This window comes from Lissotriton vulgaris, chromosome 2_1 (assembly GCF_964263255.1).
Source record: "Lissotriton vulgaris chromosome 2_1, aLisVul1.2, whole genome shotgun sequence".
Lineage (NCBI taxonomy): Eukaryota > Metazoa > Chordata > Amphibia > Caudata > Salamandridae > Lissotriton > Lissotriton vulgaris.
In genome coordinates this window covers 191,445,608-191,517,696 of record NC_141687.1, presented here as the reverse complement: position 1 = coordinate 191,517,696, position 72,089 = coordinate 191,445,608, and the positions used below count along the sequence as shown (strand labels likewise).

At 48.3% G+C, this 72,089-nt stretch overlaps 1 pseudogene; it reads right to left on the bottom strand.

The window, feature by feature from the left end:
- Positions 1-47,548: 47,548 nt before the first annotated feature.
- Positions 47,549-58,530, bottom strand: LOC147729823 (leukemia-associated protein 7-like; annotated as a pseudogene).
- Between the last annotated feature and the right edge of the window lie 13,559 nt (positions 58,531-72,089).

Sequence of the window (72,089 nt, the reverse complement as noted above, 5' to 3'; positions counted from 1 at the left end):
GGGACAGAAACAGGTGCAGAGGAAGACAGAAACAGTGGGGAGATCGGAAAGGGTGTAAAAGGGGTGGTATCGGGAAACACGAGCTGCAGGCATCAAAGGGGACGTGCTTAATAGATGCACAACTAAGACAATAGAGCGGCACAGCAAGATGAGCCTCGAGCGGGGCCATCTGCCTTACAGTGCCATCCCCCTCATCATAAAGACATTTTCAAAGGAAACGTGTCTTCCGCAAGAATTTGGGAATCCCAGGGTCGCGAAGCGGACAGCGTCCGTTCGCTGGCTACTTGAGGGCAAGAGACAAAATGGATGCCGCATCTAAGATGGAACCCGTGGGCTCGGATGTAGAAACCCACGAAACAAACGAACGGTTTAGGCTAGCACAGCGAAAACGCGTACACCCACTAAACTCATCATTTACGGTTCATAGATACCAGACTCGACCATATTCGTGCGAGTCGAAAACACCACTTACGATCGTCACGGAACCTCAGACGCTCCTTTTGCCCTCATGTAGGCAAGCACTAGTCGGAATCATACTCGATATTCATCAGACCATCCAGATGCTGCTGTAACATAATTCTATCCATCAGAGTTCCTTTGGTAACAGGCGGCTGCCTTATACACGTCGTAGCACAGAGGCCACATAAGGCAGGGGCACACTGCACACAAAGACAACACGTGAACAGGAATGCCACAACAGCCCCGATGATCATCAGAATTTTCCAACCCCAAGTCGACATTAGGCCCCAAAACCACCCAAGTAGCGTCCAATCCCCTACGTCCACGTGTATGGACTCGGAGATCTTATGCAACTTCGAAATGGCTTGATAGACAGTCGGAGCGTTATCTGGAATGAAAATACAGCAGCTCGAATGGATCACCTTACATACTCCACCTCGATCTGCTAGGACAACGTCTAAAACCATACGGTTTTGTAACGTCATAAGCCTATCCGCCTGTAGCTCTGCTGTGATATTACCAAGGGCACTGGCAGTGATATTAGCTGTCGATTCCACCACTCGGGTCAACTGTCTCAGGTTCCTACTATTGACCATAGGTCCCCAAAACGGAAAGAAACCCTTGAAAAAGTCTCCTGCCTCTTGACCGGCAGTGTCCTCTTCGCTAATCACGCCCCTCACAATTCGAGTCTTGTGGTAATCGGAGGCGACTGTAAAAGTCGGTGGCAACAAGTTTGCAATATAACATGTGCCCGCAAAGTCAAGGGGCAACCATGTATATGCACGATCATAACAGACAAAGTACGTACCCTTGGCAGTCAGAAACACAGGGGAAGAGAGCATCGGTAAGACGTACGTCTCAGGGCAAGCACTCTCTCCAAGATGTGCTCTCGGGCTTCGGCCACAACCTTTTAGACAGAAATTACCAAGGTGGGGTACGATCCATATTGGAGACGAGCTTTTAAGCTGTCTTTCACCCACGAGCGCACTATACTCAGCCTCACTCAGATCCTTGTAGGCTCGCACCTCTTCCTCTGGGATGAGCGACGGCTCATAGATATCCCTATCTAAATCAGCAATCGCTATGGCCAAAGGCTTGTGGTACGGACCTGGAACAAATTGCGGAGGACGTGGCTCTCTATTGGGGTAGGAATCTAGTGCACTTCGAAACATTGTTTGGAATGCTCGAGCTGAACTCTGGGAACTATAAGGAAGAACCAAGTATGGAATTCCCTTATCGGTGGTATGTGGCATTAACCCACACACCCAACAATTGGTAGTGTTAACCACCAACTGATGCTGATGAAGGAGCTGAACAAAGGAATTATTCATAAATTCCGCACGTCTGACCTGCTCGTGTTGAGGTAGGATGTGGAAGGAATGAGGAGAAACAGTGGACGGAGGTTTAGGTTCAGAAGAAGGGGTAGGTGAGGCAGAAGGCGAGAACGACTGTATCACCTAGTACACCCCACCCACCAATAGCGAAGAAACAGTTAAAAACAGAAGGAACACTTGAAACATGAAGCATTTTGTACGAGTAATTTGCTGCAACTTAAATCTTTGAGCCTGAGCTTTTTCCAAATCCACCAGCTTAGAGAACACCATCCTCTAAAAACGTCCGCAACGTTTTTGACGCACTTCGTTCTGGGTAGCAGTAGTCAATCCCCAGGAGTTCCCAGGAACCAACGGCCTTCAACCTAGTGTCAAGACCTACTAACCAGAAGGAAGTACCCGTGCGGCCTTACGGTCCACCCGGATGTAAGGTATTTTTATTTACAAATATATATACAAAATCTCCTAGCTGTAGAAACAAAACACATATATGGAAACAAGCTCACAATATTACAAAAACCACAATTATACGAGTGTGTTCAGACTGAATGGTGTCAATGGGGTAACGTAGATGTCAAAGGGGAAAGCAAAAGCTTTTATTAGTCTCTGGTATTGGATCGCAGAAAGTAGCGGCTTTTCCCAGGACGTGTCTGTTCGTCAAAAAACTGATCCGATGGTGGGACAGAGTTCTGCTGATCAGTCAATTGTTCAGATCTTGAGCTTTTTGATGGAAAGTGTTCAAAAATGTCGTTCTGCTGCACTGAGGGCTCTCCAACAGGCTGAGCGTCGCTGAAAGGGACGAAAGTCTGCACAGTTTCCGTTTCGGACGAAGCAATGCCCTTCCTCACCCACGAGTCTGCTGATAAAGGTATAGGTACCTTTTTAGTATGGGTGGCGTGCACCCAATTTTTCCGACCTTCCAAACGAACAGCAGTCCTCGTGGCAAGGAGCACTTGATAGGGTCCAGTAAAGCGGGGTTCAAGATTACGCTTTCGTCCGAAGTTCCGCGTTACCACCCAGTCCTCGGGCTGGAGCTGGTGGCCTGGACCCTCCGTCTGCGTCGGCAGTGCTTCAAAGACCTGTTGGTGAATTAACCTCAGTTTAGCAGTCAGATCATGCAGATAATCGATCAACATTGGGTACTCAAGATCAGAAAACACACCAGGCCTAGGGACCCCCCAAACATTTGCAGGACGGCCGAACACTATTTCGTAGGGACTAAGCCCTACTCGGGAGTGTACAGTCGCCCTAGTTGACAGAAGAGCTAGAGGCAAAGCGTCAGGCCACGAAAGACCAGTCGTAGCCTGAATCTTCGCCAACTTCAATTTGAGCGTGCCATTGTACCCTTCAACCAAACCCGCTGACTGAGGATGATTGGCGCTATGGAATTTTTGAGTAATTCCAAGGCCCTTACACACACTCTTCATCACACTCCCCACAAACTCACTTGCGTTATCAGACCATACAATCCGTGGCATTCCATACCGAGGAAAGTATTCCTTCAGTAGGATTTTCGCAGTGGACAAAGCAGTGTTATCTTTGAGAGGGTAAGCTTCAATCCATCGGGAGAACGCGCAAACCACAACTAAAACGTACTTCAGGTTATTGCATCGCTCCATATGGATGAAGTCTAGCTGAATCACTTCAAAGGGACATGAAGGGGGAGCAAAATGGCCAGGAGGTGTAGGGGTTCCCTTTCTAGGGTTGTACATCATACATATCATATAATTCTTAACCAATCTCTCAGCACACCTTGTAATACCATCATTCTTCCATACCGGGGATAACAACTTACAGATACCTTTCGCACTAATATGTGCTAAACCGTGTGCCATCGTCACAACAGCCAGTACATATGCATCTGGCAACATCCATCTCTTATGCTCCGACAAATCAATCCAACAACCATTCGCATCCAACTTTCCCGTACTCTCTTTCCACTTCGTCTTTTCAGTCTCTGTGGCCTCGTTCTGAATCGCTTTCACACTCTCAATAGTGTCCTCACACATACCAGCTTCTACAGGCCACCTTACCGAACTCGTCACATACATTCTCGTGCTAAGGTTCCGGGCAGTCTCCTTAGCAGTCTCATCCGCAAACGCATTGCCACGACCAACATCATCCGTCACCTTACGGTGCGCACTACATTTAACAATCGCCACCTGCTCAGGCAATGTAAGCGCATCCAAAAGATCATTCACAAGCTGTCCATGCTGAATCTTAGTGCCATGCGACGTCATAAAACCTCTCTCTAACCACAATCGTCCGAAACTATGTGCGACGCCAAAAGCATATTGGCTGTCGGTAAACACATTCACCCGTTTCCCTTTCGACAACACACACGCTCTAGTCAAAGCAATCAGCTCTGCTGCCTGAGCAGAATTCTGATTCAATCTTGCAGCTTCCACAACCGTACTCAATGTTACCACAGCATATGCAGTCGTCACATCACCATTCGGCAACTTAAAACACGACCCATCCACATACAAAGTCCCGTCGGGATCTTTCAAAGGAGTATTTTTCAGGTCCACACGACCCTTTGTTTCCTCCTCCGTTCGTAAGTAGCAGTCGTGAGGTGCTACTTCATCTGATTCCATACTGATTGGCAACAAAGTAGCCGGGTTCAGGACATTACAGCGTTTTATTTGAATGTGACTTGCCAAAAGCGTCAACTCATAACCAGACAACCTTGCACTCGTCAAGTGCTGAGTTTTCGTACGATTCAAGAGAGTGTCAACTGCACGCGGAACCATCACCGTAAGCATATTATCCATGACCAATCCTGCAGATTGTCGGAAGGACACCGCGGCTGCCGCTGTTGCCCTCAGACAACTCGGCAATGCTCTTGCTACTGGGTCCAAGGTCGAGGAAAAATATGCACATGGACGCTGCTTACCGCCGAATTGTTGCGTCAAAACACTCAACGCACAACCTTCCCTCTCGTGAACGTATAGTGTAAACTGCTTACTGTAGTCAGGAGTACCTAACACAGGAGCCGAACACAACGCGTCACGCAGTTCAGAAAAACTTTTCTGACATTCTTCCGTCCATGGCAAAGGAGTTGGAACATCCTTGCACGTAAGAGCCACCAATGGTTTCGCTAGCAATGAAAAATTTGGAATCCATTGCCTGCAGTATGACGTGATACCTAAAAAGGCACGCACATCTCTCTGAGTTGTTGGCACAGTCATTCGAGCAATCGCTGCAATTCTTTCTGGGGTCAACCTTCTTCCCTCCTTTGACAATAAGTGACCTAGATAGGTTACTTCTTGGCAACAATATTGTAATTTAGAAGGTGACACCTTGTGATGTAAGTCACAGAGATGTTGCAACAACAACACCGTAGCAATTCTGCAAATGTCCTGAGTATCTGCAGCCACCAATAAGTCATCGACATATTGGATTAAGGCCGCACCGGCCGGCAACGCAAACGCATCAAGTTGACTCTTCAAGGCTTGACTGTATATCGAGGGACTCTCACAGTAGCCCTGAGGAGCACGTTTAAACCTGAAGCTGCGGCCACCAAGAGAGAAACCGAAAAGGTCTCTACTCTCCTCAGCAATCGGAATGCTGAAAAACGCATTTTTCAGATTGATCACTGAGAACCAAGATGCAAAGGCTGGAATCAGAGTTAGTAGAGCCGTAATGTCAGGCACCACAGGGAACTGAGGAATCACAATTTTATTCACCTCCCGTAAATCAATAACAAAACGATAAACAGGGGGTTTTGATGGATCAGTGCGCTTTAGAATGGGAAGTACAGGGCTGTTGCACATGTTTCTCCAAGTCTCCTCGATAACATCTTTCTCAATCAAATCATAGATGATCGCTAACAGTGCCCGTTCACCATCAAGGGAGATACGATACTGGGGAATACGTGGCAGGCGCACATTAGATTTCAAGTGGACAACATAAGGGGAGATGTCAAGCAGGCCCACGTCATTGGGACCTGTCGCCCACAAAGATGCAGGAAGAGAACTCAATTCCGGTGGAAGCTTATCGATGGATAAGTACATAGGAGAGACAACTCTCTCACCCAACGTAAGCTTTACTCCCGCAGGAGAACAATACAAAGTCGCATACAGACGTTTTAGCAAATCCAAGCCCAAAAGATTTTCACCACAACCAGTGGTCAAAATCAGCGGAGCTTTCAGCTCACGAGGCCCAATTGTAAGGGGCAAAGGGCACGAAACCGGATTGCTAACAGGGGCGCCAGAGAATCCAACGGAAACATTTGTTAAGCCAGACAAAGGTGCGCCAGGGAGTTTCGAATTCATGATGGAACTTTTCGCTGCACCAGTGTCCAACAGAAAAGGCTCAACGACGCCCGAGGTGGCAACTGCGACGTAAGGCCCTCTCTGATCGACCGGAACTGATACTACTCCCTCTCTTTGTCTATGGCTGTCCTAGTAATTACCATCGTCGATGTTGTGATCGACGTAATAATCGTCTACATTATACTGAGCAGATCTGCTTTGTGATGATCCACGCTGATCAAAACAGTTGTTAGAATCGGAAGAGTTATTGGAGCGATCAGTTTGAACACCACGACCTCTACCACGTGATGCTTGTTGGGGGCCGCTACGACCTCCTCTAGATGAATTACCACTGTTTCGATCTCGTAAGACTGGACAATCGAATTTCAGATGACCCTCGTTCCTACAATAGGCACACTGATTGTACCCCAATGAAGATCTGTCAAAAGAGGAGTCATTTCGGGATTGTGACCTATTCGACTGAGACTGCGATCTATTCCGCTGTTGCGAATCGTTCTGATTCGAACGTGGAGGATACGCTTGCTGCAACAGCACTTTCGTTTTGAGCTCTTTCGTCTTCTTATCGGCACGATCATTTTCTTCTTTCTCTCTATTCTCATAATATTGGGCCGTAGCCAATATTTGAGCAGAAGTAGAAACAGCCCACGCACTCTCAGAATTTCTCAATTTGTTGCTCAAGTCCGGTAACAAATTCGACACAAATTTGTCCACGAACAACCTCTGACCTCCCTCAGTACCCATATCCTGACCACTATGATCGATGAATGCCTCCTCAAATCTCGTAAATAAATCAGAGACACTCTCATCCTTCTTTTGTTTGCAAGCGGACAACTTGTCCCAATTCACCTTCATAGCTGGCATCAGCGTCTTCATAAGAGTGATAATTCTCTGAAGAAGATCCGTAATTAACTGTTCAGGCTTAGCCCCACCAATTTGACGGGTGTCTGCTGCCACAAGAGCAGGCCAGTCACCACCTAGCTCGTTTGCATGATTTTCCTGACGAATCTTCGCCCATACCGGTTGCTGTACGACGTTACCAAACAACATATCAATGTCGGCAAGATTCATTATCGTAGCATCCACTAATTGAGACAACTCCTTATAATACCCTGCAGGATTTTTGCGAGGGTCAGGCAAAGATTGCTTTACCTGCAAAACTTCCGATCGTTTCCACGGAAGATGTATCCATACTCTCTGAAAGTGCGGCAGGACGATAGGAACGGCATTAGCGTCACCTGGCATCCACACTGGTGGAACTTCACGCATGGGGTACTCACCAGGCGCTTCCAGCGGTCCCTCAATATCTTCTACAAACAATGCTCGAGGCATTATAGAAGGACGAAAAGACAGCAACTGCTCGACAGCACGTCGAACATTGCTACCCACTACCATTCCGCTCGAAAACTGAAGCTGGAGGTTAGTTAGAGCAGAGATCGTTTCTTCAGATGCATCAACTGATATTTGGTCTCGCAAAACCTTGCACATTTCCTCAAACACGAACCTCTGAGTCGGTATATTGAACTGAGAGAACGTTTCAATCACCGCACGTGGTGGATTCCTAAGGGGATATTTCATCCAAGCCATCGCCATATTATATAAACAGTCACGTTCCCTACTACCGGGAAGCTGACTTCGTCTCTGGGGACCATTGGAACCAGCGGACTCAAGAATCGGTCCAAGAGAATTGAAGAAGTTAGCAGCAACAGAAGGGACACGTCGTCCAGTAGACGGGGTAGTAGAATAACCCAATGGGGTAACAAGAGAAGCGTCAGAAACAGAGGGAACAGCAGGAGAAACCAGAACAGTAGAGGCAGCGGGAGCAGGAGTATGAGGAAGTACAAGCGGAGGAGCAGTAGGGACGGAAGCAGGTAGAGGAGCAGGAACGGGTTGAGGGACAGGAGCAGGAGGAACAGGGGCAGGAGGAACCACAGGAGTTACAGTCCCCTGTACGTACGGAGGTGGTGATTTCATGAGATAAGACATTAAGGGGTCCTCTGTACCTTCCTCCCTTTTATCCGTATCCGCCGGTAAAGCGGGATAGCACTTATCTACAGACATACGCTGCAATCTATCGAAAACTTCCATTTCCTTTTCCTCCTTATCTCGCTGGAACTGCTCTGCGTCTCTTACCGTAGCAACAATTCCTTCTCTCTTATTACGTTTAATCTCCTTGATTTCTTTCTGTTTGGCTTCTTTACGCCACAACCGAAAGGAATCAAACATGGCAGGCCTTGATTTCTTCTGAAACAATTTGGCTTCAAGATTGTCCAGAATCGGGGTCTCAAAACTACCATGAGGTGGCCAACTAAGGGCCCATCCTTTTTAGTATAGCGAACCCAACACTCATTGAATGTAATTGGACCTAACCCGTGTTTACTGTACAGTTCATAATTTGGAGTTCCAATCGGAGGTATCGGACACGAGTCCTCCAATCGGGAATCCACACCACAATTTCTAAAACAACTGAACAAAGTACTACGGCTAGGCATCGTGCACACTAACCGAGTTTCACAAACGTCAAGGGTTATAGGATCACAATATCCCTACAAAGAGCAAAACCCTCGGTTTTTGGCGACTGCAGGCGTCAAATATCACAACAAAGAACAAAGTACCAAGAACCACAAATGCAATGGAACCATGCAACAACTAAGCACCCACACAAAGGACTCTGGGAGCGACCCACAAAAACTTAACTCAAAGATCCATGGCGTCACCAGGAAGGCCCGTCTATCGTCTCGCTGTACCAAGGTCTACGCCAAGTGCCAAAACAGGTCTACAGTCAGGGCAGCAGTCCGTCGCAGCCGTCAGGAGGCGGGGATCTTCGCGGGAAAAGTCGTTGGGCCACTTGTTTCGACAACAGGATCGATGAAGCGGGGTGCACCTTCCCTCGGAGATTTGTTATGTTATGTTATGTTAAAAAGGGACTTTTATAGCGCAACGGCTACTCCAAAGGAGTGTCCCGGCGCTTTGAGCTCCAGACCTTGAAAAAGAGCAAGAAACATAACAGTAACAGAAAGGGGCCCAAAGGAGGGGAAAAATTATCCAGCAAACAACCAGGTTTTCAAGTCTTTCCTGAAACCAAGCAGATTTGAGGTGTTTCGCAGGGACAACGGTAACGAGTTCCATAGCTGAGGAGCGAGGAAGCTAAAAGACCGGCCGCCTAGCCGAGCCTTTTTAATGCGTGGTACCCGAGCCAAAGCCAAGGCTTCTGACCTGAGGGATCGTGCAGGTCGATACGAAGATTTCACACGAAGTTCCTCACGATCGTCGGGCTTTGGACCGGTACCACTGATGCAGCCCTACGTTGGGCGCCAACTGAAGGACTGGGTTCTGCTAAGACCCAGCGGTGCCAGGGATAACACCTAAAACCTTCGTGGGTAACCTGTTCCGGCATACAAATGACAGAGACACGGGACACTTCCTTCAGCGTCAAAGATTCGAGGTTTATTACTGCAGGGAACACAGAAGTCACAAGAAGTACAGCATGTGTAAGTTCGAGGAGTCTGATTCAACTTGTCTGTGTGGGTCGCTCCTTTTTATACAGTTTTCACGCATAAGATAACACGGTACACAAAGGTTTATAGCTCGGTTCCCATCGTAAAAACCATAAGGGGCTACTTTCATGTATTCAAGGCCCGGAACATAAGTACAGAAACGTTTGGAAGTTCCCAACTGTAAAAGCCCATCTTCCCACCATTAGTACATTCCAATCAGCAGTAAACAAATCGAGGAAGGGACAGAAACAGGTGCAGAGGAAGACAGAAACAGTGGGGAGATCGGAAAGGGTGTAAAAGGGGTGGTATCGGGAAACACGAAGGGGACGTGCTTAATAGATGCACAACTAAGACAATAGAGCGGCACGGCAAGATGAGCCTCGAGCGGGGCCATCTGCCTTACAGTGCCATCCCCCTCATCATAAAGACATTTTCAAAGGAAACGTGTCTTCCGCAAGAGTTTGGGAATCCCAGGGTCGCGAAGCGGACAGCGTCCGTTTGCTGGCTACTTGAGGGCAAGAGACAAAATGGATGCCGCATCTAAGATGGAACTCGTGGGCTCGGATGTAGAAACCCACGAAACAAACGAACGGTTTAGGCTAGCACAGCGAAAACGCGTACACCCACTAAACTCATCATTTGCGGTTCATAGATACCAGACTCGACCATATTCGTGCGAGTCGAAAACACCACTTACGATCGTCACGGAACCTCACCTCACACACCAACAGGCCCCTTGGTGTCATGCTTCATCATTGGGGTCTTCGCACCCCCCTACGGGATGCAGCGTGGTACGACTCACGACTACGTGGGAGCACTTGAAGTGTACTATGTATTGGTGTGTGTGAGGGAATTAAGTGTGAGTGGTGAGGTGGTGAAAAGTGATAGTTAAAAAATACCTGGCTCGTAGGTTAAAAATAAACTTTATTAAGCCCTGTACGTCGGAGCCGCGTTGAGGGGAAGATAGCCCATCGAGGCTTGCTGTAACCGTAGCCGCATTGAGCCGGAAGACACCCCCAATACCACGCAGGGCTCATGAGGCCATCCTGCCTTAATATATAAGTCTTGTTCTAATATCGCCAACTGGGCGCAACAGACAATTGTATTATAAACACAATTAGGAACATTACACCTAATTCTTTTGTAGATAGAATTTTTAAAAAAGACACTTTGACATCTACACTACATGCGAGTAAGGTGAGGAGGTTTTTGCACTCCCTCGTCCTGAAGAAGGAGTTTTTACACTCCGAAACATGTCGACGCACTTTCTGAGGTTGATGTACCTTAAAACACAGAAACAACTTCTTCTTGCACCCTTTTAACGATACCAGCCGAGGGCTTAATAAAGTTTATTTTTACCCTACGAGCCAGGTATTTTTTAACTATCACTTTTCACCACCTCACCTCTCACACTTAATTCCCTCACACACACCAATACATAGCACACTTCAAGTGCTCTCACGTAGTCGTGAGTCGTAGCACGCCGCATCCCATAGAGGGGTGCGAAGACCCCAATGATGAATCATGACACCAAATGTAAATGTAAATGTACATGTATTTATATAGCGCAAATCGCCCACATCGCAGGCATCTATGCGCTTGCTTAGGGAACCCGTCCTGGTATTCCCCTGTGAGACACCCCGGCAGGGTATCCACAAGGTGAAAGCCAAGCATCCTGCCGCGAGGGGCCGTTGTGGAGATTAAGCAAGCTATTGCCCAGAGTCGCAGAGTGTGAACCCGTGAGTCGAGTAGGCACCGGAGCGAGAATTATCGAGTCCGTGGAATTATTGAGCCCAACCCCCGTCGAGGCGGGGAATTGAACCTTGGTCCAGGGCCGATCTCAGCTTCCGGGTCTGCCGCCTCTAACCCCTGAGCCACAGGGGTATTTTACACAACACTGTGTGCTCCCCACCACTGTAGGGACCACTACCACCACTAGAGTGAATTCTATTTTTTATGAAGTCTGGAAGAAGCCATTTCCTGGAGGCAGAAGTGGTAGAGGCTGCAGAGTATGGCAGCTCAGCTGGCAAAACCTGGCTAGAATAGGCACAGATCAATCATATTGCCCCAGCGAGGAACACAGAGATGATAGGACAGAGAGAACCACGAGACAGCAGCAAGGAAGAATAATAGCATCACAATGAGTGCAGTTTACACTTTTCAGTACAGTAACTCATTGCAAGTCACACTTCGTGGAGTACAGCGTTACCCATTGGGTGCGACTCTCACATCTTGCTGCCCATTCTTTCATTAAGTGCAAGTTCACACCTTGGAGCGCAGCCTCATTCACTGTGTGTGCGTGTTTCAGTTCTTGGAGCATAAGGTCACTTGTATGTCAGTCTTAGGTCTCGTGTATGGGTCTCACTTCTTGGGGCATTGAATGCCACAGTGTATTCAAAGACTACTGTTACTGACAGGACTGACAGCAGCAATCGTTCCGTTGTGACTTGAGCCAGGTTCCTTCATCGTCTCTGCTCCCTATATCAGTGGGTGCCTAAGTCGCTCGTCACCAGTGAAACGCCAGTAAAACGAAGTTGCCTAAACAGGTAGTTAAACACGTAAGAGCTTTATATGAGTAGCATTAGACTAGGAGGGAGTCTTCCTGCAAATGCTTCTGTAGCTTCTCTTCAATTCTAGAAGGGAATCCCCAACCTTCTGCATACACAGGGCCTTATTTATGAAAATTATCGCTGCCGTAAACAATGCAACACTTTGTAGTGCATCCTCCTTGCAAAACTATGGATGTGCCATATTTACTGCACGGCGCTCCATGTCAGAAGGGGTGACAGATACATCAGGGATCCTGACGTATCTGTCAGCTCATAAACCCATGCTTTGCTGGAGTTGCGTTGTAAGCATGGCTCAACTCAAGCAATGCCTGGGGGATTCCTATACCTATTGCATTGTGTCACCCTTACACTTGCTGTGAGACAGGCATAAGGTTTTGACGCAGTGGCCTCCTAGAAGTGGTGCAGTGACATCTGATAGAATTCACTGCGCCACTTCTACGAGACTTTCTTCCGGGGGAAAGCCCACCTTACATACATTATACCTGACGCAGGTATAATGTAGCCCAGGGGTTTACAAAATGGCACATCTGCATATGATTCATCACTTTGCAAATATTGCGTAAGGTGGAGCATTATTTAGGCCACCAATGTGTCAACAAAATGACGAACCAGTGGCGTAAAATGCCGCAAGGGACTCATAAATAAACCCCACAGGATGTAATACTGCCCATAGGCTAGGGTGGGCGTAAGTAAAAGGTTGAATGACACTTGAACAGAGCAATGGATAAAGAGAACTGCCTGAAAGTCTTTCTATGTGTACATATACTTATGTATTTTTATTATTAATTTTTGGAACATCTGAGGCTTGCTAGACAGCTAAAACTGTCTCTAGGCCATATCGATAAAGTAGGCATTCCGTGAAGTCAAATGCAAGGATTAGAGGGCAGTTGGCCATTGACGGTTAAATCTCAGCATTTACAGCTTGATCGGCTCGATAGAGAAGCAGAAACCTTCCTAAATAAAACTAATGGGGAAGAATTCTATTAATACTGTTGAATGGTCCTTTTACTGTGTAAAGGATTTCCACATCGGTGGGAGTGAAAAATGAAGGTTGCATCACTGATTTATCAAAAATGGGGGCATATTATCAACATATAGCGGTATTTATCGCTAACTAGGGTTAGCAGCAATTTTTTTATCGCCGCGCCTCACCGGATTTTATCGCTGAGATAACGTGCTATTAGCAACAATTATCTCAAAAGCAAATACATTTCCGTCTATAGGAGCGAAATCGTGAATATCGCTGAGAATACAGAGATATTCACGAATTATCGCTAACAGGGACTTAGCCATTATATCCTCCTCCCATTGGATATAATGGCTAAGAACTGGTTTGAGCAGGCGTTCTTTTTTGGAGATATTCGCGCTTAGCGTGAATATTTCCATCTCTACGCCTGTGTTGGTAGTAGGCGATAGCTATGTTAGCGACTGCTCTCAGTCGCTAACAGGTTGGGTACGCCCACTTTGCATGTCATTAGCGATAAATATCTCTGACATGCAAATCGCTCGCTATTGCCTGCAAGCTGTCGCTAACTGCTGTTAGCAACAGCTTCCTAATAGGACGATATAATTTCGCCGCTTAGCTTCCGAAAACGGCTGCTAAAGTGGCGATAATTTCCTATCGCCCCCCCCTTGATAATATGCCCCATGGTTCCTTCAGTCAGTGCTTACAAGAGGACTGTGCATTGCTCAGGTCAGGCAATGACTTCAGTCGTTGCCACTAGGAGGGTGCCATGTCATTTAGTGCAGATATTTACTGCATTCGTTGTAAACCAATGAATCCATTTTTTTTCCCATCGACGCACTGTGTGATCTCAGACAAAACACTTCAGCTGCCAATCCGGAATAGTATTTTTGGTGTGACCTGAATCTAACATTATGAGGTAAGAGGGCTACGTATTGATGATCATTTCCGCTTCCATGTAGTCGTGCACGTGCCTTGGAAGTGACTGGCAGGAAGGGGTACATGACAACAAAATACAGTGCAAGCTGAAGCCTGGCATGTCTCCAGCATATGCTAAAGGTCGGCCTTATGTATTGAATGTGGGTCTTCTGCTGTGCTAGCACCTTCTGGCTCAGAGGCAGAGGGTGCAGTGCCACTGCACGAGTTCATCTAAGGTATGGATCTTGCAAAGCTGGGGTCAGAGGAAAGATCAGGCTGTGGCGGTTTCCAGTTCCTCCTCATCTCCCTGAGTGACTTTGTGATTGACTCCGGTGGAAGCCGGCCGTGAGGTGCTGCCGCCCGGGCACTGAGCCCTTTCCAGGATCATTTAGCCTCAGAAGTCCGCCTGTATCTCTGGGAGCCTTGGACAAGGCTGACAGCAAATCAATGGGCGCAGCGCAATGGCCTGAAATGCTCTTCGATTCCTCGCTGATTGCTAATGCCAGGGGCGTTCCCAGCAGGTGCTGAAGCGGCTCCGGGGTAAGGAGCCGCTTTTCAAGGCACCCTAGTCAGATGTACCGGCCCAGTCTGAACTTCACTGCTGCAAGCAGCCAAACCCCCCTGGTGAAATCTGTGAAGAATGAGGAATGACTGGTGGAATCCCGTGCAGCCTTCTAGATTCCCCAGGAAAGTGTTATTCCTCAGAGGAAGCTCAGAACATCTGGTAACTCTGCAGCCTGGAATTAGCAGTGGCTCTGGTACCAATAACTCCAGAGGGGTAAGGCTATTAAGAATAATTAGAATGAGGCTCCGAAGTGCCCAAGATATCTTTTTTTATGTTCAAGAAAGTTTATTAGTTTTTTTATGATAAGATACAGAGCAAATGAGGAGGGGGAAGAAGAAGGTTCAACATCCGACATCGGAAAGTGCCTAGTTATCTTTAAGTGCTGCTAAACCCGATAACCTCCCTCACTGCCACCTCCTTCCGTAGCTACTCACATCGAGTACCACTGAGGCCCTGAAGTTCACTGTGTTTCTGAGAGTGATATATTCCCGAGAACAGGCCAGTAAAAATGGGGTTAGTAATATGTGTATGTATGCATGTCACATATGTATAGTGAAACACAGCCAAAAAGCAGCGGAGGATTGTACTGGGTCAAAGGCAAGCACACAGGCATCACTCGATTCGCCTGCTGTTATCAGTTTGAGGTCTGGAATAAGGAATAGCATGTGGTCCCATTAATTCCAGGTCATTTATTGCATGTCTTTTCTGAAATTTGGGCCCCTTATCATGAAGCTATTCCACCTGCCCTTAGAAGATGATGTATATGACAGGAAAAGTAGGTGGCTGTACTAGCTGTGATGTTACCTGCTGCAGTATTACTGCCTAGTATTACCCTACAGGTGCAACTTCTCATCATGCAGAGAGGTGTACGCTGCGCTACTTGATTGAGACCTTATATGTCTTCCCAGGATCAGCATTTTCGCATCAACTGTAAAGCACCTCAGGGTGGATGAGGAAGAGTCTCATCTGTTCATGACTCGTGAAACAGAAGATGGCCAGACTGGTTTGGAGGCCCCAGCAACACCAGAGCGTCATGAAGAGGAGAAGGAAGAGTTTTACGTACTTGAGGAGGTCGAAGAGGGAGCAGTGTTCGACGAAGAACTGTGGCCCAATCTCAATGTCAAATCCCCAGAGGAGGGGTGGATAACTACCCTTCGAGGCCATCTAAAACAGGCTCATCAAAAGGACTGCAGAGACATATGGAGTACAGCTAGAGGAAGACAAGGGAGACTCTTGTTCCCTCCCTGAAACACCAATGCCCTCTCACTAAGGGATCCTTTAACTGCCCATGCACCCGAGCATATTAGATAAAGGGAAGGAGGCCTTCTGATAACTAGCCACTTCAAGACCCTAAATACATCAAGGGAAACACTTCTGCGGACTCAATAACTGTAATAACCGCCAGGAAGAGTAACAACGACCTAAAATCCACAGGCCAAACGCCCCCAAATCCACAGGCCCACCACCAGAAAAGGAAAGTAAAAACCCTGACTTAGTGGGAAGGAGAATGGAAAGAGAACCACCAACCAAATGGAGGACTGCTAACTTCAACGCTCTTCTAACAGATACAGCCACCAACAAGGGGACAATAGGAGTCTCTCGGACAGCACCTCCAAGAGGAGTACAGGCAAAGGGCAAGGCAGTGATGCAAGAGGGGGAGAACATTGCTAACACCTGCTCAGATCTGAGGTGCAAGCCTCAATCATCAACATGCCGTTCACTGGTCACTCACTGTTCGGACAGGTAGTGGATGAATCCCTTCAACACCTAAACACCTACAGAAGGGTAACAAAATGGGGCACTAAAATTCAGGTGTTCCTTCAGGAGAGGAAGAACTGCATCCAGAAAGCCTGCACGCAGAGCGCTCTTCACACTAGCGCCAGGAAACTTCCGGTGTCAGCGCGCTTTATAAATGCAGCTTAACATTAACATTAACATTAACATTAACATTAACACACTGACACTCTTGAATATCAAGGGTTTGAACCTCAAAAGCTTCTACCTAGGACACTGGGAATCCTAAGGGAAGCAAGAACACCAAGCACAAGTAAATGCTTCACTGCAAAATAGAAAAGATACATTCACTGGTGCACAGATAACAGGAGAAATGAAGGAAGACCAGAACAAGAAACAGTGCTAACATACCTCACAAATCTGCTAGACAACGGACTAACCTACGCATCACTAAAGGTGCACCTAGCAGTGATAGTAGCCTACACCAGGGATATTTCAGGTAACAGTTTCTTCACATGCCCAGTGGTAAAGAGATTTTTGGAAGGTTCTAAAAGAGTGGAACTACCGAGATCATGTCCAGCACCCTTGTGAAATTTAAATACCTTACTGTCTCAGTTAATGACAGAGCCTTTTGAGCCCATGCACAGATTGGATCTAAAATCACTCACCTTAATGACAGCGTTCCTAAATGCAATCACATCGTTACACAGAGTCAGTGCACTTCAAGCATGAACAATACAGGAACCATACCTAGAAATCCACAGAGACAAGGTGCTCCCCGGAACTTTCCCACACTTTCTACCCAAGTTGGTAACCCAGTTTTAAGTCAAACAAAGCATACAACTACCAACTATCTTCAAAGCACCAAAGATGCACACCAAAAGAATCCTGCACACATTGGATGTGAGTAGGGCTGTAATGTACTATCTACATGAGACAAATAAGTTTTGTAAAGAAAACCAAGTGTTTGTCTTCTTTGCCAAATCAAGCAAAGGCTCACCGGTAACTAAAGGGACTATTGGAAGAGGGATCATGGGGGCAATACAAACCTGCTACTCCAGGGTGAGGAAACCCCTACCTGTGCACCCCAGAGTGCACTCAACAAGGAAAAAAGGCTTAACCCAGGCGTTCTTAGCAAACGTTCCTATTGACAAAATTTGTGCTGCAGCTACATGGGCACCACCACACACTTTTACAAAACATTATTGTGTGGATTCAAATGAACAAGGAAGGACAGGTGGGAAAAAGAGTACTACAACACCTGTTTGCTAAAACGTCCTCATTTCAGCGCAAGCCAACCCAAGGAAGGAGATAATGCTATATTATATATTGCACAGCATGCAAATCCAGAAAAGGAAACATGCTGCAAAATGAAATGGTTACTTACCAGCAGGAGTAGTTTTGAAGCTTGAAAAGTTTTCTGGTGAGTGAATTCCCATTGCTGTTTCATGAATTAGGAAGACTCAAAAAGATGAAAGTGGATCTTCATATTAACGAGGACATTCACACTGTTGCCCAAAGGCACTGCAGTTGCTTTTCACTTTCAAGATGCCGTTGAGAAAGAACAAGAAACAGTGTTGAAGCATGACATAATTGAAAACTTCACTTGCACCCGAATTAGCATCAGTAGATCCTAGTTCCACATCAATCAACAGCCCATTCATTAGCGAGAGTGAATCAGAAGAAGGGGAGGGGACATCATGAGACATCTCAACAGAAAACACTTTTTTTAAGGGAAGTGCAGAGAATCAAGAGCGACCCCTGACCCTCCTGGTAGGTCGCTCCTCCTCCACGTAGTTCCACCTGTGTGCCCCTGTCCCTGCTGCCGCTGCTAAAGACTCGCTGTGCCCATCGGTTTTCTTTTCTTTCTGTGTCACTCGTTTTTCCCCTCCTTTGTGCCCCTTTTTTCTTTCTGTGCCACTCGTTTTTCCCCCTCCTTGTGCCCTGATTTTTTTGCTCTGTGCCACTGTTTCCTCTCTTTTCTGCCCCGTTTTTCTTTCTGTGTCACTCGTTTTTCCCCCTCCTTTGTGCCCCTTTTTTCTTTCTGTGCCACTCGTTTTCCCCCCTCCTTGTGCCCTAATTTTTTTTGCTCTGTGCCACTGTTTCCCCTCTTTACTGCCCCGTTTTTCTTTCTGTGTCACTCGTTTTTCCCCCTCCTTTGTGCCCCGTTTTCTCTGCTCTGTGCCACTGTTTCCCCCTCTTTCTGTCACGTTTTTCTTTCTGTGTCACTCGTTTTTCCCCTCCTTTGTGCCCTGTTTTTCTTTCTTTGTCAATCGTTTTTCCCCTCCTTTGTGCCCCGTTTTTTTTATTTCTGTGCCACTCGTTTTTCCCCCTTCTTTGTGCCCCGTTTTTTCTGCTCTGTGCCACTGTTTCCCCCTCTTTTCTGCCTAGTTTTTCTTTCTGCATCACTCATTTTCCCTCCTTTGTGCCCCGTTTTCTCTGCTCTGTGCCACTGTTCCCCCTCTTTTCTGCCCCGTTTTTCTTTCTGTGCCACTCGTTCTCCCTGCCGCTGTGCTCTCTGCGGCCCCACCCCCCTGCCCACTCGCTGCTCCTGCCTCCCAGCTGCTCCTCCCTCCCACCTCCCCATATATGCTGAATGCTGCACGGCCGCGCCGCGCCGAAGGCGCCCCTAAGTCAAGCTCGTCTGAGCCCATCCGCGTCTGGACTGCGCCCAGCGCCCGAACCCCTGGCCCCCACGAACGCCACAACGGCAGACAACGATACGACGCCAGCACCCTCCACGCACTCAATGCTGGCCGATACCACAGCTGCTTCCTGGCCACCCCAAAACGCACCCATGGACCTTTCTCCTGCCGCACCTGCAGCTTCATCTGCGACAGAGCCACCAAACCACCAAGAACCGGACCCAACCACCTCCGCTGCAGAATACTCCTAAAGACCCGCTCTGCACGCAAACACGCCATCGAGCTCTGGGACCTGCTCGACACCTCCACCCCAGACGTTGCCTTCCTGACCTAGACCTGGTGGAACGACTCCTCGGCACCCGACATCGCCATAGCCATCCCGGACAGCTACAAAATCACCCGCAGGGATCGCTCCAACGGAATCCGAGGAGGAAAAGCCATTGTCCACAAGTCCACGCTCAAGGTCGCCACCCACGCAGACGACACCCTCAACACCACCGAACACCTGCACTTTTCCGGATCCATACCGACCCAAACACCACCCTCAGAGGAACACTCATCTACAGCTGCCTCAGCGCTGCTGGAGCAAAGTCACTGAAGTCCAGCTGATCACCACCCTCGCCCAGATCCCACCCACCGACCCCACCAACAAAGACTCCGCAGCCTGCAACCTCAGACAGTGGATCGACGACTGTGCCATCACCCTCGCTCTGCTCAAGAGACCCTCCAACAGCCAGAGCAGCAAGAGATCCACCTGGTTCACAGACAAACTCCAGACCTCCAAACGCGCATGCCGGAAACTAGAGAAGATATGGCTCCACAAACGCAGACATCACCATCTGATTAGCCAAGAGATTCTCCTTCAAAGACCGCCTGGATAACAAATCACAAGACAGCAAAGAGCTCTTCAGCATCGTACAGGAACTCTCCAACCCCAGCGCCAACACCAACGACATCCCGCCCTCACAAGAACTGTGCGATTCACTAGCCATATCCTTCCACCGCAAGATCGCTGACATCCACAACAGCTTCAACACCACGACTGCCCCGACTACGCCAGACTCCACCTCCCCTGTGAAAATCACCAGCGCCAACCGCCTGACCTCCTAGTCAAACGTCGACGACGATGAGACAAGCAAGGTAATGAACTTCATCCACTCAGGATCTCTGTCAGACCCATTTCCACACCACATATTCAAAAAAGCAGACGCAGCCATCGCACCCCAACTACGGAAGGTCATCAACATCTCCTTCGAAACAGCAACATTCCCGGAAAGCTGGAAGCAAGCTGAAATCAACACCTTCCTCAAGAAGCCAAAGGCAGACCCCAAGGACCTCAAGAACTTCTGGCCCATCTCCCTGCTCTCGTTCCCGGCGAAAGTCATTGAGAAAATCGTCAATATGCAATTGGCCCGCCACCTTGAAGACAACAACATCTTGGACCCGTCCCAGTCCGGATTCAGATGAAACCACAGCACCGAGACAGCCCTCATCACCGCCACAGACGACATCAGGGTCCAACTAGACAACAGCAAAACATCAGCCCTCATCCTCCATGACCTGTCAGCCGCCTTCGACACGGTCTGCCATCACACTCTAAACACACGCCTCCTAGAAGCTGGAATCCAAGAGAAGGCCCTTGACTGGACCTCATCCTTCCTCTCCGGCAGAACCCAGAGCGTCCGCCTCCCACCCTTCCGATCCGAAGCCACCGACATCATCTGTGTCGTCCCCCAGGGCTCATCCTTCAGACCAACGCTGTTCAACATCTACATGGCCCCCCTGGCACAAGTGGCCCGCCATCACAACCTCAACATCATCTCCTTCACAGACGACTCCCAGCTCAACCTCTCCCTCACCAAGGACCCACACACTGCCAAAACCAACCTCCACGAGGAAAAGAAGGCTGTCGCCGACTGGATGAGGAGCAGCCGTCTGAAGCTGAACTCTGACAGGACGGAGGTCCTCATCCTGGGACCCTCCCCCTCAGCCTGGGACGACTCTTGGTGGCCGACCACACTGGGAACAGTCCCGACACCCACCGACCATGCACACAACCTAGGATTCATCCTCGACTCCTCCCTCTCCATGTCTAAGCAGGTCACGCCATCTCCTCCTGCTGCTACAACACCCTCCGCATGCTCCGCAGGATCTACAAGTGGATCCCTACCAAAACAAGAAGAACTGTGACACAGGCCCTTGTCAGCAGCAGACTGGACTATGACAACGCACTCTATGCAGGAATCCCAGCCAAACACCTATGACGACTACAACGCATCCAAAATGCCTCCGCCCGACTGATCGTTAACGTCCCCCGCCGCAGCCACTTCACCCCCCACCTGAGAGACCTACACTGGCTCCATGTCGACAAGAGGATGGCCTTCAAGCTCCTCACCCATGCACACAAAGGACTCCACAACGCCGGACCAGCTTACCTGAACAGCAGACTCAGCTTCTACACCCCCACCCACCAGCTCTGCTCCGCCAGCCTCACCCTCGCCGCTGTCCCCCGCAGCCATTAAACGACCTCTGGCGGCAGATCCTTCTCCTACCTCCCCGCCAAGACCTGGAACACCCTCTTTACCCACCTACGGCAGACCCAAGACCTACTCGCCTTCAGAAGACTCCTCAAGTCCTGGCTCTTCGAGCAGTAGCGGCACCACTCCTCCCCTCAGTGCCTTGAGACCCTCACGGGTAAGTAGCGCGCTTTACAAGTACTCTGATTGATTGATTGAATCAGGAGCAGACGAGACGCCTAGACATTATAAGAAAGCCCAGAGGGGAAAAAGAGGGAGTTGCCCTGGAGGAAAGAATAGGCATGAAAACGCAATCCTGGAACAAAAAGAATTGGAGAATATCACAGTTTTCAATCTGGCAGATAAGTCCCTGAGCCCAGACATGATTTCGTTTTTAAGAAAGGGATTGGGTTTCTGCCTTATCAGTGTGGAGATATATGCAAAATGAAGATTGGTGTATTCAAATTTATCAGTTGCTTGAAGATTAAAAATACTTTAAACTTAATCCTCAAGGAAATAAAACTTCAAATGAATTGCAAACAAATTTTGTACTTTATCCATTCAGGATATATACGAATCAAAAACACTACTATTGATCTATGATTATGAAGGGGAACCTACCATGACTGGTAGGAACCTTGAGGACTTTAACATACAGATGGATCTTCGTATTAATAGTGGGCTTAAAGAAAAATCTAGGTGGACACCTAATTTACCTACAGATAATAACATAGAAATATTTCACAAACTAATTCTGGTTGACTTAGACAAACACAGTGATAAACAGGGATCACGCCAACTGAGGGGAGACAATCACACCAAAGGAGAATGTGGTGCTCTGAGAATATGGATGACAGATGAGGACATTACTATCTGGGAGGCAAATAAAGGGGGTAATACAGTGATAATGAACAGCAGTGACTATGAATGCAATATTCTATCACAACTTAATGATCCCTTGTGTATGAAAGTATAACCAAGAATCCAATTTGGAGCTTGATTAACAAAATCAATCATGTTTTAAAACAGTGGCACCATGAAACACTTATCTGAAAGTGGATCGCCCAAGACTTCCTTGCAGATATGCCCTCCCAAAAATACATAAGAATCTTCCCTTTCTACTAGGAAGGCAGAAGACATCGAATATCTGTGGTCTGACAGAAAGATTGTCAGAAAATGTAGACACCTTTCTACAACTGTTTGTGTCCAACTTACCCTCCCAAAAAAGAGACACCAAGCACATCCTGAACTTACTAACGGACATCACCTGGGAACCAAATATGATCCTAGAAATATTAAATGTTACAGCCCTATACAGGAGTATCAAACATGACCTGGGGATCCTGCCATTAAAACATATACCGGGTTCAAGATCAGCAAGCGTACGGGAAAACATAACAAGGGTTGTGGGCATGATGAAACAAATTTTGTAGACTAATGTATTTTTATTTAAGTACAATTGGTACTGACAGATACAGGGCGTGGCCATGGGCTCCAGATTACCTATTATCTATTACAACATGTTTATGGGTGGGCGGGAGGAGAGGTGGACATGGGGTTCAGAGGGCACGCCATTGAATGATTAAATTCTTTATTGGGGTTGATACATCGACAATTGCATTATGATTTTGCCTGGCACAACAGAGAAATTACATCAGTTTTGTAATAATCTTAACTGTAATGAGAGTAACATCGAATTAACCTACCAACATGGTAAGGAGAAAGTGTTATTTTTAGATGTGGAACTGTAGATACAAAATGATAAAATTCACAACAGACTTTACCGCAAAACCACAGTCTGCAATGCGATTTTACATGCTACAAGTGTTCATTCCAGCCACCAAATAAGGGCCATTCCTTAGGGGAATTAATGTGCGCTAAGAGAAATTGCAGCCATGACTTGGAGTTCCAGGAGTTTATGCCAGACAAGAACACTAGATTTATTATTAGAGGGTATGATACAGCTACGCTATCAAAAGAAAGAATGAGGATAATACATTAGATTTTTACAAATGTGGCCACCGTTGAGTGTTCGAGTGGGTCCATGACAAGAAGAAAGAGTTTGAAGTTTTTTCAAATGGTGTGACCAGAAACATTTAACGCCATTTGGGTAGAACACGCCTTCCGACTAAGGTTTTTCTTTTATGGTGCTGATGGTCCATGCCACCTACAAAGTATTGGGAGTACTCTCCTTTCATGTTACTCGAGATTTTAATACTTCGGGACGTTAACGATTCTGGAATCAGGTTATATTATATGTGCTTTTACTGGATTCTTTACATAGACTCGTTTTTTTGACTCAATTGAATTGAGAATTTCATATAGTAAAGCCCTGATGAAGTCATGGTATACTCTACCTTATGACGAAACACGTGCTGGCTGATGTTTTTGACTGATCCTTTTGTTAATGAATCCATAACATCAGTGATGTTGGAAACTCTCATGGAATGTATCTAAGGCTGAAATATATATAAAAATAATATATATATATATATATATATATATATATATATACATATATATATATAAACACTTGTCACGCTGGAAACATTTTGTATCAGTGATCAATCCGGATGTGAAGAGTTCTTGTGATTATATACTTTTGGACGCTATTTGGATTAAACGTGGACTAACAACTATCTACTTTGTTTGGACATTGTTGAAAATTTACTGATCGAGTGTTGATTGAGTGCTCGGACATTCTCTTGCTGGTTTATCAAATAGGACATTTGAAATACAATCTAACATAAATTAAAACCTTAAATACGTGATTTATGTCATAGAATGCAAATGCAAACGCAGATACTTTCCCGGCGCTGCTCCCGGCTCCACTGGCCCCCTCTCTGGCTCCCGCCCTGCGCTGCGGCCGGCTCCTTCTACTCCGGAGCCGGATGAGGACTGGGACGGCTCTGAGGACCCCATTGCGCGGCAGTGTGACTCCGAGCCAGATTGGCTGGATGACCTTCAAGATTCGGGTGACCTTGATGTGTCTTCCGACCTGGGGTTTGCCTCCCCTCCGCCTACTATGAAGGAGGGTGCTTCCTACACTCTGTTGCTGGGTCGAGCTACGGAGGCTCTCCATCTCCACCTCCCTTCCATGACCCTTAAGACCAACCTCCTTAGGTGCTCCAGACGGCGTCTACGTTGTTGGAACCGCTGCTCCCTTTCAATGAGGCCCTGACCGAAGACTTCTTGGGGACTTGGTTGCGGCCGGCCTCGGGGGCACCGGTCAATAAGAACGTCGCTAGACGTCTTACCCCGGTGCCTGGGGACCCTGCCTTCTTGACCACTCCCACGTCTGAGAGCCTGGTCATTCATGCCTCGTCGTCGCAAAGTGCCTTTCCCATGGCTCTGTAGGATAAGGACTCGAAGAAGCTGGACCAATATGGCAAGAGGTTGTCTCGACCAGCTTGGTGTTGAGGTCGGTTAATACTGCCTGCTTATTGGGCCGTTACTCCTACGCCGTGTGAGATTCAGTGGCGGAGGTCCTGCCTCAGTATTCTGAAGAGGTCAAGGCGTCCTCTCCCAAGCGATTGCAGAGGGCAAGGCTGAGGCGAAGTTTGCCATCCGGTGTGGTCTGGACACAGCTGATTCTTTGGGCAAGGCGATTTTCATGACTGTGGCGTTGCGGCGCCATGCCTGGTTGCGGTCTACCAGGTTCTTGCTTGATGTCCAGAGCTCATTCATGGACATGCCCTTTGATGGCTCTCGCCTCTTTGGTGACAAGGCTGACAATGCCCTGGAGCACTCACAGGCCAGGGCCAAGTATTTGGGTCTTTCCACGAAGAGCCCTGCCATGCCCGGGTTTCGTTCTTTTTTTGTCCAGGTAGAGGCGCCCAGACGCGCTCCTCCGCAAAGCCTGCGCAGAACCTGCCCCAGGTAGCCACGGACGCGGCTTCTGCAGGGGCGGGTCTGGTAACCAGCGGGTGGGTAAGTCCACCTCCACACCCGCTGCTTCCACCTCCAAGCCTTCCTAATCCGGGCTTCAGGAGCACCCCACACCGGTAGGAGGCAGGGTTCGTCTTCCCCTCCACCACTGACACAAAATCTCATTGGACTTGTGGGTGCTGCAGATAATCTGCCAAGGTTACTCGCTCCCCTTTGCGTCCTCCCCACCAGCCATGCCACCTCAGTACCACCGCATGTGGGGGGATCATTTGGCTCTTCTCTGTCAGGAAGTCATGGCCCTCCTGGCCAAGGGGGCCATCAAGTACGTTCCCGCTCAGGAAGTAGGGAGTGGTTGTTATTCCCACTACTTTCTGGTCCCCTAGAAGGACAAGGGGGTCCTGCACCCCATCTTGGACCTCCGGGACATCAATCGCTTCCTCTGGGATGAGAAGTTTAAGATGCTGACTCTGGCTCAGGTCCTGACTGCCCTGGACTCTGGAGACTGGATGGTAGCATTGGACTTGCAGGACGCCCATTTTCATATCCCCGTCCTGCCGGTCCACCGGCATTACTTGCGGTTCATGGTAGGCCAGGAGCATTTTCAGTTTGCCATGCCCACCTTCGGAATTACCAGCGCCCCTCGGGTGTTCATGAAAGTGATGGCGGTGGTCGCATCTCCTCTGCGCAGGTCAGGGGTGTCAGTCTTCCACTACCTCGACGACTGGCTGTTGAATACAGGCTCACCCCAGGCAGTCGTCTCCCACCTTCAGACAATGGCCGTCGTCCTGCATTTGCTGGGGTTCTCCATCAATGTGCCGAAGTCACACCTGAGTCCCTCTCAGAAGCTCCCTTTTATTGGAGCGTTTCTGGATTCTACGCTGTTTCAGGCTTATCCACCCGAGCAACGAGTCCAGGATATTCAGGCTATGATTCCACTCTTTCAGCCTCTATCCAGGGTTTCAGTCAGGATGACCCTCCGGCTTCTGGGCCTGATGGCCTCCTGCATCCTGCTGGTGATGCATGCCAGATTGCATATGCGGGCTCTGCAGTGGGACCTGAAGTTCCAGTGGGCACAGCCCTAGGGAAACCTGTCCAATCTCGTCCAGATCTCGCAGGGCGCTGCACGACAGTAGCAGTGGTGGCTCACAAATCGCAACTGGGTCAGTGGCAGATCCCTCTCCCTTCCCCAACCAGAGCACACAGTGGTGACGGATGCATCCCTCCTGGGATGGGGAGGCCACATGGGAGAGGCGGAGATCAGAGGCCTCTGGTCTCCGGCGGAGTCCCGGCTCCATATCAACCTTCTGGAGCTGCGGGCGATCCAGCTTGCACTGAAGGCATTCCTTCCCTCTGTCCGGGGAAGTGTAGTGCAGGTGTTCATGGACAACACCACCACCATGTGTTATTGCAACAAACAGGGCATGGTGGGGTCATAGACTCTATATCAGGAGGCTCTGCGCCTCTGGACATTGCTGGAGCATCAAGGTATTACCTGGCTGGTTCACTGAATGCCAGGGCAGACGAACTCAGCCGCCGTTGCATGGTGGATCACGAGTGGTGTCTGAACTCAAATGTGGTGCAAGGTTTCTTTCAGTGGGGCGAGCCTTGGTTAGATCTATTCGCCACCAAAGAGAACGTGCAATGTCATCAGTTCTGCGCGTTGGAATTTCCAAGGCCGCACTCGCTCGGAGACGCTTTTCGTCTCAAGTGGAGCTGCTGTCTGTTGTACGCCTTTCCGCTTATACCACTTCTGCCCAGAGTGCTGAAGAAGATCAGGCGCGACCAGGCCCAAGTTATTCTTGTGGCTCCGGACTGGGCTCGAAGAGTATGGTATCCCAAGCTACTCAGTGTGAGCATCGAACCCCCGATCCGTCTGCCTCTTCGGGAGGATCTTCTTTCGCAGCAGCAGGGAACGATCCTCCACCCCAACCTGTCCAGCCTCCAACTCCATGAGTGGAGATTGAGTGGCGAGAGTTGGCGGCTTTCGACCTTCCTCCCGAAGTCTGTAATGCCATTCTGGCAGCCAGGCATCCCCCCACCAGAACGGTATACACCTACCGATGGAACAGATTTTTGGAATGGTGCACAGCAAAAGCTGTGGATCCTCTTTCAGCCCCTCTTTCTGATGTACTTCTGTTTCTCCTATCTTTGGCCCAGCAGGCCTCTGCTCTGGGCACTATCAAAGGCTATCTCTCTGTCATTTCCGCCTTCCTGTGGCTCCCTGATAAGCCTTCTCTTTTTAAGTCCCCGGTTGTTAACTGCTTTCTCAAGGGCATTACACACACGTTTCCTCCCGTGCCCTTCATAATGCCTCAATGGGACTTGAATCTTGTCTTGACTTTTCTGATGTGCGCTCCCTTTGAGCCTCTTCATAACTGTCCTTTACGTCTTCTTACTCTCAAGACAGCTTTCCTGGTTTGCCTTCATCTCTGCCAGAAGATTGAGTGAGTTCCAGGCCCTTTCTTCCAAACCTCCTTTTCTTTCCGTTCATCCGGACAAGGTGGTTTTAAGGACCCGTCCTTCTTTTCTGCCAAAGGTTTTCATGCCCTTCCACATCGGGCAGACCATCACTTTGCCCACTTTCTTTCTACCACCGCATCCTTCTAGAGAGGAGGAGAGGCTCCACCGCCTGGACCCAAAATATGCGCTCCCTTTGTATCTGCAGCAAACACAGCAGTTACGGGTGGATGATCAGCATTTTTGTTGGCAACATGGGCGCCAAGCAAGGTTGGGCTGTGCACAAATGGACCATCTCCCGGTGGGTCATTCTGTGCATCAAAGCATGTTACTCTTTGGTCAAGAAGTAGCCTCCTATGGGGCTGCGTGCCCATTCCACCAGGTCAACTGCAGCCACTACTTCCTTAGGACGTGGCGTTCCATTGCAGGACATTTGTCAAGCAGCTACGTGGGTCTCGCTGCACACGTTTACCAAACACTACTGCCTTGACAGTCAGGCCCAGAGACACGTCTTCTTTGGCCGTTCTGTGCTCCATGACTTTTTGGTGTAATCTTGTTCGCAGACCCACCACGGGGTTGGTATTGCTGGAGAATCTATTCTAAGGTAAGTAATCTATCACTAATGTGTCTCTTTCAGATGCACAAGTGACTAATTGTGTAACGATATATCTGTAAGAGACTTTAGTTATATATTCCTTATATTGTTATAGAAACCCCAAATGTACTTCCCCCTTTGGAGATCAAAAGCCTGCACCGCACCTATATTTGTCGCAACGGGAACAGTTTTGCATCCAATATTCACTTTAAACCAGACAGATAAGCTCCCTTTAGCATGATCCATGGGAGAAGGATTAGCGACTGCCCAGGTTTCCTGCATAAGCACATTATCATAATCATTAATAAACATGTCAGCCCTCAATGTATATTTTTGAAGCCAGACCAGCAATGTTCCAACTAATTAACTTAAAATGTGTGCAGAGCCTGTCCACGGAAGCACAAATGACACCCATATGTAAGCCTTCCCAATTCATCTTAGCAAGGAGCGACCCTTGACCCTGTTTTCAGGTTAGGCCGCTCTCCACGCCGCACATCACCATCCATGTGTCCGTTTCTTCCAGCTCGCTGCCGAAGTATGTTGTGAGTTCGCGGCCCCGCTCTCCTAGCAGCCTTACTGCCTTAATTTGTTGGGCCTCTGTTCCTGCAATGTTTTAGGGGTTTACCTCTTTCCTGCCTTTCAAACCTTTCTCAGGTCTCTGCCACTGCATAGCCTGCATGTACAGTTTACTGCCACAGTGATGTGGCTTTTAAAGTTACTTGTTCAACACAAATGGGGCTACTCCCAGAAAATTGACCGAATGTGCTCAAGGGTTAGATTGTGAGTTTCGACATCTCACAAAAAGTGAAGGACCAGCCTCACACACCACCTGGCGTCATGCTTTATCATCGGCAGTCCTCACCCTCTAAAAACTCAGTTTGATAGAGGGCGGGCTGTGGAAAAAGGTAGGGCCGATGACCTTTTTCAGAGTTGCCCGGCGTTAACCGCCTCTATACCCACTCAAGTTACCAAACAAAGAGGCAGGCGCTGGAGACTGGAAGGCAGGAAACAGAAGTTTTATTCCGACGGAGCAGAACACATCAAATCAGACAACAGGGTATCTTCTCGAGGTGCTCTACCCGCATCTCTGAGGCCTGGCCTCTTATACATAAGTTTTTTGCTTTATTGTGCGAAACACATCTCTGTCAATACTTTGATGTACGGAAAGACATCCTCGGAATCCCCGCTTCAGGCCCGTTCCCACACACATTTACAGTTGGAGTCCCCACCCCGGTCACAACAGGGGATGATTATCGCGCAGCTGGACATTCCGCCGATTCACAAATGTATGAGATTGATCGGATCTCATAGGGTGGGGGCTTTGATCACCTCGTGGATCCTTTGATGGGGGAAGCTTCCTACTGTACAGGGGGGCAATAAACAGTATCCGCAGGGCCAGGTGGCGGCCTGGGAATGAGTAAGACAAACGGGCAACCAGGAAAGGGGGTTTTATCAAAGGACCCGGGACCATGAAAGGAATGAAGGGAGGTGTCGCGCTGGGAACAGGATGGGGTTCCGAGGCAGAGCTACGCTGAAGAGGGGTTTATGACCCAAGGTATGTGAGAGCGGGGGTTGTCAGCGTGCGGGGGATGCTTGCGAGGTCAGGAGAGAGAGAGAGACGCGCTGGCTATCAGCGATGGGCAGAGAGGCCATGGTACTCAAAATGGCTGCCGCTTACGCGCACGAATGGACTCGAAAAGGGGGCAAGATGGCGCCGATAATGTTGACGCTGCAGCCTAAGTTTTAACAGTCCTCCCTTTTCAACATATCTAGCCAGCTTGTCTACTCAATGTCGATCTTCATTAAATTCCTAACCTCGGCATCATATAATGCTCCCATGCGTTCATTTCCAAAGTCCACAGTTTTAGGGCAAATACAACTCATACATAATGAACACAGAGGCGGCAGGCATTGAATTCCTAAGCAAAATCCACATATCACAACTACAGGAATCAGGATAATGGTAAACAGTCTCCAGCCCCAGTTTTTAACAGTACTCCAGAACCATCCACCAAGCGACCATTCTTCCTGCTCCTGGTGGACTTCTGAAGACAGTCTGTGGAGGTGTTCGATGGCCTTGTACACTGAGGGTGAGTTGTCCGGTATATATGTACAGCAGCTGGACCCAATAATGCGGCATGCTCCACCACGGTCCGCAAGAACCACATCTAGAACAAGGCGGTTCTGGAGAGCCACCAGGCGGACCGCTTGAAGCTCGGCTGTGTTGTTAGCAAGGATACCAGCTGTGATGTTCATTGTTGTCTCGACTGCCTGAGTCAGATGTCGGATGGCACGGCTGTTTGCCATCGGACCCCAGAGTGGAACAAGTCCCTTCATAGCATCGAGGAACTGTGCTCCTGTTGAGTCAGCTTGTTTAATGTCCTTGGCTCGCTTTTGTCTATGGTGATTTGCTGGGGCCACATAGGTCGGAGGAAGGATGAAGGAGATGAAACAAGTGCCCCCCCAGCCTTTGGGAAGCCAGGTGTAAGCCTTTGTGCCGCAAACGAAGTACATATTTGGAGAGGATACAAAGGAAGGTGGATCGGTAGAGTCCAAAGTTCTGGTGAAACGGCAAGCACTGCGGCCTACCAGCTGTGTCCCAAGCCCTTCTATGCACATGTGGCCTGTGACGTTGATGACAGATAGAGCCACAGTCAGAGTGGCAGCCGTTCATTTCCATAGGTAGGAGAAGGTGGGTCTGGTTGGATTGTTGAACACCTGTATTTCAATTCGTTCTTTAGCAGGGATGTCCATGTGAATAGAGTCGTTGGAGGTGTGCGGGCAGAAATGTGTCTTTGTTTTGTTTCGCCAGACCTCATGAAAGAAATGCGTCATGGTTTTGCTGGAGGTGGCATTGTCCTTATAGCTCTCTTGCAAGAGGATCAGCCAAGCAAGGCAGGAGCCGTGAATTGAGAAGGGCGAAGGGATGAAAGGTATCGAATGTCCAGTGGCGTGGGGTAGCAACCCACAGATCCAGCAGTTGGTGGCATTGGTGGCGAGATTGTGCTGGTGCAGTAGCTGCACAAAGGAGTTGTTCCAGAACTCCTTCCGCCTTTCTCTGAGTTGAGGAGAGAGCGAGATCAAATAATGTTCCTTCATGGTAGTAGGCTGCGCAGTGGTTAGCAATATCTGATGAGCAGGTGTGCTCTCCTCCAAGATCCAGAAGGAAGTCATGAGGAGGAGGCAAAAGAGGAAGACAATGAAGAAGGCGATTGTCTTTGATTTGTGCATGTTGTCAGTCTTTGGGTTCCTGTAGTGGGTATTTCCAGTTGCTTCCATCATCTTCTTATTTGGCGCTTCCATCATCTTCTTATCTGGCGCTTCCATCATCTTCAAGGTGCTCGGTAGCAGGCAGAACCACAGACTTCGTTTAGCTTCTCTCCGGGTAACCCTTGGTGGTGTTTAGGTCACCGTTCTGAGATTTAACTTAGTCCGTGGTCTACTTAGCCGAGGCTCCCTCCTTTCGACGCAGGAAATACCCTTCTCTGGATGGCACAGTGGGATCACAGAATTTTGCAAGTTCAAGTGCCTCGGTATCAGGATAGCAATTCTGTGATGGTCGATCCTTGTTCAGGAGCTCTTCCTGGTTGTCGATGTTTTCTGTTGTGGCCAGGGTCGAGGAGACCTTCTTGCAGTGGTGTGCGTGCAGCCAGTGCCGTTTCCCCTCCACTCGAAGAGCCGTCCGGGTGGTGATCAGTACTTGCCAGAGGCCCGTCCACCGGGGTTCCAAACTCTTCGCCCGTTGAAAATTCCGGACTAACACATAGTCCCCCGGTTGGATGTCGTGGCCCGGAACCCTGGAAGCATCGGGGATGGCCTGCTGCACCTGCTGATGAATGACAGACAGAGTTTCAATCAACTTATACAAATAATCAGACATTAGGACGTCCGGGACGTCATGAATGGAAGTCGGTTTTGGTGCAGACCAGACGCTCATGGGTCGGCCGAAAACAACCTCGTAAGGTGTCAAGTGGTGTTTGGTGGGGGTGGAACGCATCGATAGCAATGCCAGTGGGAGAGCGTCTGGCCATTTCAGTCCCGTGGTAGCCACTATTTTGGCCAGTTTGAGCTTTAGTGTGGCATTGTGTCGCTCAACAAGTCCAGCGGACTGGGGGTGAAAGACTGCGTGGAACTTTTGCTTGATACCCAGCCCCTTTAAGATGAGCTGGATAACTTTGGCTACGAAGTGGGGGCCATTGTCGCTCCATAAAATTCGACAAAGGCCGTAGCGATGGAAAAATTCTTTTAACAGTACTTTTGCAGTGGCCATAGCAGTGTTGTCACGGGTTGGGTATGCTTCCACCCATTTGCTAAATGCGCATACCACAACAAGTACGTATTTCAGACCTTGGCATCTGTCTAGCTGGATGTAGTCCATCTGCAGGACTTCAAACGGGTGATTGGGGACCCCAAACCCTCCCCGGGGTAGCACAGTTCCTTTCCCGGGGTTATGTTGCAGGCATATCAAGCATTGTTGGACCAGACGTTTGGCGGAGTCTGTGATTTTGTCGTTGTGCCAAACTCTGGAGACAAGTTCAATCATGGGGGCCGATCCTATGTGAGCAGGGGAGTGTGCCATAGTCAGTATGGGAATCAGGTATGAGTCAGGTAGCAACCATTTGTTTGTGTCTTTTGTCCGCCAGCAGCCTTCGTCGTCTTTCAATCCCACCCGTGCCCATTCAGTCAATTCGTGTTGTGTGCTAGCCATTTGAATGTCTCTAATAGTGTCCCTAGCGTCGGTCCATTTCTCTGCTTGTGACCTGGTCACGTACATGCGTGTTGTCATCCTATTTTCAGCTGTCGTTCGAGCAGTGAGGTCGGCTAGTGCATTTCCCTGTCCAATAATGTCTGTCACTTTCTTGTGCGCCTGGCATTTGATGACCGCAAGTCTTTTGGGGAGAAGGACAGCTTCGATCAAGGCGGAGACTAGATCTCCATGTAGGATGGGTGTGCCGTGTGAGGTCAAGAATCCTCTTTCCTTCCAAAGGAGCCCAAAATGGTGAACCACCCCGAAGGCATACTGGCTGTCGGTGTAAATGTTCGCTGTCGTTCCTGCTGCTAGGATGCAGGCTCGTGTCAGGGCAATCAGTTCCGCTGCCTGTGCAGATCGTTGTGTAATGCGGGCTGTCTCTACTACAGTTGGGGCAGTGGTGACTGCATAGGCAGCTGAAGTGGTGCCATCGGGGAGTTTGATGCAAGAGCCGTCCACCCACAGCTTTCCGTCGGGGTCAGGAAAAGCTGTGTCTCCGAGGTCAACTCTACTTCTAGTCTGTTCGTCCGTGAGGGTCACACAGTCGTGTACAGGGGGCACATCGGGATCATTCTCTGGTAGGGGTAACAGAGTTGCTGGGCTCAGTGTGGTGCTTCTTTTCAGGATGATGTTGGGTGCGAGCAGAGTTAGTTCGTATCCAGTCAGTCGTGCACTCGTCAGGTGTTGCGTCTTGGTTTGGTTCAGGAGGGTGTCAACTGCATGGGGTACTAATACCGTGAGGGAATTCGAGAGCACGATCCCCTCACTCTGTCGGGTAGAGATAGCAGCGGCAGCTACAGCTCGAAGGCAGGCAGGTAAGGCTCTGGCTACGGGGTCAAGAGTGGCAGAGAAGTAAGCGCACGGTCGTTGCTTTGGGCCAATGGACTGGGTCAGGACAGATAAAGCACACCCCTCCCTTTCGTGAGTGAAGAGGGAGAAGGGCTTTGTGTAATCTGGGGTACCTAGGACAGGGGCTGAACAAAGGGCATCTCGTAGCTCTGTGAAGGAGGATTGGCATTCAGGGGTCCAGGGGAGGGGGAAAGGGACATCTTTAGCTAGCAGAGAAAGCAGTGGTTTCACAATGAGGCTGAAGTTTGGGAACCACTGTCGGCAGAAGGAGGTGAGGCCTAGTAGGGAGCGGATTTGTTTCTGAGTCTTAGGGACAGGGGTTTCAAGAATGGTTTGGATCCGGTCAGGAGTAAGTTTCCTTCCGTCTTTGGACAGAAGGTGGCCTAAGTAAGTGACCTGGGGTTGGCAGAATTGCAACTTCTTTTTGGAGACCTTGTGGCCATTTTCCGCAAGGAAGTGCAGGAGTTGAATGGTGGCTGTGACTGCTAGTGGACTGGTGTCGGCCGCCAAAAGGATGTCATCGACGTATTGTACTAACACCACTCCATCGGGTAACTGGACCTGATCCAGCTGTCTTTTGAGGGCCTGACTGTAGATGCTGGGGCTTTCTGTGTAGCCCTGGGGTGCTCGACAGAATCTATATGAGCGGGCTTTTAGGGTGAAGCCGAAGAGATATCGGCTGTCTGGGTGGATAGGGATAGAGAAAAATGCATTTTTGAGGTCAATGACAGTGAAGGTGGTGGCAGTAGAAGGAATCAAAGTCAGGATAGTGGTGATGTCTGAGACCACGGAGTACTGGGGTACAACCACTTTGTTGATCTCTCGAAGGTCAATGATGAAGCGGTATGCTTTCTCATCTCCCTCTCCTTGTTTCTTGATGATGGGCAAGAAAGGGCTGTTGCAAACGTTGCTAACCACTTCCTCTACCACTCCTGCGTCTATCAATGACTGAAAAATCTTTACCAATGCCTTCTCGCCCTCAGGCGATATCCGATATTGTGGAAGTTTTGGGAGTATTGCGTCCGGTCGAACAGTGATGTGCACTGGGTCAATCATCATGCGTCCTACGTCCGAATCTGTCTTGGCCCACAGATACGGAGGCAGAGTGTCAAGCAGGGACATGTCAGCGTCATTGATAGAAAACATGCGTCGGGAAGGGCAATGTCTGAGCAGGATGGGGTTGTCATACAGGAAAACTCGAACTCCGTCTTGGGAACATCTAATAGTCGCTCGGAAGTGCTTCAGTAAGTCAAGTCCCATAATGGCGTCAGGAGTATTGGCGGAAAGCAGAAACGTCGTGTCAGTGATATTGTTCTCTAAGTCGAAGGGGATCGGAGTGGACAAAGGGTTAGTGGAGGGCGTTCCATCGAAACCAATCAATGTCACAAGTGAGCCAGACAAGTGTGCCCTTGGAATCAGTCGTTTAGATAACGCACTACGTGTTGCGCCAGTGTCTACCAGAAATGGAGACTTTGTACCCAGGACCTTAGCAGTGACATAAGGACCTTGCTGGTCAACATAGAGCTCGACTGGATCCCTCCCTTGCCCTTGGCAGTCCTATGCGAAGTCGTGGGCATCGTCACAGTCAGACTGCTGGTACTGGTTCTGTCTGGGTCGGTCAAATGTATTTGGTCTGTTTGATCTATCATTAGTCGTGTCATTTGTGGGCCCCCGTTGCTGTCCTCTATTTCTTGGTCCACCCGCTACGTCCTTGGGGTCCCTATTTCTGTTCATTTCCAAAAGAACCGGGCACTGGGATTTCCAATGGCCGAATCCTTTACAGAAGGCGCACTGGTCCTCTCTGTCTGTACGTCCAATGTGGGGTGTCAAGGTGCGGTCTTTAGGAGGTGCGTTCTTAGGGACATTCGTCTGATAGTTTCCTTTGTATTGCTCTCGTCCTATAGTCACCCCTTGCAATTTTGCGATCATCACCCTCTCTTTTAAATCCTTTTTCTTTTTCTCTGTTGCTCTATCGTTTTCATTTTTCTGGTGCTCGTAATATTGGGCCATCTGAAGGATAGCCGCAGGTTTGGAGGCTGCCCAACTACTCTCGCTGGCCTGCAGTTTCTGGGAGACCTCCGGTGACAAACCCTTAACATAATTCTGGACAAACAAGTGGTGTCCGGTTGCAGTGGTCAGGTCCTGGTCGCTGTAATCGGAGAACACTGTTTCAAACCGGGAGAAGTAGTCCGATACATCTTCCTGGGGATTCTGACGACAAGCCGTTACTATCGACCAGTCCACTTTCTTTTCTGGAATCAGGGTTTTCAATTTCTGTACAATTTTATCAGGGAGGTCTAAAATGGATTTCAAAGGTTTCTGTCCAGGCTCTCGTTGTTTATCTATGCCATCGAGTTGTGACCAGGTATGTCCGAACAGCTCAAGGTGGTCGACTTTCCGGAGTTGCTTCCACACATCAGCTGGCAGACATAACCCAAAAAACAAGTCGATGTCAGCCAGGGTCATAATCGTTGAACCTAGGGCTGTACCTAATTCAGTATAGAAAGCAGTGAAGTTTTTACGTAAATCAGGCAGAGATTTCCGAAAAGTCAGAAAATCTTGCCGATCCCATGGCTGGTAGACCCAGTTGTACACAACCCTCCCTTTTGCATCTTGGTGGTTGACGTCATCGTGAGTTCCTAGGCCTCGTGGAGGAACCCAGTAAGGGGCAGCCTCTCTTATTGGCATCATGGCGCTAGCTCGCTCAGTTTGTGATTCGGTTGCTACAGGTGTCGTGGGTTTAGCTTCTGATTCGTGTTCAGTGAGGTGGCGGAAAACCTCAAGCGTACGCGTAAGGAGGTCCGTCACATCACACTCGCTCTCATCCCCGATATCGACCTTCCTGTACAGAGGCGTTAGGCTCTCGGGACCTTTGTCTCGATATCGGTCCTCGTACGCATTCAAGACATGGTAACACAGTCGTATGGCAAAATGTCGTCTGTGGCTCCCTCTATACGTGTTGAACATGTCCGTGACGTGCTCTTCACTTTCCTTTCTTTCTACCAATGTCCTCACTACCTTGTCAATCCTTGCTCGCTCATCCTTGCTTAATCTGTTCGTTCTTGTGGAATCTGCCTTCCGAGTCTCTGGGTCATCTAACACTGTCGCTTGTGCTGTACCTAATACAAGGGGCTCGGCCGGCACAGAGGCCACGGGGGCCGAAGCTCTGGTACTACTCTCGTCTGTGCTTGGGGGTGGTGGGTGCTGTGCTAAAGGTTGGGAAGGGGCATATGGAGGGGGCATGTAGATGATCGGAGGACCTAACAAAAGATCATCGTTGGCCCGCTGTTTCAAGGGCAATTCAGGATAGAGCGTAGAGGGCGTTCTAACCGGACACTGGCTTGATGTTTCTACCTCTAGTTTCTGTTTGGCTTCCTCTCTTTCCTTAATCTCTTCTTCTAATTTCTTAGCAGCCAGGTGGGCTGCCTTTCTCAGCTCTTTTCCCAACCTACTCTCATTTCTCTTTTTTCGCTGTTCGGTTTCTTTGCGCCACATGCCGAGACTATCAAGCATAGTGGGCGTTGTCTTGTGTTTACCAAGGGCTGTTTCTAGCGCGCTTATTTTATCCTCATCGAAGGATCCTATCAGTGGCCACTGACTTTCTCGATCCTTTTTCGTATATTTATGCCACAGCTTGCTATACGCTATAGTGATCAATCCATGCTTCATGAACATGTCCTTATTAGGGGTGCCTTCCAGTGGAGCCGGATGGTTCATCTCTAATAAGCGGTCCGGGCTAAACAGGCTACCAATCAGTGGGGAGAAGACAGGCATGACGGATTACAACGGGGACAAAAGTCTGCACTATCTATCTTATCACTGCGTGCAAAGACTAGACAGAATATTTCTATTCTTCGTTGTTTGCAGGCGGTGAATACCTCAAAAGAACCAATATCGAACAGTCAATGTTCGGTCAATCAAACAATCAATGGGGAGAATAAGTAGGCACAACGGGTTACAACGGGGACAAAAGTCTGCGTTACCTACCCTTTCACTACCTGCAAAGAGAGAACCTGTTCTTCCCTGTTTGCAGACAGAGAATCTCCAGAGAACAATCCGCGAACAACAGTTCGGGCCAAACAATCAATCAGTGGGGGAGGAAGATAGGCACGATGGATTACAACGGGGACAAAAGTCTGCGTTACCTATCCTTCGCTATCTGCAAAGAGAGAGCCTGTTATTTCTCTGTTTGCAGACAGCGAATCTCCAGACAAATCAACAAAAGAGTAATACTAGTATTATCCAAATCAAACAATCATTTCGCAATTTGTCGCATTTACACGACCTTACCCGGACCGCATGGACAGTTTCCTGTCTTCCGAATCCAGCGCCCGGTCGTCCTCTATTCTTCGTGATCTTCGCGGCACTCCTGATGGTTCCCAGTCAGGACCGTAGATCACTCGAGAGAGGTCTGTTCGGAATCAGTGAAGTTCGGATGATCGGCTGTCAGACGAGGGTCTATCGGACAGGAGCTCTCCCGATCGTTGCAGTCGTTCACTCTATCTTCAGGACCTCTCCCACTGGATCCACGAGTCACTGATGGACCCCACGTTTGGGACGCCAATTGTGGAAAAAGGTAGGGCCGATGACCTTTTTCAGAGTTGCCCGGCGTTAACCGCCTCTATACCCACTCAAGTTACCAAACAAAGAGGCAGGCACTGGAGACTGGAAGGCAGGAAACAGAAGTTTTATTCCGACGGAGCAGAACACATCAAATCAGACAACAGGGTATCTTCTCGTGGTGCTCTACCCGCATCTCTGAGGCCTGGCCTCTTATACACAAGTTTATTGCTTTATTGTGCGAAACACATCTCTGTCAATACTTTTATGTACGGAAAGACATCCTCGGAATCCCCACTTCAGGCCCGTTCCCACACACATTTACAGTTGGAGTCCCCACCCCGGTCACAACAGGTGATGATTATCGCGCAGCTGGACATTCCGCCGATTCACGGAATGTATGAGATTGATCGGATCTCATAGGGTGGGGGCTTTGATCACCTCGTGGATCCTTTGATGGGGGAAGCTTTCTACTGTACAGGGGGGCAATAAACAGTATCCGCAGGGCCAGGTGGCGGCCTGGGAATGAGTAAGACAAACGGGCGACTAGGAAAGGGGGTTTTATCAAAGGACCCGGGACCATGAAAGGAATGAAGGGAGGTGTCGCGCTGGGAACAGGATGGGGTTCCAAGGCAGAGCTGCGCTGAAGAGGGGTTTATGACCCAAGGCATGTGAGAGCGGGGGTTGTCAGCGTGCGGGGGATGCTTGCGAGGTCAGGAGAGAGAGAGAGACGAGCTGGCTATCAGCGATGGGCAGAGATGCCATGGTACTCAAAATGGCTGCCGCTTACTCGCATGAATGGACTCGAAAAGGGGGCAAGATGGCGCCGATAATGTTGACGCTGCAGCCTAAGTTTTAACAGGGCATTCACCTGACGACAGGGATGCACCCCTAAACTAAGTGGGGGTCCGTGGAAAGTGAATTTTAAAAACCATTGCAGTTGCCAAATCAAATTTTAATAGGGTAGCCAGCTGTATGGTATTAAAAAAGTGGACAGTAAAGTGGGGACATTTATTATCCCTTCACCGTGGTGAATAGGGTCAACATGTTTCTGCCCAGTGTCCCTGGGTGTACATGGCATTCATCAGGACCTGTATCAGGCGAGCTTCGTTCTTACCAACTTCGTGGTGAGAAGGTACCCCTAGTTGGGGTGACCTCTGTCATTCTCCACTTCAAGGGCTCTCAGTCGGCCCTAGAACCTCATCCTACTTCCTCGATGGGATGAGTGATGGAGGGAAGGCCTCTGTAGTCAGACTTGCATCAAGGTGCGCCTCCTGTGGTAGCACCTAGCCGTATCTTTCTGTCCTCCCCGGTGAGGTTAAAGTTGCTTGCCAAGCATTAAACTCCCTTTTTCCAACACACTGGTCAACCCTAAGGAAGGCCCTTGGTAGCCTTATGGGCAGGATGCTGTGTAGGTAAAAGAAAGGACATGTGCCTATGTTGTGCGTTACGTCCTGGCAGTGAAAAACAGCCTATTTGCTGCTCCTCCCAGTGGTTCAGTGGTAATTTCTGATCTGAAAGGAGTAGCATTGCCATGTTTGGTATTTTTGGAATAGTGGTGATACATTCTGCTTATTGGTGAAGGTGAATTTTTCATTACAATTTTAGAAATTACACTTTCAATGTGCTTATGACTTTGTGCTTTGCAGTCTGACTCCAATCAACGTCTGTTTTAGACTGAGAGGGGCTGTTTGTGCATTCACTTTAGACAGTCACACAAAGGGAGCTGATGTGTGCCCGCAGATCCTGATGGCCCATCACCAGGCTAATTGGTCTCCCTGAGCTAAAGTGGTTGGAGGAGTTGTCACTGACACCGGGAAAAGCCTGTGTCTGTTCTCTCACAGTGCTGTCTCCACACCCCAGTAGTGTGTCTGGAGCCAGGGCTGGGGTTGACTGGGGGTGTTGTGCCCTTCTAAAGTTTGTTTGAAGTTACCATAGCATCAAATACATTTTGAGTAGAAGTACACAGGCTCTGACCCCATGAGTTTAGACACTACGTGGGACTTGTAACCAGACTCTGCTGGCTCTACATGCTGAACGGTGCCACGGACTGCTGTTCTGCCAGGAGAGATCACCACTTGGACTTTGCTTTGTTGTGCTGACCTACAGGCCTGCTTGGCTGATAGAGAGACTGCCGCTCTGCAACCATCTGATGTGCTGGTATGCTGAATGTCTCCCTACTGATTGTGCCCTCATTGATCCCCTAGGGCTTGCCCTCTGTTCTCTGAATCTCAGGACCACCAGTGATCCCTTTGTGCCTGCCCCGGCTGTGGGACTCTAAGCCTGGTGAGTCCGGCAGGAGGACAGAGGTATTATCAGTGTGTGGTTGATCCCCTGTTCTTCAGGTGATTAAGTGCTGCCTACACCAGGTGTTCCGGCGTGACCAGTGCTCGCTTTCACTAGTGTGGTGCCTCTTTTTTTCCCTTCTAATCATTTGCCTCATCTGCATCATTTGCCTCTCAGCAGGAGCAGTCTGGAGGGCATGGAGAGGTATGGGCAGTATTATCATTTTTGCAGTTGCCCGTTTTCACCAGTTTCAACACTGTCTCTGTCTTGTGGACTCAACGTGGTGCTTCAGAGGGACTACTTCCTCCAAAAAGGGAGACCCACGACACCCAGCACGAGTGCTACGCTTAGGATATACTGGCAGTCATTTACCAGCAGCCAAGCAAAGCCACTCGGCCTTAAGAAACCCCCCTCCTCTGCAAGAATGCAGAGAGCGGGCTTATACCAGAGGGCTGGGGGAGGATTTATTCTGTAGCCGCCTTCTGTTCTGACCCTGCCGGCCCCTGGTCAAAACAGAGCTGGTCCCCAAGGACGCAAGGACCACTCTCATTCCCGGGGAAGTTTGCCCCACTCCTTTTGCAGACCCGGGCCGGTCCATAACAAAAGTCTGTCTTGTGTGTTCAGCAGCAGCACCGCACACGCGGGTAGCTGCATTTGCCTATCATGCACACGGTGCGAACTCGGCGAGGTCTCACTGCAACGCCCAGAGGGGTGTGTCTGTGTCTCCCCCTTTGGAGCACATAACTTGGAGGCAATTATTTGTTTATCACCATATGGGAAGAAACCTGATGGAGCCCCTGCTTTATTAAGAAATTCCTGAATTACTGTAAATCACATAGTAGGTGTGTGAGCTTTCCTGCCACCTACAGTTGGTACTGATTGCTGTATACACTGTATGGGGAGCACAGATTTGCTGTAACCTTTGTGTTGGTGTGTGTTGCAGATTTCTGTGCTCACGTCACCCCCTGATCTGCATTCTGGACTCTAGAGTGTTCACCACAGTTACCACGGGGTCTTAGGAGGCACAGTATTAATGATTCAGGGGGTTTACACCTTATCTGCTGCATTTTTTTGATGTGTGCAACATGTAAGTCTTTATCTATTGCACTAACTGTGATGTTATGGCAATTGCCTTGTTGTTAAAGAGATTTTTGGTTTACGTTGTTTGGGTCTATGTTTATATGCAATCCAGAGCCAAGCTACCAAGGGGGTGAGCAGGGGTTATCTTGGATGTGTAACTCGCTTACCTTGATTAGAGTGGTGGGTTCTGCCTGGCTAAGGTGCATAACCGAGCCAACCAGAAACCCCATTTCTAACACTGTGTGCCTTTGTTTCCTTGACATCTACGTGATAGGCTCCAGTTGGCTCCACAATTAAATAAAAGAACGGCTGATGACCCTTTAAATCAGGCCTATGTTCTAGGCCTGGTTGAAAGTAAAAGTAAGCAAGTTCCCTCACTGCCTGCAGGTTGCAGCTCTGAGCAGACAACGTGTGGGTGCTGTTGAATTATGTCCCAGTGTCTGCAAATTATGCCAGGACAAATTCAGCATGTTACTCTGTGATCTAGCCCAGAAATAGCTGGAACCCTCTTCCAGCGGGTTACCCTTACTTTCCAGCACTGTCCACAAGTACTCCTAGGCTACCTGTAATATGAAAAGCAATTGACTTCTGGTACATGCAATGATTTCCCGCAATCCCTATACCCAACCTCCTGTGTTACTCTCAGAGTGCTGTAGGGAGCTTGCCACATTACTGGTATCTTAGGGTGCTTGCAACGTGTCCCAGAGAATATGACTTTGGGCTCCAACAGCACCTGTCCTCTCCTGTACAGTAGGAGGGGTGTGGGTTTGCTGGGCCCAGGATGCTATACAGGGAGCCCAGGTGGGCTCTTCATTTCCTCCCACCTCTCTCGCATTATTCCTGTTTGCTCCCCTGCCTTGGAGAGGAGACAACATATTATTGCCCTGGCTCCAGTGTGGGGTGGAGATGCAGTGGTCCTTGACACCCTCCGCTTGGCCGTCCCTGCTGGTTCTTCTGCCTGGCTGGAGGTTTCAGTGCATGTTCTGTTGGCCACTCATTGCAGGTCCGTTCTAGTCTCATGCTGTTGCTCACTGCCTATTCTCTTGCTTAGCTGGCAACTCCCTGTTCTTCCATCTGAGTAGAGTTTACATTGCCTGCTTTGACTGCAGTTGATCCCTCCTGGTCTCATGCTGGTGGTTGTGGCATTCTCCTTGGATCTTCAGCTTCAACCAGGGACCACAGCGTCTTTCACCAGAGGCTCCTTGCTCCTTCTCCGGGCTTCTTTGTCGGCAGCGTGGCAGAAGCAATGCAGCTTGTGTTCCTGCTGTCCCCTGTTCTTATTGCCCATACGCCTCTTCAGGGCCGAATTGAGAATGCAAACCATTCCTGGCAATTAAGTATGATCTGCCATGGGGGATGGGGCTGGGGTAGCAATGGGCTTTTGGTGGGAAACATTGCATCTGCTTTTATTACAGGGGGCCGTTCCCAGTAACAACAACGGCCCCACCGGTCCAAAACCGGCCCTCACCCTTCCAGCCCACCGGGAAATTGCCCGGTGCCTGCTACAGCCAGTCAGGCACTGTGCCTCTTGTATATTGGGCTGTACAAATTTTGTACCGCCCCTCATTCGGCCCCTGCGCTGACTGCTGTGCTCCTTTTTGTAGGCTTCCCCTTCTCCTTTCCCATGGCTGGGGATGATGGTGGAAGGGACGAATGTTTACCACCTCCTGAGGAAGGGAGGCCGGCTGGATGCGTAGGTTCCTCTGTATCCCTCTGTATCCCTTTGCTCCCCACCGTGGCCTTCGCTAATTTCCCTAAGCAAATCTTAATGAATGCAGGAAATCACTCTTTAAGGATCTGTGAACCATGCACATATCCTTAAACTGCACACATTAGTTAATGGGAATCAAGTGTAGTTTTTATACCAACAATTAGCCATACTTACCTATAAGCAATCGCGCTGCAGTATTTTGAATAGCTTGCAATTTAAAAGGAACTCTGAAAGATCTAAGTAAAGAGGATTACAGTAATCAAACTGATTATCAACGAAATAACTAGCCACATGATGCCCGAAGTAAAAAAAAGTGGGTTTTTTCTAATAGTTTGATATAGTAAGGAAGGTCATATAGGGCCAGATGTATCAAGGCTTTTGCGACTCGCAAAGGCTGAAAATCGCAGATTTTCGGCCTTTGCGACTCGCAAACGGCCGTTTTGCGATATTTCACATGTATGAAATAATCGCAATTTATTTAATCGCAATTATTTGCGATTCCTTCTTTTGCATAGCATTTAAGGAATCGCAAATTTTGCGATTCCTTAAATGATATGTATGACACATTTTTGGTGTGCGAATTTGTGTAAAAAAATCGCATTTTACCATCAACTTGTAGTTGGTGGTAAATTGCGATTTTTTTACAAAAATGCCCTAATTGGCATTTGTAAGGGTGGCATGTGACACTCATACATTCCCATAGGACATGTATGTGTGCCACATGCACACACATGTAGATTTGAGGGGTGCAGCAGGGTGTCTTTGAGACACCCCTGCACCCTTGAAATAATTCTCAAATTGCGATTAGCAAATTGCGAATTCGCAATTTGAGAATTACTGCACAATCATTCCTATGGGCCTCCTGGCCCATAGAAATGAATGGGAAAATTATTCCTTAATTGCGATTAGCAATTTGCTAATCGCAATTAAGGAATTGTAAGGAATCGCTAAAAAATAGCGAAATTCTACATACATACCATTTTGCACTTCTCAAATAGCGATTCCTTAACAATCGCTATTAGAGAAGTGCAAAATGGTTTCTTGATACATCTGCCCCATAGAAACCACCAAATTAGTCTAGATACATTGTTGCAATGTTAACAATTGATCTTACACCCCCATGTTCTGCACTGTCTTTGAAATAGCCAATAAGGGACCCAGCTCAGAGAGACAGTAAATATCAAGCTAGACGTAACAATGCACATTTAACATAATGATGGCAAGGCAAGGTGGCTGCTGAGGCTCATGGTGACGGCAAGGCATGTCCGTTCTACAGACCGTGGTGAATCTTCAGGCAGGGTCAGGGGACAGCCCTTCCAATGCCCTTTGAAACAGGAAATGAATGGGTCAGATAAACAATGCCCTGAATTTACTAATGATGATTGCTGCAACATGTATGTCAACTGCTTTGGTTTATATAAAGTTGGTGGGTGTTTACATAATATATGTTTATATGTGTAGTTTTTGAATGGTATTAATGATTTACACGCTGCCACCAACCTGATGGAGTACTGGAAACCGAGACCGGACCTTTCGTCATTGCCGGTTCCAGAAGTCAAGCAGAGGGGAGTAGTCACGTCTCTACACGCAACCGGGAAGAAGAAGACGGGAATGAATGGCTTCTCGGGAGACGCCACAAGAAGAAACAAGCATTGGCATAGCCAATAGGTCTCGTCTTTGGGACCTTATATGTGTTTAGTCAGAGCTATTGACTTTGCCAATGTCTTTAAGCTACGCAGTGTCAGAAGCATTTTTGTTACTTTATATGTGACCAAGAAGGCTTTTTGTACAACTGAACGACCATATTAAAAAAAGTATTTACAATAAAAAATGTCCTCAGTTTTCTTTTGTCCTTGCAATGCTGGCAATTTGTTTCTGACTGTTCCAATGGTTGAGTGATGCTGAGGTGGTGCTGAGTGATGCTGAGGTGGTGCTGAGGAGGCGCTGAGTGAGGCTGAGGTTGCATTCAGTGATGGAGTGATGCTGTGGCACAGCTGAGTGATGCTGCAGTGATGCTGAGTGATGCTGTTGTGACGCTGAGTGATTCTGAAGTGGTGTTGAGTGATCCTGTAGTTGCGCTGAGTGATCCTGTGGTGGCGCTAAGTGATGCTGTGGTGGTGCTTAGTGATGCTGTGGTGGCACTGAGTGATGCTGAGCTGTCGCTGAGTGATGCTGAGGTGGTGCTGAGTGATCCTCAGGTGGCACTGAGTGATGCTGAGGTTGAGCTGAGTGATGCTGCGGTGTCGCCGACTGAAGCTGTGGTGGCGCTGACTGAAGCTGTTGTGGTGATGCTGTGGTTGCCCTGAGTGATGCTTTCTGGCATAGGGGTTGCGCTGAGTGATGCTGTGGTGACGCTGAGTGATGCCGTGGTGATGCTGAGTGATGCTGTGGTGGCGCTGAGTGATGCTGTGGTAGCGGTGAAACTGAGTGACGCTGTGGTGATGCTGAGTGATGTTCTGGTAGTGCTGAGTGATGCTGTTGTGATGCTGTTGTGGCGCTGAGTGATGCTGTTGTGGCACTGAGTGATGCTGTAGTAGTGCGGAGTTATGCTTTGGTGGCGTTGAGTGATGCTGTGGTTGTGCTGAGTGATGCTGTGGTGGCGCTGATTGACGCTGAGGTTGCACCGAGTGATGGAGTGATGCTGTTATGGCGCTCATTGATGCTGTGGTAAGGCAGAGGGATGCTGAGTGATGCTGTGGTGATGCTGAGTGATGCTGTGGTAACACTAGTCCTATAAAGACTCGGAGCTTTGTCGTAACAAAAGACCTGATGGAATTTCTAAAGGTAGCCCTGTCTCTATCCTCTGCACTCTAGTGACTGATTCTCCAACCTCCAGCTACAGGAATGCAGGCAACACACTTTCACTGTCTGGACGAACAGTACCCACCCTCCACCTTGTGCTATGTCAGGCCAGGGCATCCAAAATAAATACCACTGTCCACCATTACTCTGGCTCACACACACATACACTTCACTTGAATTACACACACAACTACACATGCATACATACTCACATGTACAAGGGATGCCAGTGCGAGGTTCTAAGCATACATACACGTAATACCAGAACAAAATAGTCTAAAAGGTCTCATTCCCTATGACACAGGCAAAAAAGTCTGGCCACACTACTAATCATGTCTATAAATATGGCATGATGGCTCCACCGCTTTTTGCCTTACGCCCAGGACAGAGAGCGTTGTCCACTCCCCATAAAAAGGACACCCTTTGTGCATCCCTCATGGTCATTGGACAGGTTCAGTTCCTCACATCAGGGATAGGCCTCTGGACTCTGCACACGCGCTTAGATTAGAAATACCAGAGCCAAGATAAATGTAGAATAACGGATATTCATGCAAACGTACAAATCGGCATCGGAGAATGACCGTATATCATGCCCGAGACAATCCTGTCCCAAGAGGAATGTTTACTAATTTTCCAATTCTCAACATCCATATCCCTGATAGTGTTGTAAAATCAATTAAAACATTCCTGCCCAAAGAAAGACAGAAACCACAGTCATGAAAGTGCTTGACAATAGTTTGTTAAGTAGACTCCGCAAGAAAATATCACGAAGTACTGCCAAATATTTAGAAAACTTGTTAAATCATTAACGCATTCTGAAATCCTACCCGAGTTTCCAAAATATAACCATATCAACAAACTGTGATTTTGTATGCTGTGCTCCGCTCTGTGATTTTGTGTGCTGTGCTCTGTGATGTAGTGTGCTGCAAAGAAAGCACTGAGTACCAAGAGTGTGTGTTGCAATGCCCGAACTTGAATTGCAAGCTAGCGCCTTACAAGCTGCGTATTGCTAAAGTGGCCAACTTCACAAACCAAGAAGCAAGGTGACATCAGGTGACCACGGTACATACCTTTAGATGAACACTGAAGAGCTGCTGCTATGCCAGTGGAGGCATCAAGCATTGCTCCACTGACAGAAGCTGGGAAGTAAAGTCTGTCACCCTGGAGAGTCTATTGTCCGAGGCCATCTCTACCAGAGTCCAGTTCACGGCCAGAGCGGCCCGGCAGGTGCGATGCAATCGGCTGAGCAGAGCAGCGAGTGTGCAGTAGGCTGCACCTCGCAGTTGTCCTGGAGCTGCACTGCTGCTCTAGGTCGCTCCCTTTGCTGATAACCCTGTCGCCCGTGTCACAGGCCTCGCGTGATGTGTTACCTCCACCTTGATCCTTGTGAGGTGTACCTCCACCATCTAGTGCCACCGCAGGCACACTTGAGCCTTCGGGGCACAGGCCCCTCTTTAGCTGTAAATGCCTCAGGGTTTTTTAGGGCCACCGTTTGGTGAGAGATAGAGGTCAGCAGAGGCCCCTGTCTAACCATGGGGTGGATTTCATGAGCGCTTAAGACCGGGCCCTTCATCCACTGCTCGAGGCTGGTTTGCGCCTCAGAAAACCAAAAAAATCATTGAGTCGAAAAGTATACTGTATTAGTGCACGGACAATGGCACTGCGATCCGGCGGAGGAAAGCCAAGTGAATGCAAATATGTGCGGGCTAGTCCTGGCGCACAGGTGCTGGGGCCCGTCCAGAAGCACACAATTGTTTATTTAATGAGTCATGTACAGTCCACATGAAATAATATGGCATGGTATCTTCTGTGACCGGAGCCGCTGTCACTGCAAGATTAATGCAAGCTCCGACTGTCGGAGAAACACTTGGGGACTCGCTTTACCTACAACCGTGGCGGTGTTCACGTAAAAAGGCTGCCTTTTCAATGCTGGCTAACATTTTCAGAATTGGGTGCCGGCTCTGGGTCCGCTGAAGGAAGGAAACCCGAGAAAGCCTGCATGTGAAAACGAGACAGTGCATCAGCAGCCTGATTCAACACCCCTGGGACATGTTTAGCTCTGAATATCACGTTCAGTTGCATACAGAGTAGGACAATTTCCTTAAGCAGCCTCAAAATCAATTTACAACGGGCTGCCTGACTATTGATGCATTCTACCACGGTCATATTGTCGGACCAGAACACAACAGAATGATCTCTGAACCCTTCCGGCCAGGTTCTCAGGGCCACCAGAATGGGAAAAAGTTCCAGGAAGGCAATATTACTCGTCAGCCCTTTTTCGTGCCACCATAGGGGCCACCTTTGTGCCGACCATTTTGTGCCGAAAATGGCGCCAAAGCCTATGCTTCCTGCTGAATCTGTCCATAGCCCAAGCTCTTCGGAGGACACGGCTGGCTTGTTCCAGACGACTCGGCCATTGAAGTCCGCCAGAAATGCTAACCAAATCCGCATGTCCTGGCGAACCTCGGCCGATAACCTCGTGCGATGATGACCCTCTTTTAGGCCAACCATCGCTTGAGCAATTGAGCGGGAAAAGGGGCGAGCCATTGGGATCACCCTCAAGGCAAAGTTCAACTTTCCCACTAATTGTTGCAACTGATGTAGCGTAACCTTGGATACATGTAAACATACTTGGAGGGCTGCCCTGAATTTCAAGATTTTGCTAGCTGGTAAACGGAAACACCCCTCCCTTGAGTCCAACTCGATCCCCAAAAACTCGAGGCAAGTCGTGGGACCCATGGTTTTACCCGGTGCCAATGGTACGCCAAAATGACCCATCAACACACAGAATTCAGCTAAGGCCTGGGCACATGCGGGATTTCCGGCGGGGCCAAGGAACAAAAAGTCGTCAAGGTAATGCATTACATTTCGGTAACCCGTTTTCGTAGTGAACACCCATTGCAGGAAAGTACTGAATTGCTCAAAGTAAGCACATGATATAGAGCATCCCATTGGCATACACCTATCCATGTAGAATGACCCCTGGAACCCGAATCCTAGCAGACGCTGATCGTCTGGGTGTACCGGGAGCAACCGGAACGCTGACTCGATGTCTGATTTCGCCATCAGCGTCCCGGGCCCCAGGCGATTCAAGATGGCTACTGCCTCATCAAACGATGCGTATCGCACCGAACAAACTTCTGGATCAATTGCTTCGTTCACCGAAAGCCCATGTGGAGCAGACAGATTATGGATCAAACGGAACTCACCTGGGTCCTTCTTGGGGACCACCCCTAACGGAGAACAAACGAAATCTGGTACCGGGGGTACACTAAACGGGCCGGCGACCCGACCCCGGCTAACCTCTTTCTGGATTTTTTCTTGCACTACAGATGTATGTTGGAAAACGGAAAGTTGGTTTTTGCACATCCCTACACCCTGAAAGTCCCCCACCGGGATGCGGAAACCATGTGTAAAACCGTTCCGCAGCACCCCGGCAGAAGTCCGATCCGGGTAGTTGCTGAGCCAGGGAATCATTGTCAGGGTATCAATCGGGGTTGGTAAAGGCGCCCCTCGGCCTAGCTTAGACCTGTTTGGCGCCTCCCTTACCCCCATTCTCACTCGATCTGGCTCTGCACGATGACTCAGGATGGGATGATCCACACGTACTACATTCGTGTTTGAATTTACACGACCCCGGAGGCCTGGTACACTTCCCCTTGTTGAAATTAAAACAGAAACCCTTTCTCCCTGTATTGCCCGCGGGCCTCGACTGGTCGTCGGTGCTCGTACTTGGTCGAAAGGGTGTCCCCACATTTTGGCGGGAGTAGTCAACAACATTGCTCCCGACCAATGGCATTCTTAACATCCCCGATTCCTTCATCTTATCCCATGTTAGAGAATCGTAACAATCCCAAGTCAAACTCTTGTTATGTTCCTTTTCTTTCCTGAACAGATTGTCGTAACAAAACCAATGGTTACCCTGATACGTTGTCGAGTAACCCATAATCCGTGATTGATAAACGGGAAACTCAGGGAGCAACTCGGGCTTACGTTCCCCCAAAATCGATGTAAAAATACCCCATGCATTGCCCCAATTGCCAATGTTCTCATTTACCTTAAAGGCGGCCATCTTTGCGCGCCAAACACTCGGATGCATTAAGTCCTTCTGACTTTTCACATGCTCCACATCGTAATGATCAACAAGCAAGGAAAAAATATTCACGTATTCCCCTGCCCAGATCTTTTCCTTTATGGCTAAAGGCACATGTTGTCCCAATCTCTCTCTACGAGAGGGTGCTGACTCGTCCCTTGCAATCGGCAATGGCCGCTTACCTGAACTGGACGCAGCTTCTGCCGCTTGCGGCTTGTCTATCCCCGCCAATGGCGCAGCCACTCTAGCTGCCTCTCTCTTCTCACGAAGCCCTTTTATCAGCGCCTGTGCCTCGGCAGTCGTGGCGCCATCACTACTATCCCCCAACCAAGCTGCTAGCTGTGCCGCCAGCTCGGGGGCATGTCATCCTTGGGTGACGGGGTGACGACAACGGGGATTGGAATTCCCTCCATTGGAACTGGGGTCGGCGCCTCGAGCGGTGCGGAGGGAACCGGGGCGTCTCCACCGGCTGGAACCCTTTTCGGTCTCTTAGGTCTACCCCCAGCCGGCGCCGGGCCCGAACCCTCCTCCCCGTCTTGCTCCGCCAACCGTTTCTTTATCTCGGACACTTCCTTGCAAAGGTTCCGCACCATCTGGTCGGTCGACATTTTCTTCAGGACTTTCTTCGGCATCTCTCCGAGGAAGTATCTGGAAGACAAAGAAAAAGATCAAAACGCTCAAAATTGGCTCTTCGTTCTGTCCCGAGCTCACGTGTAGCGAGGAGGTGCAGCTTCGGAGCACAAGAACAAGAGGACGTCTTCTGGTCTTGCGTCTCTTTTTATCCGTCTTCAGGGCGGGCGTAAACCCGCCCCTGCCCGTCCCGTGGGCGGGGCTGGTTACGTCGGTGTCTAGGCCAGCCCACTCTAGAGCGGGAAAAAGCGCGCCCCGGCTACGCCGCTTCGGGCATACCAGCCGAGACGCGCCTCCCGCCAAAAAATGGCTTCCCGGGGGGATCGAGGCACTCCGCCATACGTTCGGGGGGACCGAGTGGTCGCCCCTTTCCATAACACAGCAAAAGTTAAGGGTAGAAAAGTGGGCTTGCCGTCAAGACGCATCTGACCCGGACATTACTGCCCTCATGCAACTGGGATATCCCCTTCACAGGATGGACAGACCACAGGGTAGAGGAGGGGGCTTAGGTATTCTTCTTAAAAACCACTATCATTGTAGGATCAGCCCGACCACGATATCTAATTGCGAAAGCATGCATTTCTCCTTGGATTTTGAACCCACCGTCACTTTCTCTGGCATCCTTATTTATCGTCCCCCCAATCAAATGGGAGAGTTTCTTGACTCACTCCACTCTAGAGTAGCAGAATTAGTGGTCGCACAACCTCATTTCTCCCTATTAGGAGATATCAATATCCGTTAGGATGACCCCAGCAACTCGGTGGCCAGATCTCTGGTAGAGGATCTGGCGGCCCTTCAAATCACACAGAAAGGTTTTCAACCCACTCATGAAAAAGGTCATCTTTTAGACTTAGGTATTCAGCAATGACCAAAGACTAGAGGTAGGGACGCCTCTGCCCCTCGCCTGGACAGACCACTATCTGATCCCGATACAGTGGACACCAGTTATCTCAGCCCCAATCCTCCCTCGCACTACTTTGCAGGGGAGAGAATGGTCCAAAATCTCCATTGACCGGTGGACTAAATCCTTGTCCCCCGCTCCCCTCCAAATTGAAACAGACCCTACGTCTCTCTATGACAACTACACCAACTGGCTGCGTACAGCATTGGATTCTGTCGCACCCCTGAGAGATCTTAAAGAAAAAACAAGAGGGCAGAGACTCACCATGGTATGCCCCCCAACTCAAAGAGTTGAAAAGAGTCTGTAGGAAATTGGAACGAACTTGGAGGGTCTCCCGCATCAATCTAGATAAATCTAACCATCAAGAGGCAATTAAAAAATATAAAGCGGAAATCAGAAATACAAAAGCCTCTTATCTCAAAAGCAAAATCACCAGTGCTTCTAACTCTCCATGTGAAATTTTTAAAATTGCAAAATTTCTCATTGATACCCCGACTATTCCCCTTGATCCTAACAAAACCCAGACATGGTGTGACAGCCAGGCGGAATATTTTTATAAGAAAATACAGAACATCACTTCCACGTTTCCATCTCCCACTGTGGTCGCTGACAACAGAACTATCCCACTGTATTCTACGCCTCAAACATTGGATGAGTTCCCTTTGCTTAATGAGGACTCACTTGTTATCCTAATGCAGAAGGTCAAATCTGAGTCACCTACTGATCCTGCCCCCCTGCCATCTAACTAAGATCATAGACACTATTAGGCCTGTTATCCTTTTTTAAGTTCAAGAAATTTTTTATTAGGTAATAATCAAGAGAAAAAATCAGGTGTCAAAACAAGGTACAATGGGGTATCAGCTTAAAGACTCTAAGCAGAATAGAATAATCATACAAATGCAAGCTGTAAAAAAAGAAAGAAATCTGGGTACAAGAGAAAAGAAAAGGAAAGGAGAAAACATCTTAAGCATAAAATATGAGAAGCATGAGAACATTGGAAAGAATTAAAAAAGTGGTACAATGGAGGATATGTGGAATGTATCGAGCTATTAAGGGGGTTTGGGTACTTACTGTTGTGGAGGCGGAGGGTGAAACAAGCGTTTACTACAAGAGTCCAAGTAAAGCGTGACGGGAGTCCATAAGTCCATGCGTTTAGTAGCCATGCTTGCCGGAAAGACATGAGCAGTGTCCAGTCTATGGTTGTGGCAAACATTAAACCACCACGCCTTGAAAGAAATTTTGGAAAAATCCTTCCAGTTGACCGTTATTTGTTGAAAGGCAGCGGCAAGCAGTAGGTCAACAATCTGGGGTTTTAGATCAACGTTGTCCCAACAAGGGGAAAGGCTGCCCATAAAAACATGTGTGTGAGAATAAGGGATAGAAGTGTGGAAAATTAAATTAATTTGAGCCCAAACCTGTAACCAAAAACTGCGAACATGGGTGCATGAAAACAGCATATGAAATAAGTTAGCTTGTGGTGAGGAGCAGGACCAGCATGTGTGGGGGGTGTTAGAAAAGCGTTTATGAAGGTCGAAGGGTGTGAAATGGAGTCTATTGTAAATGAAAAATAGAGTCTGCGTGAGGGTTGATGCTCTCGAGGACTTGCAAAGCTTGGTCCAGATTTTGTCCCAGAGGGTAACTGACCAGGAGACAGATAAATCATGCTCCCAGGAGTCTTCCACCTTAGATTTAGGTCTTGGAGTCTCACCAGTGTGAAGATATTTATAAATGGCAGCAGTCTTTGGGGTGGTACGTAAGATAGAATGGAGGGAGGAGGCGAGGGTGGATGAAGCAGGGGAGGGGCAGGGTTGAGAAAGGCCATTGTATGTTGTTAATACTGTAGTTTTAAGCAAGTGATATTTGCGAGCGAATGAAATGGGTAAGTCATAGAGGGCGCGAAGGGTGTCAAAAGATAAAAAAGAGGAGTAAGAAAAGAGTTGGGAAACCCACTGCAGACCACGGGTGTGCTAAGATTTCCAAAAAAAGGGTCTGTTGCGGATAAGTAAGGAAGTGTTATGCCATATGGGGGAGGAGAGGAAATCAGCAGTGGTTGTGGGAGGTGAGTGAGTAGAAGATAGGAGTAATTTAGTAGTGAACTTATGAATCGGAGTAGGAATAGAGGCAGGTTTGCGAGAAAAGGAAAGGTATTCAGCAAAGGAGAAAGGGGAAAGAAGGAGGCGCTCGAGTTTAGTCCATAGGGGAGATGGGGTATCAGGGTCTTGTAACCAAAAAGAGGCTTGCCGCAATTGGAACGCCTTATGGTAAGCCGGGAAGTCAGGAAAGTTAGCTCCACCTTCTGATTTAGGACGAATCAAACGTGCTAGAGACATTCGTGGTTTCTTTTTATGCCAAAGAAAGGACATTAGAGTGGAATTGATTTGTTTGAAAAATTTGGAGGGGATAGGGACCGGAATATTGGAGAGGGTGTAAAGGACAATGGGGGATAACATCATTTTAATAGTGTCAAGGTGACCCCACCAATATAGGTAAAGAGGATGCCACTTGGAAGTAAGATCCGTTAGTTTTTGAATGCATTTGGACATACACAAGGAGACAGTGTCAGGGATGGTGGGGGTTATGTGCATTCCAAGGTACTTAATATTGGAGGGTTGCCATGTAAAGTGAGATGCAGCAAAATCGGGTTTGAATGTGAATTTAGTTAAGGGGAGGATCTCGCATTTATCGTTATTGAGTTTGTAGCCAGATATTTGGGAGTATGCGTGGACTTCAGTGAGAAAGGCGGGAAGGGAAACAGAGGGGTTGGAAATACATAACAAAATGTCATCCGCATAGGCGGCTAGTTTGATGTGGGAATCTGATAGTTGGAAACCTTGGATGGAGGGATTTTGACGGAGCTTGGAGAGGAAGAGTTCTAAGGCCAAATTAAAGAGAAAGGGGGATAGGGGACATCCTTGGCGGACACCTCTTTTTAAGTCAAAAAAAGAGGATATTTGACCATTAGCACAGACTGCTGCACGTGGGTTGGAATAGAGTAACGAGATTAAGGATATAAAAACGGGGCCGAAACCAAACCAATGAAATAGATAAGTCCATTCGACCCTATCAAATGCTTTTTCAGCATCCAGGGCAATAGCCGCAAGGGGATGGGGTAAAAGGCGAGATTTAGAGAGAATGTTGAAGAGGAGTCTGGTGTTATCCGTGATAAAGCGACCCTTGACAAAGCCCGACTGTTCCTCGTCCAAGAGATCTGGAAGAAGAAGGTCGAGGCGTGCTGCAAGAGATTTTGCAAATATTTTATAGTCAATGTTGACCAAAGAAATTGGCCTATAATTTTTGCAGTGTTGAGGATCCTTCCCCTCCTTGGGTATGAGGCAAATATGGGCATCTGAGAAAGAGCCTGAGGAGGAACCCAAGGAGAGGAAGGTGCCAATAAGGGAATGGAGTCTGGGGATGAGAAGCTTTGAAAAGTGGAGAAAAAATTCTACTGTGAAGCCATCCGGCCCAGGGGCTTTGTCCTTTTGGAGGGTTTGAAGTGCTTTGAGTAGTTCTTGTTGCGAGATATCAAGTTCTAAGTGAGAAAGGTCAAGTGGGAAGTGGGATGGTTTTTGAATAGTGGAGAAAAATGCGTCTAGAGAGTGAGAGGAAGGCTGAGTTTAAGAAGAGTATAGGGTCTTGTAGAAGGTAGAGAATTCAGTGAGGATGTCTGCATCTGTGTGTTTGAGATTCGAGTTGGCATCGTAGATGGATTCAATGTTTAATTTGTTGTGTTTAACCTTTAAATAATTAGCTAAGATCTTGCCAGCCTTATTTTTGCCCCCATAGAATTTGGCACTTGATTTTAATAAATACAAGGATGCATCGTCCGTAGATTTTTTGTTGAAGTTCATTTTAGCATTAACCAAAGCGGTTAAAGTGTGCTGTGAGCGAGAGGTAAAATAAGAATGCTCCAATTTCTTAATATCCAAAAGGATAGCCTTAGTGAAGTCGCGGGCAGCTCTGCGTTTTTTAGCAACAAAGCCAATGATGAAATCTCTTGCCGCTGCTTTAAAGGCATCCCAAATGGTGTGTTTGGGGACAGGGGAATTGTCGTTTAAGGAGAAAAATTCATGAGAGAAGGAAGTGAAGGAGGAGGTAAATTTAGGGTCTAGAAGGAGGGAGTTATTAAAACGCCAGCGTTTAGGCCCTACTGATTTGGGTAAGATGTCCAATTGAACTAATGTGGGGGCATGGTCAGAAAGTAAAATGGGGCTGATTTCTGCATGAGTAAGGGTTTGGACAATGTTGTGGGTAACAAAAATGTAGTCGATTCTGGGTTGGGAATGATGGCACGGAGAATAAAAAGTGAATTCCTGTAGTTCTGGGTTACAAAGACGCCAAGCGTCAGTAAGTTTATGTTGGGAAATAGTGTGACAAAAGGATTTATGAGATTTATTGGGGATGAAATGCGCCTTGGAGTTTCTATCCAGAAAGGGATCAAGGGGCTGATTGCAATCACCTGCTAATATAAAATTATCGTCAATAAATCTGGTAATGTGTTGAGAGAATGAATGCCAAAAAGTGGGATCACCAGTGGTGGGGGCGTAAACATTTAGAAGAGAAATTGGAACATTCTTGATAGAAAGTTTAGCATACGCCCATCGGCCATCCGCATCCGATTCCTGAGCGAGCAGGGAATGAGAGAGAGCTTTATGGCATAAAATAGCCACACCATTGCGTTTGCCATCCCCAGGGGAATAATAAACATCACCCACCCAGCTTCTTTTCAATTTAACAGATTCTTCAGCAGATAAATGGGTTTCTTGTAAAAAAGCAATGTCCACATTCAAACGGGAGAGGTGAGATAGAATTCTCTGCCGTTTGATGGGAGAGTTGATGCCCTTAACATTCCATGTAATTACTTTCAAAGACATATCACAGTAAAAATGAGGAAAGAATCAGAGGAGAAAGAAGAAGTATGAGGGAGACCCAGGGGGGTAGAAAAACCAAGGAAAATAGGAGAGTCGATAAAAGTTAATGCAGTAGAATAGTGAGCAAGAGGGTGCGAAAGGAGAAAGTAGGATGAGGAAAAGAAAAATAGAAGCAAGTGACACGAGAAATATAAGGAGGTAGTCCAATATAAAGTAAGAATGAAAAGAAGAAGTCGGTAATAGAGTAGTAGTCGAAAAACAAGAGAGGAAGACACCTGTGAAACAAGGGGAAATGATGAACTTGACAGTGAGATAAATACAAGAAGGAAAGCGAATAATCGGGAGGAGAGGGAGAACATACTTACGGAGGATAGAGATGGGGAGGATTGATCACCAGGGGGAGGATACGAGAGAGGACGGATGAGGGGGGAGCGCCAGGCAAAGGAAGCAAACGTCCAATGCAAACGAACCGGCAAGTCGGGGGAAGGACGCCATATACATTGTAAGACCTGCAAGGAAAAGGGAGGGAAAACAATAGTGAGTAAGACGAATGAAGGAATAGTGGTGAACATTACTTAACCAAACAACAGGGGGTACAAGTAAAATGGCGGAGAGTGAGGGGGAAAACATAAGAACTGAGGTCACTGAATAACATAAGAGAAACAAACAGTAATACAGTTAACAGTGCACAATAAACATGCAGATTAAGTGATTCATCAGTGCTGCGTCACGCAGGAATCATGGCGGGAAAGCTGATGAAGAGCCGGAGAAGTCCATGTCAGAAGCTTGAGTTGCGTTCAAAAAACTCCAGAGACGAACAGGATCCTCGTAGGTCGTTGTCTTGTTGTTGTAAGTCACTCGAAAGAGGCAAGGGTGAAAAAGTCCATATCTGGCTCCAATGGCACGAAGTTCTGGTCGCATATCCAGGAAGGCCTTTCGTCGGCTGGCTGTGGCTCTTGCATAATCTTGCGCAAAGAAAAGGTTGGAGCCTGACCATTGCAAACGAGGTGAGGCACGGGCCGCTGATATAACTTTAAGTAGGTCAGTATACTCTAGGAAGTACAGGATGACACCTCTTGGTCGTGAGGAGGGAGAGGAAGTGGCTGGAAGGCGACCTAACCTGTGTGCAGGCTGGATGTTGAGCGTTGTGTCTTCGGGCAGGTGAAGAAGCTTGGGTAGAAAAGATTTGAAAAAGGCAATAGGGTCGGACCCCTCACAATTCTCCGCCAGGCCGTAGAGTCGGAGGTTGTTGCGCCTGTTTCGGTTCTCCAATTCTTCAACTTGTTTTTGGAGAGATGAGATCTGAGATTGCATATTTGATACTTTAGAAGATGATTCTTGGAGAGATGTGAGTGACTGCTCTACAATGGTGACTCTGGCATCAATCTGAGACCAATTGTCAGTGAGAACCTGCAGTTTGGATTTAGTCTCTTCCATGAATGGCTTAAGGGCACAAATCTCTTCCAGTAATAACTCCATGGAGACAGCTGAGGAGGAGCCATTCGGTGACGGAGGGTCTTTTTTGAGGCGTTTCAAAGTCACTTTTCCTGGAGGTTGAACAGGTCGCTCCGTACTTGACTGTGACATCTGGGCGTCGAGGTCCTGGGAAGCCTCAAGGTGCGCCAATGCAGAAAAGACTTTCGAGTTTTTGATGAACACACAACGTGGAGGCTTGGAAGTGCGAGCAATTGCCCTACGTTCCATAAAAGTTATTGTAGAAATGAAGAAAGTCTGTTAATAGGCAGTGCTTGCTCGGTAATATTCCAAAATGAGGTTAGTGAGGCAGTGAGAGGAGAGAAATGCGCAATACGTAGGGCATATGAGGAGAGCTCAGTGACGCAAAATGGCCGCCGATATCAAACTAACTCAAAACGAAAATAGAGCTCACGGAAAGCAGCATTCCTCAAAAACATGCAGTGGTGTTACATAACTGAAGATAGAGGCTCACCAGGAACAGTTGGAGTAAGGTGAAGCTTCGTGGTAAACAGGCATGGTCTGCGAGCGGATGCTCCGTAGTGTGCGCTGTGAGAGGACAAAATGGCGGTCGCGGCAATCAGAGAGTCGCGTCCGCCAGAAAATTGAAGAAAATGGACATTCCGCCGCTCGGGTGCTGCAACATTTAAGAACACAATGTTGTCCCTGAATTCCGGTTAGGGAAAAAGAAGTTTGCAGGCGTCGGGAATTGAGGAAAAGCAGCGAAATCCCCTGCCGACCCAGAGCGCTCACATCAGAGCTGCCGTCCTCGCCGGGCGCCAAGCCACGCCCCCCAGGCCTGTTATCCTTAATATTTTAAACTCCTCTATCACTACAGGTATAGTTCCTATGGTGTGGAAATGCGCCCAAGTTAGAGCACTACTAAAAAAAAACACCTTGGACCCTGACAACATGGCCAACTATCGTCCAATTTCACTTCTCCCCTGGGTCAGTAAACTGTTGGAGAAACATGTCAATGCCACCATCACACAATATCTGGAAAACAACCTTCTGCTTCATGACTCCCAAGCAGGTTTCCGCCCCAAGTTAGGAACTGAAGCTGCTCTTCTGACGGCGACTGAGGTGGCAAGGAAACAGATGGACCAAGGCGGCACTGTAGCAATTATGTTGCTTGATCTCAGTGCCGCCTTCGACACTGTCAACACCAGCATTCTTCTCCACCGCCTACGCCAAATAGGAATCTCAGGGAGAGCCATACACTGGCTTCAATCCTTCCTGGAGAATCGTTCTTTTGAGGTAGTAGAGAGCAACACCCACTCAAAAATTTGGCCCCTTGATCGAGGTGTACCACAGGGCTCGTCCTTGAGCCCTACCCTTTTTAATGTTTACTTGCAACCTCTTGCTGACATTGTGCATTCGGTTGGTCTAGACATAGTAACCTACGCCGACGATACGCAACTGGTTGTATCAATGAACCAGCCCAACACCTCCCCCCCTAACCTCACTAAATGCTTGGTAGCAATACATCAGTGGATGACTTCCTCACACTTGAAGCTCAACGGTGAGAAAACGGAGCTTATGATCCTGGGCAATTCAGTCATCCCCAGTCCTATGTTAGAAAGGCCCCCATGCATGGGAAACCCACCCCAACCAAAAACCCAAATAAAAAGCCTGGGCATATGGCTGGACACAAATCTAAACTTTAAACAACAAGCAACCATCCTGTCCGCCACCTGCTTCGGCTTGATGCGGATGCTCAGGAAGGTGTTGCCACTCCTACCTTTCCAAGCACGCAGAATAATGGTGCAAGCCATTATTCTTTCTCGTTTGGATTACGGAAATTCCCTATACCTGGGGGCTCCTATCTCCACCACTAGGAAACTCCAGATTACTCAAAATGCAGCTGCTCGCCTCCTCCTAGGCCTTAGCTGGCGAGAATCCGGCACAGCAGCTTTGAAGAAACTCCACTGGCTACCCATTAAGGCCAGAGTTCTGTTCAAATCTATGTGCATCATGTACAGGGCCATGTGGAAAACCCCTCCATCTATGATTTGTTCTCTGGCGACCCCTTATCTTCCTCATAGATCTCTGAGATCTAGTACAGCTTTCTTAGCCACAATAAACAAAACCAAACGTGCTAGATGGGGCGGGCGATCCTTTTCCTGGAATGCCGCCAAGGCTTGGAACTCCTTGCCTGGTACCCTTCGCAGTGAATCTAACCTGCTGAAATTCCGGAAGGATCTGAAAACTCTCCTTTTCACCTAACTTGGCTCTCTTAGCCCTCTCTTGATTCAGACAATACAGCGCTACGAGGCCTCCGGGTGGTTAGCACTTAACAAAACACAATTAATAATAATAATAATAATAATAATTTCTGAGTGTGTGGATGGCTCCTCCCCCGCTGGCCCTGCACCGCGCTGTGGAATGAGCAGCTGTTTGAAATGAGTAGATAGGACCAAGGGTCAGCCACCCAGGAGGGGGCCTGGACCTGTTTACCTTGCGTTTCCCTTGCGGGAACGAGCAGGGACACAATATGTTTGCAAGTTAATTACAAACATATGTAGTCAAAGCTCACTCCTGCAAAGGAATTGGCAACGCGTGCACCTTTTTAGGGCAAAAACGGAATCGATTCCAAAATGACTCTCCTACCCAGCGCATGCGGGTTGCATAGGCCAGACCTACAAATGCAGCTTCCTTTGTGTGAGGAACTAGAGGAAAATGGAGGAGCCAGGGGAACAGCAGAGCAGAACGACGAACCAGTTTCTGACTAAGCCAGTGTCACGGACAAGGATCAAAAGGCAGCTGCAGGAGTGGAGTCTCCTACCTGCCTGCTGACTCTGGAACCCCGACACGTCCTAGGAGGGACGTGGCTCCACCAGATCCATGCCGGGTTCCTAACGAGGAATCAAAAAAACTCAAACGAGTCAGGAAGCCAATACTTACTTTGAGCATACACCTTGGTTTTTGTGTATTTTTTTTTTTTGCTGCTAACAAGCACTCTTTCACTAGACAGAGAAAAGGATCACCTTACTAATCCACTAATAAGGAGACAAGTATAGAGACTTGCCAGTTTCTTTGTTTCTGTCAAGGGTGCTGGCGGTAAGGAACTCCGGAGGACCTGGGAATGAGAAAGAAACGATGTCGAGGATCAGAATGTGACTTTTCTTTCTTCTTTGAACAAATTATTCTGTACGAAAATAGTTTACGCCAAAGTATATCTGCCCTGAGTGGTTGTTGAGGTTACTAGTCACACACTCATAAACAGTAACAATTCTTCATTGTGCTGAATGCACTGCTGCAGTAGGTATACCCAGGTGTCCTTTCTCAGTTTGCAAGTAATTATATCACATCAACAGTGAGGTGAGCTCTCTCAATGGAGTTGTCAATAGGTAATTATGGGTTCTGGAATGTCTTAAATGTTGCACTGGTTGAAGGTTGCTCATAAAGGGATCTCCACAAACACTGGGGTAGCTTTTTGTGGTGAAACAAGTATTTGGCACTTCTTTGAAAGTTAAAGTGTCGCTAGAAAGACTGCTAATAGCCACATTGATTTAGATTACAACTTAAAAATCGTTTCTTTCTATAGGTTTACTTCCACACATTGCAAGCCATCACAAAATCTCCACCTGCTATATTCCTAAATTCCTGCATGAACAATTAATCTTGAATTCAACTTTCAATTTTTCCCACCATCATTTATTTTGAATACCCCGCTCCTTTCATTTTCCCTTGTGTATATTGAGTACTCTATATTGCATGCCTGTCCTCATTTCTCTTTCGTTGAAGCCATATCACTTCACCCTAACAATATCTATTAATTCTATCAACAATTTGTTTCTCGCATAACACCTCTAATAACAACACCTAACTCATTAATGTACCTAAAGAAACTGGAGTAAATGAATGGAATGGCTTCTTTGGGAGCACACAACTAACCCCAATAACCATTTGATAGGCCACTATCTTTGGGCTCTCCTGGCTGTAAATAAATATAGGTGAGAATGTCTTTGTGTGGAAGTAAGTGGCAGTGAGTGACAGGGAAATGAGTGAACTAGACCAAGTGAAACTGTGAGGAAGAATTAGTAAGTCAGAGTGAGAATAAGTGAGACTCAGAGTGGGTGTGAATGAATGGTTGTAATTGTATGTAAGAGAGCATGATTGAGTGTGTTTGGCGGGTGTTGTTCTTTCATGTTTGGCACTTGCCTTAGTATACTGGAGATAATTATTTACATATAGAGTACCCATGGCAAAATGATGGTGCTAACATATTGGAGGTAATTTCCGGCATCAGAGGCAACTAAGGCAAAGTGCTGACACTGACTGATACACTGGAAAAATACCAATTGATTGAAGGAATGTTGGACAATGTCAAACATTCGCCCCAGTACAGAGGTCTGGGCCGAAATTCATTGTTTTTTTTGCTCCTCATGCCATTTCGGTTTAAACCCAGCCATATGCAAATTAGTCTTGACCCTTCTCCCTATGGGAACAGTCCACCATGAACAGCCAAGCCAGGTCCTCCCTGGACCGGAAACATGCATCCTGGGACCAGTTTTGGGGCTTCATCCCTCATCAGCCAGGCTAGCTTTACTCTAGTGGAATGGAGAGCACAGGGTCCCACGTCTGGTGTAATATCCCAAACCCGGTCCAGGATGCTTGCTTCTAGTCCAGGGAGAACTTGACCTTTCAGTTCGGGCTGGATTGTTTCCATGAGGTACAAGGTCAAGACTGACCTTGTACCTTGTGTATGGCTGCGTCCGAACTGGGGGTGGCATAGAGAGAAAAAGAACAATGGATTAGACTCAGATCTGTGACTGGGGGTGAGTGGTTGAAAAGTTTCAGCACTCCGTCCATCATCTTGTGTTTGCTAATGATATACTGGAGGCAGTTATTGACAATAAGGGTACCCAAGGCAAAATGCTGGTAGAGGAACAGTAAGAGTAATTCTTGGCATATGAGGCGCCCATGCAAAAATGTTGGCATATCAGTGGTAATTGTTGGCATATGGCATGGCACATGCTGGCACTTGCACACAAGATGACTCTTGACAGATGGGGTACCAGTGGTAAAATGCTAGTGCTGGCACACTGGGCCTAGTTCTTGGTGTTACAGAGGACAACCATTTCATATAGGTCGGGGGTCAAAAACAATGACAAAATGCTGACCCTAACACTCTTGACATATTGGTCTCCCATGGCATATGTACATCATCAACGGCAACATTATGGCATTGTTAATTTTCAGCGTCTTGCTTGTTCGCCTCGGCTTCTCTCATCTTGCCGCAGGGTAGAGAGTGGTTCAGTGAGCTTCTGACCTCACCCCGCCTAGGGGTCGACATTTCTATTTACACCAGTATTCGAAATAGGCCATTATTCACTATTGGTATAATATAATAAGGGAGGATGGAACAAGGATGGTGGAGTCTCGATGCCCATAAGATTAGCCGCCACTCGGTGCTGGGACCAAATCCAGCTTCACACCAGCAGAATCTGTGTACCCATGACAAATTTTTCAGAACCCCTCAATTTGCAGCAGTAACTAAACCATGTCCCTTCCAGTGTCAAATACAGAAAAAATCACAATGTTTTTGCCAGCACATGTAGCAATATATCTCTATCAATAGCCTATTTTTATTTAGCCACAAGTTACGCCTCCTTTCTTAGAAGAGAGTTTTTGTTCCTAGTGCCAACTGTCTCTGAAGCGTGGCAGGTTTTTTTTGAGAATTTTCCTACTGTTTTCATTTATTTGGATAAATAGAAAGGATTTTATATTGAAAATTAAGTACTTTAATTTGAAATTTCATTTCCAAGCTCTGCACTATCTTCAGGTCGGAAAGACATAGTGATCACATAACCAATTGACTAACTTTTTTGTTATAAGGGGCATATATACAATATTTTGGCATAGGGCAGTGCCCCAAGCCTTCTAGCTCCGCTGCCCTGTGCCAAAAGAAAAGGGCAGGAATGTGCCCTATCTACAAGGTATGGCGCATTCCTGTCCTTCCTGCCAGAGTAAGTGTCCAAACTGCAGCCGAGTGCCAAGGCAGGCACCCTTGCACCATGCTGCACCGCCCCTGCTTTCATCACTTCACTTATCAAACCCTACGTCCCCGCAAGAAATCTCCGGTCCTCCTCCAAGTCCCTTCTCCTGACCCCCCGTTTCTCGCGCAAAAAGTGGGGTGGATCCAATTTCTCCACTCTGGCCCCTTCCTTCTGGAACTCTCTCCCTGATAACCTCCGCTCCGCAACTCAGTACCTCTCCTTCCGGGGAGACCTGAAAACCTTCCTTTTTAGCCAGGCTTTCCCCGCCTAAATTTCCTCCCCGGTCTTCCTTCCCCTCAGCCACTGAACCTTCAGCGCCAAGAAACCGCAAGGTGTATGCTGCGCTTTATAAGTGTTTTAAATTAGAAATTAGAAGGGTGTCTGGGTTGTTGGCATGATTCTTTTTGTGCATGAAGGGACATCTTCCTGGACAAAAACAATCAAAAGCAGCATTTTCCTTGCACTATGTGTGCTGCAGAATGCAGCATATGTGGAAAGAGAAAAAAGAACGAGGCGAATTGTAAGCATTTCTCCTCATTACACTTGCTTTGGGAAGGAATTAGTTTTGCCGCTGCTCCAGATTTATTCTATGTTGCAAGTCTGGGACAGTGTCAAAAACCATGGGTGGTGCGTGGGAACCCCCACAGCAATACCCATGGAACGCCCCCTCCACAGAGAGCCTTACTCCACATTACAAGGCCAAGAAATATCAAGCAGGGTGGCTTTGCGTGGACTTGTAACTATGGGCTGACACACTGGGCCTCCAGAGCATCACAAAAGTATGCTCTAGCGGCGTAAAAGTGCCACTGGGGCATTGCAAATATGCCCCTGAGTATTTAACAGGAAGGGTGTGAAAGCTCTGTAGCAATCGAAACACCTGTGAATCCTTGAGGAGGAATGCAGTATGCGTTTGAAGCACACATCTTGGTGGGGTGTTGTGATGACTATAGGCTGGGAAGCACAAAGTCTGGTCCTCCCCCCTGTCCACTCCTAAACTCAACATATCAATAACTTAAGCACCCTCTCAAATCTAGGTTTTTACATGGATGAACGCCTCATCAGCCCCAGACATCACCATTGCCATCCCGGAAGGATACAAGATCATCCGTAAGGACCGCACCGACCAAACAGGAGGAGGCATCGCTATCGTCCATAAGAACTCCATCCGTATCTCAACCAGCTCAGACGTCAACCTTACCAGCTCCGAACACCTTCACTTCCAGATCCACACCGATCCCAAGACCACACTCAGAGGCACCCTCCTCTACCGACCTCCAGGATCCCGTGCACAATTCAGCGACGACATCACTGACTTTATCACCCCACACGCCCTCCCCTCCGAGGAATACATTCTACTGGGAGACCTCAACTTTCACCTGGAAAAGAGCAATGACAGCAACGCCACCACCCTTCTGGACAATCTCGCCAACCTCGGACTCAAACAACTCGTCACCACCCCCACCCACATCGCAGGTCACACACTTGACCCTATCTTCACCTCCAGCAAACATGTCTCCTTCAGTCACACCACTACTCTACATTGGACGGACCACAGCTGCGTTCACTTTATCTACAATAAGACCACAACTCACAACCATCCTCAACCTTCTCTGCGAAGAAACTGGAACAAAATCACCATCGACCAGATCTCCTCATCGCTTCTTCAAAAACCCCCTGTCCACTCCTCAAACCCCGACCAAGCAGCCATTAACCTCACCCAATGGCTATCAAACAGCGCTGACATCCTAGCACTGTTGAAAAAACGTCAAATCAAACTAGGCAGCAAAAACGCCTCCTGGTTCAACGATGATCTTAAGAAATCGAAGAAACTCTGTCGCTCCCTCGAGAAGGCCTGGAAAAAAGACCCAATCACCAGCACCAGGGACGCCTTCAAAAACGCCACCCGCATACACCACCAACTAATCCGATCTGCCAAGAAAGCCGCATTCAAAGACCGACTAGATAACAACGCCCACAACAGCAAGGAATTATTCAACATCGTCAAAGAATTTGCCAACCCCTCAGCCAACTCCAACGACATCACCCCCTCTCAAGCCTTCTGCGACTCCCTAGCTTCGTTCTTCCACAACAAAATCGCAGACATCCACAACAGCTTCGACAACCAACCCGGAGACCAACCCACCCAACCCTCTGCCGTACCTTCACCCCCCTTGAACATCCTTAACGACTGGAACCCAATCTCCACTGAGGACACCATCCGCCTGATGAACTCCATCCACTCAGGATCCCCCACAGACCCATGCCCTCACCACATCTTCAACAAAGCAGATTCCATCATAGCACCACACCTCCGAGACGTCATCAACTGCTCCCTCAACTCCGCCACCTTCCCGGAAAGCTGGAAACACGCCAAACTTAGCGCCCTTTTGAAAAAACCCACAGCTGACCCCACCGAACTCAAAAACTACCGCCCCATCTCGCTCCTTCCATTCCCAGCCAAAGTCATCGAGAAAGCTGTCAACAACCAGCTCGCCGCCTTCCTCGAAACCAACAAATCCCTCGACCCCTCACAGTCCGGCTTCCGAGCCAAACACAGCACGGAGACCGCCCTCATCGCAGCAACAGACGATATTCGAACTCTACTGGACAATGGAGACACAGTCGCCCTCATCCTCCTTGACCTCTCCGCAGCCTTCGACACAGTCTGCCATAGCACCCTTCTACAGCGCCTCAGAAACATCGGAATCCAAGGAAAAGCACTGGAATGGATCACCTCGTTCCTCACCAGAAGAACCCAGAGAGTCCGCCTCCCACCATTCAAGTCAGAGGCCACGGAAGTTATCTGCGGCGTACCACTAGGATCCTCACTCAGCCCCACCCTCTTCAACGTATACATGAGCCCCCTCGCGGCCATCGCACGCCAACACAACCTCAACATCATCTCCTACGCTGACGACACTCAACTGATCCTCTCACTCACCAAAGACCCTAACACCGCCAAAACCAACCTACATGAAGGAATGAAAGAAGTAGCCGAGTGGATGAAGCATAGCCGTCTGAAACTGAACTCAGACAAAACAGAAGTCCTTATCTTAGGTACCTCCCCCTCCGCCTGGGATGACTCTTGGTGGCCAGAGGCCCTTGGAAAAGCACCCATCCCGACGGACCACGCACGGAACCTGGGCGTCATCCTGGACTCCTCACTCTCGATGACCAGACAGGTCAGCGCCGTCTCATCATCTTGCTTCAACATTCTTCGCATGCTCAAAAAAACATTTCGCTGGATCCCCACCGAAACCAGAAAAACGGTCACCCATGCACTGGTTACAAGCCGCCTGGACTACGGAAACACCCTATACACCGGTACCACCGCAAAACTCCAGAAAAAACTCCAACGCATCCAGAACGCATCAGCCAGACTCATTCTAGACATCCCGCGTAAAGACCACATCTCCAGTCACCTGAAAAACCTCCACTGGCTCCCCGTCAATAAGAGGATAACTTTCCGCCTCCTAACCCACGTACACAAAGCACTTTACGAACTTGGACCCGATTGCCTCAACACACGACTTTCCTTCTACACCCCCCCGCCAGCTACGATCCTCCAACCAAGCCCTTGCCACCGTACCTCACATCAACAAAACCACCATGGGAGGTAGATCCTTCTCCTACCTGGCAGCTAAAATCTGGAACTCCCTCCCCACTCACCTTCGTCTCACTCAGACCCACCTAGCATTCAGAAAGCAACTTAAAACTTGGATATTCGTCAAGTAATTCCCCACCCTCCTTCAAGCGCCTTGAGACCCTCTGGGTATGTAGCGCGCTATATAAATCTTTTGACTTTGACTTTGACACAGGCCATATGTATTGCAAAATACGACATAGATAATACACTAAATACAGAAACACAAATAACAAACTAGACAGTATTAATCTTTACTGGTACACTGAGAGGATATACATTCCTAAACTAGAACATAGCATACAACATCATGTACAATATGAACATGATAACAAAAGAAGAGACCACTCGTATTTGCATAGCACTCAGGTCAAAAGGTCCTTTTCCACTCCATCCATACATATGAAGCAAACTAACCCCATCTTGGGGAGCAATCCCAGGCCCCTTCCCAACCAGATATAAGTCCTTGACTTACCCCATATCCATCAGGTTAGGGGTCCTTGCCCTATCCATGAGATCAGAGGCTAAAGCCTGATACCCTGCCCAGCTACACTTCTTCTCAAATCTTCATCCCCATCCCTGTGGAAATTGTATCACAGTCACAGAATTAAATTGTATAGTAACAGCCTCAGTGGACTGGTAGATCATGCCACACTGGTATGGTCATCTCACTGGTTGTGTCTCTTCACTAGATCGCGCTTGGACACCCTCAGGTATAATATCAAAGTACAAAACCAAAGGCAATCGACCAACAAGAACGGCCAGCAGGGGAAAACATGGCGGCCGCTGGTTAAGGCGGCGCACGCGTCAGTGACAGACTTCTCCTCAGCCCGCCGTAATTTGGAATTTACCGGTGCCTATGGCCACACCAAAATAGTGGTCATGTCGCAGTAAAGAAAAGAGTGAAACCTTGGCCCCCGGAGCTCTGGATATGCCCGAGAAGCAGTTTTCTTGTGCTCAGCGTCAGTGCCGATGTGTGTTGGTTCGTGCTTGGAACCTCCCCCCACCTCTCTCCCGCGGTGGAAGCAGGCAGCCGTGGAGCTAAGGCGCGGCCGCAGGGCGGCGGCTCGCGGGCTCCTCAGAGGAGGCGTAGGAGGTGAGTGGGGAGAAGAGCGGGTGAGGATTCACCCGATCTTCGCTAGTTCTCGTTTCTCGGAACATACGGAGCCTGAGGGAAGCGTTGTGGGAGAGGAGGCGAAGGAAAAGGTGAAGGAGATCGCCTGCGAACCCCCACAGCATATGGGAACAAAACATTGAGCAGTAAGGAGGAGGGGCGGGCTGGCGGTTCAAAAGGCGCAGAGAGTCGGAAGCCCCAAAAACTCATCAGTGGCACACCTGGAAAATGAGGGGCTATCATGATGGCAATGGTGCTCTTGCACCTTGATTATGGCAACATAATCTATAATGGCGCGCCAGCCTATGCTATCCATCGTCTGCAACTAGTGCAGAATCAGGCTGCCCGCCTGATTCATGGCCTGCCCAAATTTCACTGTGCCACCCCTCTACTGCAGGCATTACACTGGTTGCCTGTGAGAGAGCGAGCCTTATTAAAACTTGGCTGCCTCACCTTTCAGGCCAGAATGGGCACCGCTCCTGAGTTCATATGCTCTGCCATCAAGCCCTATACGCCGGGTAGAGAACTCCGTTCCACCCACATGGCACTCCTGGTCACTCCACGTTTCAAAAAGAAGAAAGCTGGTGGAGCAAAATTTGCTGTCCTTGCCCCAGCTTTCTGGAACTCCCTTCCTGCGGGACTCCGCACTTCACCTTCCTATATAGAGTTCCGGAAAAACCTTAAAACCTTTCTTTTTTCCTGAGCTTTTGCTGCCTAATCTCCCCCTGCTGCTGACGCTGGTCGCAATCTGAAAAGCGCCATGAAACCGCGTGGTATAAGTGCGCTCAATAAATATTTTTAAATTCAAATTCAAATTTAAGGGCAGAAGGCGGGGGAAGGGTTTTCCAGAACTGCACCTCCGCGGGGAATCAAGGGGAGGGTTGTAAGGTAGTCCCTAACGGTATCCCAGACTGTAGCACGGACAAAGGAAGTGTAGTGGAAGTGGAGGGGGAGGGGGAAGGCGAGGCTGAGGCTGAGGTTGAGGTTGAACTCGAAGTTGACCGCATCAGCGACAGATCAGGGGTGAATCAGGGGGCTAAAACAAGAGCGGGATATACGCAACCTAAAGCCAGTACTAGCTCCCAGTCAGGGGGCAAAGGTAAAACTAAGCGGTCTCGTAGTAGTGCGACCCGAATCACACCCTTGATGCGTTCCTATTTCAAAGCACTACCCCAAGTATTGGATATCTTACAAAACACAGAGGTGGCTGATCGCACCCCTCAGGAACACATGAGCGAGTCTATCACGGTCCCGGTGACTGAGTCCATTTGCTCAATGGTCACTACAGAGGCCTCAAAGTCAAACCCAGCAGTAGATCTCGGGGAGTCTAACCATACTGAGGAGGTTGTCGGGGGGGGCAATGGTGACAATGGTGACTCTATGGTTGGGGAGAAGGGGGGGTGGGTCATTGGAGGCGCTGCTGACTGCCATGAGTCGACGAGATAAGGAGTGGCTTTACGGAATCAAAGACTAACCAGAAAGAGATCAGGGCGGCTTGCGAGACCCTTGAGAAGAAGGTAGATGGCCTTTTTGAAAGAACAGAGAGTTTGGAAGGTTCGGTAGGGGAGTTAAAAGCGAGTCTGGAGTCAGCAGAGACCAGGATCCAATCTCTAAGGAGAGAGGGGAATGCGATGAAGGAAAGGGTTGAGTCCCTGGAGAATTATTCCACAAGGAACAACCTCCGACTTCTGAAGATCCCGGAGGGGAAGGAGGGTGGAGACATCAAGGCATTTGTGGTGTCATTATTAAAGAATGCCCTCAATCTGGAGGAAACAACGGAAGCTCTGGAGAGAGACATCCAGAGGATACACAGCGATCCCTTCCGTCTCAACCCCGGGAGAGTGAAACCAAGAAAGACCTTATTGAATTTCCTTACATACACATTAAAGGAAAAAATCCTTAACCTCGCAATGAAGGCGAAGTCACTAAAGGCCCCAGATTTTTCTTTTGAAGTTCGTTCCGATCTGTCAAAAACCACCTTAGACAGACAGTGGGAGCTCGGTCAGAAAATGGAGAAGTTTAGAGCAGTTGGGGCAACAGTGCAGATGAGGTTCCCCGCCTTTTTGAGGGTGATGTAAAACAACAAAATGCACAACATCCGTTCCCCTCTGGAAGCCGATGAATTAATTGTATCCATCACTGAGCACTCACGGGGGGGTTCTAAGGTATCATGCCCCATTCTGAAATTGAGATAATGAGGGGAACCAAGGAAGTTAGATCTCCCCACACACCGAGCTTATAGTTATTTCCCTTTCTTGGTGGTCTCTTAGTGTCACTGTTCATATGTATATTCGAAATAGAGTGTAGAGGAAAAAAAAAGTTAAGGAAAATGAAAATGAAATATTAAAAAAAAAAATAAGGAAAACTTTTAAAAACAGGAGTAACTGGGTAAACTGAAGGTTAAAAAAAAAAGGGAAACACACAAAATGGGGTGGTACACAAACATATTCGGAATCCATAGTCTTTCATAATTGGGGGAGATTGGATTTCCCTTCCTGCCAAGCTCACGTCCTTTTTTTAGGAATCATTCAGTCTTAAATGCCTTGCTTTTTAGCAGGTATTTGTACATAGTGTAGGCGGGTAGGAGGGGAGGGTTTGTCCGATGACGCAAACCTGGCTTTTAATCTTGACAGTGTAAGTGAGGGGGGGGTTTCCATGGGAGGGGGGGGCAAAGAGGGGGGCAGAGTTAAAATGTCCTCGTAAGCCTGTTCTCGTTAAGTTTGTTTTGGGCAATAATTTCTCTAAACGTCACTCGAGTGGTTTCTGTCAGGTCAGAGGATGTCACTCTATACACTTAAGAGATGTCAGCCATATTGGTGGGTGGATGGGAGGGAGTAGGAAAGGGACATGACCGTGGTGCAATTCTTATCCTGGAATGTCAATGGCCTGCGTGTGAGGGGCGGGAGACACAGAA